Source organism: Parambassis ranga, unplaced genomic scaffold, assembly GCF_900634625.1.
Source record: "Parambassis ranga unplaced genomic scaffold, fParRan2.1 scaffold_21_arrow_ctg1, whole genome shotgun sequence".
Lineage (NCBI taxonomy): Eukaryota > Metazoa > Chordata > Actinopteri > Ambassidae > Parambassis > Parambassis ranga.
Window position 1 is genome coordinate 8,595,010 of NW_021144767.1, and position 71,673 is coordinate 8,666,682.

Below are 71,673 nucleotides of genomic sequence, written 5' to 3' on the forward strand. Positions count from 1 at the left end.
GGTACATGGTTGTGTATACATGTGTTTATATGTCCGTATCTATATGTAAAGACATATTCTGTTATGAGAATATTATTGTAACCCTATTTTGGCCTATACAGGCCGGGTCCCTTTTCTTTATGTGGATCCCTGGGTTCAAGATCTTTCAGAGCCGAAAACTCTGTTTATATGTAAACGAAGGGAAAAGTAAAGGTAACACGAGTAAAATATAGAATATATATTGTTCCCTCATGATGACACTGGTGTTCAGGCCTGGGTGTCCTCACAGAGCTTACGTCTTATTGAGGTCATCGATGAGCAGCTGCTCGTGCGTCTGGAGGATGTGGTAGAATTTATCTTTGGCCTCTGTTCCAGCTTGCAGGAACGTGTAGAGCTCCCTGACCTTGTCCTGGCTGGTGGGCTGAGCTCTGATCCGATCATATGCTTCCTGCTGGATGACCGAGCCCAAGAGCTGATCCAGGATGGGGTCGATGTTGCTGATTCTCTGGATCAGGTCGGCTCTGTGTTTTTCCACAAAGTGCGTGTCTGAGAGGAGAGCAGAGAAAGATGATGACCTCTGTGGTGTGTTCAGGAACCCCTGCCCTCTGTCCTGTGAGGACTGATGGGCTTCAGGGTGTATAGAACGCTGAGTGCCTGACATTTCCCAGTTTGGGATCAATCAAAGAATAAAGATCATCAGTCTATCAGCTGGTTTATGGTGTGTTCAAGAGGAACTGGTGCTGACCTTTGGACTCTGCCCTCTTTGTGAGGTCAGAGAGGTCAAAGGTCAGGTCAGTAAAAACCCAAATACTCGCACTGAGGTGTGTGTGGTGTACAGAGAGAAAACTGTACTCACGGTCAGCGGGCTTTGCCATCAGTCCAGCTGTGTCTTCAGCTGAAACAGAGAAGGAGACACCGTCAGTGACAGTGGCTGGACCTTCAAAGTTTGAACTAGCTGCAAGTGAAGTAGCTGCTGATCAAGTGTAGAACCTGCAGAGTTATAGAGTTGTCTGAAGAGGTTTCACTGCTCCTCCAAGCAGCTTCATGTAGTTCTAACATGCCTCTCGTTTCAGGTGTCTTCACTTCCTTGTGTCTCCTCTGCTGATCACCTGCTGGCCCTAATGTGTCTCACCTGTGTCCTGTTTTTTCCTGCTCCTCGTGTGTTTTTCTTGCTGACATCTTTCAAATATAGTATCACAATAAATAATCTACAGAAATACATTTGAAAATAAATATTTATATATTTATTCTCATAATAAAGGCACAATTCAAGTCCATATTTTAGGAACTAATTAACATGTACTAATTTAATGTTTACTCATTAATTTAAACTCCTGAATAAAGATTACAGGCACTTTCTGAGTGCAAAACATTACAAGCTCTTTAAGGAAATATCAATCCACATTTATTTCAGTGTAGAAATGTGAGCTGTTTAGTTGGTGTTAGGTGTGTCAGTGTAATAAATGTCAGATTATGTTGAAATGACTTAACACAGTCTTGTTAGCTTCACATAATTTAGTTATTTCGATTGAACACAACTAAGTTCTGTGGAACTTGTTGACATAACTATATTAAGTAAATTGGACAACTTCATCAAAGGGGAACTGTGCATGTCACACAGCCAAGTGCTGCCACCTGGTGTCAGGTGTAGGTATCAGGTTGGTGAGCGTTCAGTTTACTCAACAATGTTGTGTTGAATTGACTTAGTTGGTTTGTGTTGCTTCAACAAGTTTACATTTTAAGTTTAGGTTTTAAAACCAAACACACAAATGTTAATGAAACTGCACATAATTACATTTATTTGATCCAACAACTCACTGAGATCACTTTCACTACCTGGGACTGTCAAACAGCAGGCCCAGGTATGAGGGTACAACACTGCACTTTTCACACTTTTATATGCCTGGGTCCAGTAGACCCAAACATCCTGTATATAATAGAAATGTGTGTGTGTGGGTCAATGAAAATGTGTTCAGATATATGTTCATCACAGTCAATGAGCCAGGGCCAGTGAGTCTCAGTTTAAAACAATAATTGGTTGGATCATTTTTCTGTTGATGAAAAATACAAAGGGTCCCACAGACAGTCAGATTCAGTTTGACCTTTGACCTCATGCTCCTCATGTGCTCTAACATGCACTGTGAGCTGTAAGTCTTATACAGACAGGTGTGTGTCTTTCCTCATCAAGTCCAATCAGCATCACCAAACACAGCTGGACTCAGATGAAGGTTAGAACCATCTGAATCATATTTCACTTTTTGTTTTTTAATCTGCAGAAATGTTTCCTGTCAACATGGGGTGCTGTGTGTACAAAAAATAACTGAAATGATTTCAAATGGCTGCAGCTGTTTACGTGAGCAGATGCTGTGACTTAATGACTGGAATGTTTAATCATTTATTTCATTTCATCCCAAAAGGACCGGATCAGGACTGACCTCACGTTTTTAACCTCACATGTTCTCATGTACAGACTGAAGGGGATATTTGACATCACGTACTGTATGTCTGTGTGTATATTAATAACACACTGTAAAGTCTTTCAGTTGGTTCATAGCCTGTCCAAAATACTGTAGAGTTCAGATAATTGCACTGAAGATGTGAATGGGTTAACAGTAGATCAAACAGATATGAGTGCAGTGTCATCCACACGTCAGGTAGATTTCTCTGGAAGGATTTGTGATGAGATGGGCTCCAGCCCCCTGTGAGCCTGCACTGCAGGACAAAGCGGGTTACTAGAGAACGAATGGATTTGTGAGGATCAGTTGTAATTACGCATGTGTACCACTAGGATGCACTAATTACCTGTCACTATGTGTGGATATATAATCTGAGTTTGAGAGAGGGAGCGATTGTAGAACAGACGTTTCAGTTAAACAACAATAAAGATCAATCAGTTACACTGCAGTAAAATCAATGAGGTGGTCAAACTGATCACTGATCAGATATTGACAGATTCTCACCTGCTGAGTCAGCTCTGACTTCCAGAAGTTTCCAGCTTCATGTGTGGAGCTGCTCATCTGCTGCAGTCTGTCAGGAAATGAACAAGAAGTAACTCCAGAGAAACCACGCCTTTAACCCTATCTACCCCAAGGGACCCAAATTTGGGGGCTTTTTCATGCACCCAAAGAATAAAAGCCATATAACACTGTACTAACCATGTAAACAATAATCACATTGCATATCAAATTAAACATTGGAAACTCTACTACAAGCACATATAAGCCATCTTTACACACATCAAACATAACTTCAACACCATGCAAATCAATCATCACTCATCAAAATAAAATTCTCATATCAAAGTCGACACACTTGCCACATTCTTATTTCTAGCTCTGTGATACTTCAGGTCACACAAACAAGGTGTCATATGAAAGCTGAGACTTCACCAATTGACACTCTTACAGTTGTTTTGCTATATTATAAATATTTGGTGAATTAGAATATAAAGAATATAAAAGTAAAAAAATCACGAGTAATAAAAAATTCTGTCTTTCTTCTGTAAATTTGCAATAATCAGTCATATTTGTGTCAGGGTTCGTCAGGGGGAGGACACAATTGCAGAGGCACAGAGCGGTTACAGCTAACAAAAAGCTCCTTATTCAAAGCCAGGAAGGCAAAACAACACAATAACCAACAACCAACAGCGTGGTAAAACTACATAAAGGAAAACAGGCACAGGGCGTAAAAAGGCAGGAACAAAAACATAAGAACAAAGCAACTACCTGGAGCACCCCGAGGTCAGGCAGAAGTACATGGCATGGTAGGCGAGGATCAAGGCATGGACGAGACAAGGACAGAAACAAACCCTACACCGGACAAGACGAACTAGCAAAGACAGAGGGGAAGACACAGACTATATACAAAGGGACCAGGGAAGACAACGAGACACAGGTACCACACATGAGGGCAGGTGATCACACAAGGAGGGAAACCACAGGAAGTAAAACTCAAGACAATGCACGGTGGGGGGGCAGGACTACCAAAGTACACAAGACAAGACAAGAACTAAACACAAACCCAGGGAAACAAAACACCAGAAGGAAAATAACTAAACACAGATTAAACTAAAAACCCAAAACCAGGAAAACTAACCCATAAACAAACTCCAGGTCGTGACAATTTGAGGGCAATAAACGCTTGGTTCAGATAGACCAACATGTCTGTGTTTATTCAAGACTAAAAATATTAGGATTAGACATTTATTATGTTTGTGGAGGACTTTTTTGGGGGAGAATGTGGCAACGGTCGTTTAGCTTACAATGCATTTTCTTTGGTGAGTATAGCACTAATATTACTACTACCTGTCAAATCTACTGGTTCTGACCTTTTGATAGAGGTGTCAATCACCCTAATCAACCTGCATATTTGACAAGGTATTAGCTTAGCATTAGGTGGGCGTGGCCTATCTGCTTTATACATCTGTTATAACCTATAGATGTGTAATAATGTATGTATACAAGTAGAAACTGATGTAAATAGAAGTGATGAACACCAATAGTGACTTAAACGTGGAATATATAGTTTGGTTCATTAAATTTTAAGACATTTAAAAATGTCTACATAGGTTGGACTAAACCCTCTGTAATCTTGTTTCCCTTAATTAAAATAAATAAAAACTTGGCAGACATAATGTCCACAAACTTAGCACCAGATTGAGATAAGTAGATTGCTTCATCTACATCATTTGTAAGGAGATATTCATTCTAAAAGTGTAGATTTTCAACAGACGAGGACATTTTTTATCATTTCTGCTTTGTGCCATCTTAATTTACAAAGAGCCAGAGGCATACAAACTAATACTTACACAACTGTGAACATCAGCAGCTCAGTGAAACAACACAGAAAATAAAATCACTGTTTCCTAAAACAAATCTGCTAACGCACAACAAAGAAGAGTTACATTCATGATTTTTTAAACTGTGCAGCTCAGTGAACACAAACATCACAGAAAGTCATCCAGTCGGACCGGTTCTGACACTCCCTGCATTTCTCACTGATCATGTGACCTGAGAGTTTGTTCAACTACAAGTAAAAAACACACTGATCTGATAAACTCAGCATAAACCAACATTTTCTATTTAAAGTGGTTTTAGACAAGTTGTTCTGAGTTTCAGAGAGGGAGCGATTGTAGAACAGACGTTTCAGTTAAACAACAATAAAGATCAAAAGAAGTAAAGAAGTAATAAATAAATACAATATATATACAGGAACATATACAGCTGCTCTTGAACCTTCTCTTCACTGACTTCCAGTACAATCCAGACTTCAAAATCCTCCTCCTTACTCTCAAGGTCCTTAATGATCAAGCTCTGTTACACCTGCAGGATCTAATAGTCCCATATATTCCCAATGGAACACTCAGATCACAGAGTGCAGGTTTACTTGTAGTTCCTAGAATCCATTAAAGTAGACTGGGAGGACGAGCCTTTAATCACCAGGAGCCCTCACTCTGGAACCAGGTGTAAATCTGGATTAAAGAGGCAGACACCACCTCCACCTTTAAGACCAGACCTACAACCTTTGTGTTTAGCAGGTGGTACAGCTAGTCTACACTGTAGTGTGTAGGGCTGATAATCAGAGCTGTAGACATCAGTGTTTCTCCTACCATTATATCAGCAGGGTGCCATGTCCCCCCAGCAGCACCCACTGACCCTCCTTGAAGGTCCAGTTCATTTGATTGTCTTTACAGTATGTCTCTATGGCGTCAGTCCTGGAAGTAGTCTGATCTGATGAACTCAGAACAAACCGACGTTTTCACAGCAGGTGTGTAAATGCTGTAAAATCATACAAACGCCACTGTGGACATGAATGGGTTAACAGTAGATACAAGTGATGAGTGCAGTGTCATCCAGCTGTCAGACCGGTTCTGACACTCCCTGCATTTCTCACTGATCATGTGACCTGAGAGTTCTACAGTCTGCTGTGAGTGGAACAGAAAAACACTACAAGTAACACAAGTTGTTCTGAAACAGCTGCTCATCTGCTATAAAAGTCATCAAGTGTCTGAAAGACATTTCCTGATTCACTTCTACTGTCTGTCCACTAGATGGAGCTCAGCAATCAATGAACTGCAGATCAGCACAGATCGATGACTGGTCACATCTGAATCCTTCAGCCACAGGGCCACCATTCCCATCTTGAAGCTAAAGTGGCCGTCAAAGAAACGCTGCTAAATGTAATGTACTGTTTACACCAAGTCACCATGACAACAAGTCATAGCACGATTTGTAAACAAAAGCAACAAAGGCAACAGTCACTCACTCATCTACTGCTCCTGTACAGTACTTCTACCGGCTGACAGGAGCTATTCTGACTCCTGCTCCGGTCCCTGCTGGCTCTCGCCTCTACTCCTCCTCCCTCTGTGTTACTACTCTGCTGCTCATTAAAGCTGTGTGCACTCTGACGGCCTGTGCACTCCATGGACCTGCTTCTGCACTGATGTGGGCCCTGCACCTGCTGCTGCTACAGTGTGCTGCAAACATATCTGTGGTTTTGGCACTAAGCAGCCACTTGTAGGCTTTTGAGCCTTTTCTCTCTCTTCATCAACACTTTTATACTTTACCTGTGACCTTATGACGTCACCTTTATAATAGAACATGATAACATAAAGCCATTGATTCCTACTCATCTATCCAGCTAATGTCCACATTAAAACTCTGCACTCAACATGTTGGAAGCATTTTCTCATTATTCCTTCACAGTGAGTGAGTCTTACCTGTGTTGTTGGTTTCTGTGACGAAGCAAACACAAACACATGAGCAGCTACTGTCTGAGCTCTGAGGACTGACACACTTCTCCTCATGGCAAATATTAGATTCACATATTTATGAACCCTTGAAGAGAAAATGTTTCTTCTGATGAGTTTCAATCATCGATATGAATTCATGAAAAATAAAACATGACAAATTGATGCATTTATAAATGTTTTAGTTTTAGTGATAAGAATCATCTGAACTCAATTCAACCAGATGCACCTGAACGCACCATGAACTTTAAACCAACCAAACGTACGTAACGTGGCGCGCGGCTGTTGCGCAGCACAGGCGCGTCAAACCGGAAACAGACTGATCTGATAAAGTCAGAATAAAGCGACCTTTTCTCCGCTTGAAGCTTTGAACGAGTCGATCTGAGTTTCAGAGCAAATGAAGCTGCTGAACTTTACAGAGAGAACGATCAACAGAGACGCTTGTTGTTGGTTCCGCGTTTCAGGGACTTACTACAATAAAGATCCATCAGTTACAGGCAGCAAAGATCAATGAGGTGATCACACTGATGATTGATCAGATATCGACAGACTCACCTGCTGAATCAGTCCTGACTTCCAGAAGTTTCCACCTTCGTGTGTGGAGCTGCTGGTTCTGCTGCAGTCTGTCTGACAGGAGCTCAAAAACGAAAGTAAGTCCACAGAAGCCACGCCTTTAAACCAGGACACGTCTCCAGCAGGGGGCGCCCTCACAGTGGAAACATGAAGCTGATTTTTACAGCAGCCTCCCTGTTGTTGCTCTGTCTGTGTCTGTTTACATGATAACAGCTGTGACACAAACAGAACAGTGATGGACTTTATTCAACCTGCTCAGCGAGAGAAGCAGCGAGCAGCTCTGATAGAAGTCTGTCTGCACCATCATCAGGGTCTGATGCTGCTGCAACAGCCGGACTCTGGGACAAAGTGACGTCAGCAGATGTCGGGTTGTCCTCTGAGTCTCTGAAGCAACATGCGGCTCAGCTGGAAAACAGCTTCTGATGGAGCTCTGATAGTCTGACTTCATCTCTGAGAGGAAGAAGAGGGAGAAGCCGCTGCGCAGCCGCGGACTCTCTCCAGCAGCAAAGTGCAGAGATCATCAGAGCTCCACATGAGCTGAACATGAAGAGACACAGTCCGCTAGCAGCTCCTTCACTGTCGGCCTGCAGCGCTGCTCCCACACTCATCTGGACTCTTTCATCCACACAGAAAACACGAGCGGAACATTCAGCCTGCAGAGGAGCTGCCTTGGATTGAGTCTCCGCGGTTCTCATGGTGTGTTCAAGGACCGCCTCCCGCTCTCAGCTGATCATAACTACACTCTGACTGTGCTTGTGTTGCAGCTACGAACTGAACATGGCAGAAGAAGCTTCAGCTCCAGCCGCCGCTCCGGCCGAAGCGCAGAAGAAGAAGGTCTCCAAGCCGAACAAGTCCGGCCCCAGCGTCAGCGAGCTCATCGTGAAAGCTGTGGCCGCTTCCAAGGAGCGGAGCGGCGTGTCTGCAGCCGCCCTCCAGAAGGCTCTGGCTGCCGGAGGATACGATGTGGAGAAGAACCCGCGTCAAGAGCCCAGAGCCCCCACTCAGAGAGCTCATCCTCACTGCCCGTTCAAACAGGACCTCTGTGATCATGCTGCTGCACACTGCACAGCTCCACCTGGTTCACTGGGGTTTGTTTTGTTAGTGTTAGTTCATGTGTTTACTTATATACTAAAGCAGTGATAAACCTATATTTACTAAACATATAAAACTATATAAACAATACATGAATATTTTCAAGAATGACTTTATTAATCCCTGTGGTTAAATTACATGATGAGTCTGATGGCGGACTGCAGGAGTCACCGCCTGTACCGTTCCTGGAGCAGCAGAGTTTTTTAGTGTTATCATTCCATAGGTCATCATGCTTTTACACATAATAAACCTATACTTATTAAAGCTATTTATAAATGATATTATGTATTTATTGTAAAACATTTATTATAGTTTCCTGTTAAATATTCCTCGGTGTCAGTTTGATATTACATCCTTGAACCAACCAATAAATAAATGTCCCTGAGACGGACCATTATTCATCTTGAAGAGTTCAACATGTGTATTATTACACTGCATCTTACAAAAGATAAAAGATGATATTTATTTCAGAAGAGACTGATTATTCTGTGCATCAGACAGAGTGATGAGCAGCAGAGGCAGAGGATGAGGAGCCGCTCTTTAGAGGACACTGAGGTGGCTCTTAAAGAGCCGCTGTGGTTTGAGGAGCCGCGGACACTTCAAGCTCTCTCTCCGTGGATGCAGCGGGCCAGCTGGATGTCTTTGGGCGTGATGGTGAGCCTCTTGGCGTGGATGGCGCACAGGTTGGTGTCCTCGAACAGGCCGACCAGGTGCTGGCCTCCTGCAGAGCCATGACAGCGGAGCTCTGGAAGTAGTCAGCTCCATGTTTGATTATTCTAGATGCTTTAAGGCTGTGAACCCCTCACTGCACACTTTAAACTCCGTTCTCTCTGTTTAAACACTGTCAGAGTTCAAACCTTCGTAGGGAATAAGTCCAGTATTACAGAATGAAACCAAAGATCAAACCTGTTTTCAGCAGCATTCTGCATTCTGGAGATGGACTGACACTGGTCTACGGACTATCCGGACCAGAACTCAATGAGCTGTAAGAGAAAAACAAGGTGAGAGGTGAACTGGTTATAGGAGGGACCACTGTAATGCAAACATGTGATTTGCTGATTCTGGTGTTTTTAGGTTTTGATTTAAATTCCACAAAATCATTTATTTGCATTCAGTTATTTTTGATTGTAACCATATATAATTCATACTTCTGTCTGTGTTCTAAGAGTCTTAAAATATGTTTCCTTTTTATTTACAGTGTGCATGTCATGTGACTTATGAACGTACAGTTTGTGCATATATATAAACAGTTTGATTTCCAGGTTGATGCAGCAACAGCTGCTGCTCTGACACCATTGTTCATGTCTTCCTCTCTCTGCACTGTGTTAACACACCTGAATGCTGCAGAGCATCTTCTTCTTTCCTGCTAAATAAATAATGGCCCTGTGGTCTGGTGGTGTCGGTTCACCTTGGACAGCGATGGACAGGAGGACAGTCAGGGGGCTGCTGCTATGACAGATGGTGTTTGTCAGCATTCCTCGTTAGTATAGTGCAGGGGTGGGCAATTATTTTTTTGCAAGGGCCACATAGACTTCCATTAGAAAAGCAAAGGGCCACAAAAACATACAAAAACATCTGAAGCTGAAGGTTTTTATTTCACTATATGAAGTCAACACTGACCTCATATATCAGCCTGTTCTTGTTTTGTAAAATGACATTTTCTGGTAAAATAAAGGTTCAAATAAATAATGTGATATAACCACATAAATACATTAATAGCATAAATACTATAATCAGATATATGGAACTACTAAAGGCAACTAACTGATTAATAAAACAGCTTTTGATGTTATTATTCATATGTGACTATTGTCATATGACGTAGTTTATCTCAACCGCAACCGCGTTTCCCCTTAAATCACCTATAATGTTTGCTGCGTTACCAGCTCTGTCTGTGCTGAGTTAATGTTCCATTATCAAGAACGTTGGTCGTCTTCTCTGTGAACATATCCGCGCTTATGTGTGTACGTGTGTGTGAACGCGGACGGGAGGAGAGAGAGAGTTGCGCAGAGTTGAATGAATGGAAAGATAGCGATATTATAAAGTCGCATTGGCGGAAAAAAGGCTCAGAATCAGTGTGTGGCGGAGGGTGTTGATGATGTGAACTGGTCTGTGTGTTTACTGCTCTCTCCTCTGTCCTCTGTGTGTGTCCAGGTCCACTCTGAAAGTGACAGCTCTGAAAGTTGGACAAGGTCTGAGCTTTTTAAGAGCAGATGACGATGTCGGCTGCAGCACCGCAGTAACATCTGAATGCGCCGTGGCGTTTCTTCTCGCTTTACCGTACATTTCAGCATAGTCGCGCAGCATTTTTAAAGTGTACACAGCGCGACCGTGTCTCTACAAAAAGTAGATGGGATGAAGCAGTACACCAGCGTGGAAGAGACGAGGAGGGTTGGAAAGACGTTACCGGTAATGCCGTGCTGACAGCTGACTTTTGATGCCTTCTTTTTTTTATTGTGTGTACGAGTCCGCGGGCCGCATTGAAGACGCAAGCGGGCCGGATGTGGCCCGCGGGCCGTACTTTGCCCAGGTCTGGTATAGTGGATAGTATCTCCGCCTGTCACGCGGAAGACCAGGGTTCGATTCCCCGACGGGGAGAAAGACTTTTACCAGCAGATAGGATGATACTGACCCTGTACATTGCTGCTGCAATAGAAAACATTTCCCAGTTTGGGATAAATAAAGTATTTGTTCTGTTCTGTTCTGTTCGTCTTGTGTCTTGTGAGCTTTAGATTATATTATTTCTTGGGCTCTGTGCTCTAAGAGTCTTAAAATATGTGGTTTCCTTTATTTACAGTGGTGCATGTCATGTGACTTTACTTATGCAACATGTATGATAATGTTCTGTCTCCTCTCATTTCCAGACTGTCTGGAGGACACACAGAGTGGACATGGGTCACAGAGTGCTGCTGCTGTCTGTGTCTCTGCAGCATGGGCAGCTGCTCCTGCTCCACTCGTCACCGGCTGATTGTTCACACCTGTGATCAGTCATCAGCCAATCCTGCTGCAGCTTCCATCTAGTATATGTGTCCAATGGAAGCTGAGCAACATGTCAGCTACACACATAGAAACACTACACATAGTTTGTCATATAAATAACATGGATTGAATCATGTTGTACAGTCAATGGAAACAAAAAACACTGAGAGTGGTGCTGGTAGGGCAGCAGTGGATGGAGGCTGAAGTGCTGCCACCTAGTGTCAATATTTGGTATTACTCTGACTACATATTCCACCTTTAACTCTCTGCCATATATACTGTGCCATGTGTGAAGTGATAATAAAATGTGAATGTGAATTTATTGTAAAGAACTTAACTTATTATCCCTGTTATAAGTGAGCAGTGTGTGTGTGTGTTTGATGGAGTGTGTAATGTCTGCTCAGTGTTACTGATGCTGCTGTGTGTGATCTGTTAAAAATGATATGTTAAAATTAGGTGATGTATCTGTGTAATTGTTTAGGTGGATTTAAAACCTGCTTTAGGATATGTGGTCTCTGCCGTAAACAATGTAGCAGTGCAGGGAAAAGAGGATAAAGAATACATCAACCTCCCAAGTATTGAAACACAAATGAATTATATATAGTAACTGGAATGTATTATTTTCTACCTCCACAGCATTGTAGATTCTAAAAAAAACAACTGGCAGCACCTGTTGTATTACAGAGTACATTAGTAGACTATATGTAGTAGTTTGGGTATGAACATTCTAAGTAAAACACACAGAGCATGCTAGATAATACACTGTAGTTACCTTATGGTAAAATGCCAATCTATGATCCTGGAGAAGATTGTATACATAGTCTTCTCATCAAAGTCATTAATGGTGATCATGTTGAAGTGCCGCAGGAAGCGAGGTGTGACTGCGTTTCGCCCCCCACCTAGAACACAAGCAGGACAAAATCTAGAGAACAATTCTGAAAGCTGTATTTTACCATGTATGTCCGGTCCAGGTGAAGGTCATTTCATACTGTATTTTAACATTCAGTATTCTGAAGGGAAATTGGCTTTGCACATGTGGAATAAAGTCTCTGCTCTTTAAAGCATATTTAGGCATCAATTTAAGAAATGGAAATGAACCAAGAGAAAAAGAAACACAATTTAAAAAAATGTTTGCCAGTAATTTTTGTCAAGTGTGTGGGTTTGATCAGACAATAGCAGAGACGCACAACACTTAAAACACTGAAAAACTGTCAGCTCAGGCACCAGCAGCAAATACTGTTGCACTGCCGCCAGCCGAGAGCGGCAGCCACCCCTTTCTGTTTCATCTGTCGCTGCCAGCAGCCTCAGTGGACACGGCTGCTTTCATGTTTACACTGGTAGCTGCAGTGGAGGCGGATGTAATAAACACGTTCTATTTGTAAGAACCTCAAGGCACCGAGGAGGTTCACATAATAGTAGGTAGAGGTTGGAGACACTAACTCCAGAGCACTTTAGCAGAAGGTAAGTAACAGAGGAAGAGAGTACTGTACTCATCCTCCAAACAGAGATCAAGAGCTTTGAAACAACATAATTGATGTAACAATAATATTTCCACTAAAGAACCTTGAGGCTTCCACAGCTGCTACTCACCAGGTGGTCCCATAGCACACATGATCTGGATATCCACCAGGTTAATCATGGAGCAGTCCTTCATGTCATACCAGTTCCAGTGATCCAGCCACTGACGCAGCAGCTCCACCGGCGGCTGGGCACCATAAACCTCCATGGCTGGCATGTTCACATCATCCACAAACACAACCTGATAAGATGTAACATTATGTACTGATCAAAACAATGCACCTTTGTACTGTATTTCAACATGTATGCTTCACACACTGTTCAACTGCCAAAACAGAATGACTGCATGCTGTTCAAATATAAAGCATGAAGTGATGAAGGAGCTGTACCATTTTCTTCCCCAGTGGTGGGCCGAACACTCCTTTGCGGCGCTTATCTAGCTTGGACAGGATAATGTTTTGGGTCTGGGCGGCTGTAGTCTGGGCTGAGAAGTTGATAAATAATGGGCTGTATACATCCTTCTGCAGCTGATTCAACAGGAAGTCCTGGGCAAGAGATATTTGATATAAGCACTGTTTACAGTATTCAATCAACATGAACATCTATGCATTTACAATGAAATGGTCACACTGTATGAAAAAACTATTCAGAAATTCATATTCAAAAATACGCAGACAAGCAGGAGGCGGAGAACAAGTAGAGCTCCACAGTGAGATGATCTCACCCCAGAGTCTCAAGTTCGAGCACATGGTTGAACTAATGAAGCAAAGGGAAGAAGGGGAGGATTAGTCCTTGATATAAAGAGTCAGAGCTCTGCTGAGAGATGCTCTGTATTCGTCTCACACCCGGTGTCTGTTGCTGTGCTTCGTCGGAATGATTTGTGTGGTCAGAGCATTCTCTCTATCCTGGGACATCATAGAGAGGAATGCTCACATGGACAGTGCTTTTTCAACAATTACTTCTGCTGACAAAGACATCTTCATAGTACAAAAAGCCATGTCGGTCCACAAATCTTATTCCTATTGAAATAAAGTACATATAAGCTAATTAATTGTACCTCTGAATGCTGTATCAACATTCAGGGTTAGAAAGCTAGTGAAGCTGACTGTGTGATAGAGAGACACATGTAACAGATGCCCTAGGGGCATTTGGTGTTAAATACTAGACATTAGTATACATTAATAAGAAAGTCTGATGCTGGGTGAACCTGCTGAAGGTGAGGGATTCCAGGCCCATTTCTGGAAGATGATTTTCAGGGTGAATCTGAATCTGGTTATGGCAGGCCAGGCTGCCAAGTTTTATAACACAGCTATACTTCTAGCATAATTACGTATCTGACATTTCCTGGGAAAGACTTTCTTAACATCAACATATCAAAACAAAACATTGGTGACTCACTGTAATGTAGACACTCTTGCCAGTGCCAGTGGGGCCAATGACAACAGTAGGCTTCTGGTGAGTGACGAGGAGCTCCATCAGTGCCATGTATCGCACGGTGTTCTCAGTGGGAACAATGATCTTATTAAACTGCATGTCCTTGGATATGGGGGGAGCAGCCTTTAGCTTATCTGTCCAAAGCTCCCACCTGCCTGGGCCCTGCCGAAGAAAATGGAAGATATATATTTGTGATGTAAAAGACTGGGATATCAAGTTTTGCTTTGGTCTAAACTTTAGTCAAGGACATTTGATGACATAGAGCATACGCACTTATTTGTCTGTATTGTAGACATTAAGTAGAATATAGGTATGTGCACATTGACGTCTTAAATTCTGTGGTACCTTTTACTTTAATAAATATTAAATAAATACTGTACATTGGAATCTTCTTACCCCCAACAATCAATCACTGTGGGAAGAACTACTGCACTTTGTGTCTGTTGTCAGTTATACTACAGTATAACCACATGTAGTTTTTTTGTAGTTCATCAAGAAGTAACTCAACTTGTGCTCAGTTGCACAAGCAGCAAAAGCAGCAAAGACTTACCTCTTTAATAAAGCAATACTGGTAGACTGTTCCCTCAGTGGGCAGAGGAATGGTCAGCTGTTTGGGTGGAGCCTCAACAGTGGCCAGAATGTTGTAGAGGGTCACGGTGTCCTGGCTTAAGGGGCCTTCCAGTATCTCTCTTACCAGCATGTCAAACTTGACCCGGCCCATGTCATCACAGCTGGCGCCCACTGACCACACCAGGCTGAACACGAAGATGCCCTTTGTAAAAGGAAAGGACAACTTTTATAATATTTCAGAGTAACAACTCTGCTGTATGGTATCTACCTTTAATAAGGTTGATCGACTTTCATGTGATCAAATCATCACATGAATTTAAGGACATCGTTTCATTCTTTTGTCAGAACCTACAGGGCCCATAAAACCCTTAGATCATAACACACCAAACAAATGGAGAGGATAGTTCTTGGAATGTACATTATTAGTCAGCAACAGAATAGGTAACAAGCCACACTGTAGCAAAAGTATATAACAAATCATGTTCACACGCACTTTAGGATTTTCAGCTGGAAATGTCAGGGCACAGAGAGACTTGGAAACAGTGATTTTAATGTACACCAACCATGTAAATGAAGGCGTGTACAGATTATTTCAAGAGACAAAGAATCCACAGAGAAGAGAAAAAAACGCAGCAGGGATACCGTAGGAATTGGAAATAAGGCCAAAATATCAGCCTCATGATAGCTGCTGCTGTTACAAACACTTTGATAATGAGAAACACAGGAGTGAGGGCTGAAAGGCATTGATCAGTGCAGGTTGCCACAGGGGGATAATAGCAGTGCCATAAAAGACAGGATTCAGAGGCACAAAATCAATTGGAAGCCATGCAGGGGGGCAGCAGCATCAGCTCATCTGCTGAAACCTCTTTTGTTATGTGTGGGCCTTTAAAGGTCGGGTAGGAGATTTCCTTCTGATGCACTTTTTGTTAAATTAGTGTAACTTCTCTTTACAATCCGATAGCAACCGATTAGTTCGGCAGCTTTGCTTTAAAATGAACATCAGCCAATCCACGCCCCTGCACGGAGTATTGGCTGGTTGTCACTCTCTTGCTGCTCTGCGTACATCAGAGAGGTACGTGCATGATGGCTGAAGTCACAGACTGGTTGGGAGGCGTGGCTTCGGGGTGAGCTCGAGAGAAAGGGGCGTGTGTTTACTTTCCAAATCTGGCCGACTCTCACTGAGTTTTCAAAATCTCCTACCCTACCTCTAATCAAGCAGACCTAATGAAAAGTAACCCTAAAGTTGAAAATAAATGTGCTTTGTTTTAGTTTATTATATCTGTATATCTTGGGGGCGGAGGGATTAAATGACACCACACTTAGTATTACAACTGTCTAATTTCAATCTTTTTTACGATTCACATTCAATTTAATTTTTAGTTTTCACAGCTATAACTCACTAAAACTGGTGTCAAGTGTCCTACTACTGTAGGTCTCCTCCACTTATCAGTGTGTGACAGGCAGGATTATCTCACCGTTTGACTTTTAGCTTGAATAATTAGACTGTTCTCAACTCAACTCAACTCAACTTTATTTATAGAGCACTTTAAAATCAACCAAGTTGGCCAAAGTGCTGTCCACAAATACAAAAGCATATAAAACACATTAAGATAAAAAGAACAATAAAAACATAGTAAAAACATAAAACAGTAAAAGTCAACATCTCAGACTGAGTTAAAAGCCAAAGAGAAAAGGTATGTTTTCAAAGAGGATTTAAAAGCTACAAGAGAGTCAGCCTGCCTAATGTGCAGGGGCAGATTGTTCCATAGTTTGGGGGCAGTGACTGCGAAAGCACGATCCCCTCTAGATTTCCTCTTTGTTTGTGGGACTATTAAAAGAGACTGATCTGCCGACCTAAGAGAGCGTGAGGGAGTGTATGGCTGAAGCAGGTCAGACAGATACTGTGGGGCGAGGCCATTAAGACATTTAAAAACAAATAAAAGAATTTTAAAATCAATCCTAAAATGCACTGGGAGCCAATGAATGGAAGCTAAAACCGGAGTGATGTGCTCAAATTTTTTGGTACCTGTTAAAAGACGGGCTGCAGCGTTTTGAATTAATTGCAGACGAGACAGCAGCGTCTGGCTGAGCCCAACATAAAGTGCATTACAGTAGTCAAGTCTACATGAGATAAAAGCATGGATTAAAATCTCAAAGTGATGTCTTGATAAAAATGGCTTGACTTTGGCTAGTTGTCGTAAATGATAAAAACTGGACTTGACAACTGATTTGATCTGCACATCAAATTTCAGACCACTGTCCATTTTTTTTTTTTTTTTTTTTTTTTTACCCCTAGATTTGTGGCTGTTTGTGTCACATGTTGACTCAGAGGACCCAGATCCACATGAATTCTGGAAGCATCACAAGGGCCGAACAACATGACTTCAGTTTTTTCGTCATTCAGGCTGAGAAAGTTTAATGACATCCATGCCTTAATCTCTGCAATACACTCTAAAAGTTTCTCTAAACAAGAAGCCTCTCCCTGTTTTACCTACTTGTCCCTGCTACCTACTTGTCTGCTCCAACATTGAATTGCCTGCATCAAGTTTTGAAGTTGCATGATAAAATGCGTTCTTTGAGAGGTGATATCATGTCTATTCCCTTTTGTATTTGATGTGAATATCACACAGCTGTTCCTTTAAATTCAAAACTTTGAGCCCCATGTGTTTGAATGAACAGACATTTTCTACTCTGTCTGTTAAATCAGGCCTCGTAGGCATCACAGTTACAGAAGTGAGGACAGTGACCAAATTGTTTAACAAGCGATACGCTTAACCCTTTCACAATCTGATCTTGTTAACAGTAATCGTGCACAAACCTCCAACCAGGAGCAGATGTCTTGCTCTTTCATATTCTTCAGCTTTGCCTAATGGTGAAACTCATCCATCATGCAGTCCATCAGGTTCATCAGGGACCTTACTAGATTGGTGTCAGAGGTTGGAGACAGTTCCTGAAATAAATCAAAAAGAGACAACTCAGATCAAGGTAAGCTGTATGTGTGTGTAACTGAAGGGTAAAACTAAAACCAGAGAGGTCTAACATTAGATATGAACCCATCAAGATTCAAAATACTTATTTAGGTACATTATTAAATAGCAACCAGCTGTTAGGAAGGTTCAATCAGCTCAGCACCTTGGCGGCTTTTCGTATGAACTCCAGGCATGGTGGCAGGATGCGGTCAAAGAGGGCGATGATGAGGTCTTTGTGAGTGGCATTGACTGTAGTTGGCAGAGTATTGAGCCAGGACAGCATTAGAGGCCGCCAGCCAAGCATATGGGGCTCCATGTAGATCATACCGCAGCGAGACACCTGCAACAAAGCACATATATCACAACTGAGAACATACAACTTGTACCCTGTACGAGCAAAGGAATATTCACATTATTAAAAACTATTGGATGAAGTGCTAGGACCTAGAGGCGGACATGCAGAGTATATTGTAATGATTATCTGATGACAATGCTGCAGCCGTTATTGCAATCCTGTAGTACGATTAGCTTCAAGAAGAAGTACAGGCAAACTATGAGCAGAGATAAGTAAGAGAGACACAGAAAGTTGAAACAGAGAAAAGAATTTAGGAAAGTACAAAATAATATAAATCAATCTTTATAGACAGAAAGAGAAGAGAGATCAACAAGCACTATGCACAAAGGGAGAAGGGTTCAATGTGATCACAACAATTTCAATGCCTCTGCATTCGGCATGATGAAAGCGACAGATGCCAGGCTATAAAGAATCAAAAATAGAAGTGTCTGTATTAAGAAAGTACAGCGAGGGATGTGCAAAGGTGTTCTCCTAAGGCAGCTAGGTACTGCAAGCAAAACGCTTTATTCCTGCCTCACAACAAAGAGCCATAGGGAAGGAAAAGACACGAATGGAAAGGTCTTTTGTTTTGGCAACTGACAATTCATTAGACAGCTTAGCCACTTGTGCCAGTTGATTAGGAAGAATACCAACACTGTTAAATAAAAGTGCCTCTCACCGTGGCTGGTGATGCCACCTCCAGGTCCATCGGCTCAAAGATGAGGCTCATTTGGGGTGACATCTGAATGATCTCGCCGCTCATCAGACACAGCTTCTTGTTGTCATCAAGCACCGTGTTCATGTTCTCGATCCACACAGCGTCCACTGGGCCATCAAAGATGAGCCATTTTCTGTCAGGACTCTAAAGAGACAAGAAACATGGCAGCACATAGCTTGAAGCAGCAACTGCAAAACAACTGACAAAAACCCTGATTTATTAATACTGATCACACCATGGGAAGCTAAATTCTGAGTGATTATACAGCTGATAGGTTCATAAGAAGTGCTCAAAGGTAAACATGGTCTCCACCTCTGAGAGGATTTCCAGCAGCTCCTCATTTGAGAGGAAGAAGAACCGTGGGAAATAGAGACGTTTCATCTCCAGGTAGTTGTTAAGACCTTTGAGGATCATTTCCAGCAACTCGTTTGACTTTTTTAGCCTTTCCCGCATGTTGTCAATGGCTATTACTGCCAATACCTGCTTGTCCTATACAGACAGAAGAGAACATTGCTTTGAAGCACTGATCACAGAACATCAAAATACAGAGTAGATTTTTTAGTAGATACTTTATGTTCCACACAGTACAATAATCTAAACCTATCTGATTGAGATGACACCTCATCTGTTCACTACTTCAATATCCTCTGAACTGACAGGTAATCATCATGAATATGTTAGCAGGTATGAAATGAAGACAGGTCACATTTATTTGGAGTAACAAAGAAATGAAAAGAACAAACTACGCAGTGATTGTGGAGTGAAACATCTTTTGGATCAAGTCACAATGCCAAAAACAATGTAGTGTGTCATCCAATGGTCTTATAAGATCGCTAAAAATCGCACAGTGTAGAGAGGCCATAACAGTCACCTGTGTCTCCAACTTAGACTACTTTTAAAAAATAAGAGCTTCTCTTTTTCAATTCTTAAATTCAGATTGCTGATTCTCCTTCACATCAGCGTTCAGAGCAATGCTTCAGCTGCAGCTATCAAACTTGCATTTTCTTCAGGAAATGCTTTTCTAGTTTCTATTTGATGGTGCAGTCAGGCTGGGCTTCCTGGAGGACACTGCCTGAAATTGACGTGTCTCATTTCAGCCAATTACCCTTTGGAAACTCTTTGCCGATGCTGGTGCTACACTCACTGTCTATTCTCGTTCTGTTGTTTTTGCCTTGCTCCCTATCCTTTCCAGCTGATTCACTCTTCTATCTGTCCTTCTTCCTTATTCTGCTTTTTGCATGTACTGTGTCTGCCTGAGACCGTCCTGTATTTCACACCCACCCACTGCTATGTTTATGTGTGTATCAGCCCACCTGGCCATGTTGATGCAGCCGCATGCTTCAGAGCTGTGCACTGAACTTGATATGATTATAGTAGACGACCCTATATACTGTGGAGCATTCTGCTTGATAAATCATGTCAGGCCTTTTTTTGGCTTAACATTGTACACATGGTCTATATACTTGTGGTCCTGTAATATTGATATTCTAATTATTAAATTCTCCGCTGGAGAATCAAAGTACTGAAGAAGCTCATGTCCTTTCACAGAGAGTTCACTAAATGGATGTGCTCTGTTACTCAACTCTAAATGAAGTGAAAAATGAACGAACTTACCAGAGAAACTTGTTTCATGGTTTCTCTCCATGTTTTATCAACAGCTGCAAAGCGACGTCCCTCCTCAGCCTGTTTCATGATGTCTGGGGAGCTGAATATTGGCTCCAGGTAAAGCCAGGTGGACTGCACCTTTAGCCATTCATCCAGGATTTTACCCTCCCATTCCCTAGAGTGTAGAGAAATATGATGATCAATTCTGTGTGCTTATATTATGTTACAGCTTAATTTCAACTAGTTTACAGCCTAGAGTTACAAACAGGAGCAAGTGGTTGGGATTGGTCATTGTAAAGGATATTGACTATACCCTCACTGTGGTAACAACCTCTCTACACCACAAAGCTCTATAATTGCATCATAAAGTTTTCATGCAACATTACATTCATTATAATCAAAGTCTTCTTCCTCTGGCATTTGATCTATTTTATCATGATACAGTACAAAAGCTACAGGGAATCCATGATGAAACTATGCCTGCCAATCAATGCTCCAACAATCTCACCAATGATTTTCATTTGGCTAACTCAGTGTAGTAATGAGTTTCTTGACTACACTTATGAAACTGACTCAGTATTTAAGCAGAGCAGAGGTATCCGGTACATGAGAACTATGTAAGCTGTTTCTTAATTCTACACATCTACACTCACTCACCTCTCACTTCTCTGCTGAGGACAACTGGCAATCAATATAATTTACAAATAATTTAGATTTATGCAATTAGCACATTGACATCTTTTTACCTTTCATCCGATTATGAAAAGGTTCAAGCACCTCTGAGGTCTGCTAGCTTTGTTGTGGGTGTTGTAATTTACATACTCAGATTATTACAGAAACAGGTTAATGCTGATTGGTCTGAACCACTGTTTCAGCCATGGGTGCATAGCTTATGGCTTGAAACGATGGATTCTCACGTAATAAAATCTGTCACCCAAGATAAATATGTGTGTACTTGATAGCCAATGGACTGCTATTCAACACAGTCAATCTAAAGCAACTGCTCCGCTCTCTTACTGTATATCCTCCTCAAAGGGCTTAATGAATGGTGAACCCCTCATGGTTTGTGTCTTAACAATGTGATCATCCAGAAGCATCTGGACCTCATCCACAGATGACAGGATGGAGGTGCCCGTCTCTCTGTAGGCCAAGAGGCTGAACTCCATGCCGTTCCACTCTGTGGCCATTTTCTCCATGGCCTTCTCCAGGGAGTACTCCTTGCTGGCTGCCTCACTGATGCCGTTGAAGCTGTCCAGGTGCTGTTCCAGGCGCATGGACAGGAAGTAAGACACACAGGCCTGGTCTTCAGAAGTCTGACATGGCATTCCAATGGCGTTCACACAGGCCTGGGTTGCAGAGTACCTATGCAATGATACAAAAGACTTGTAGTTTAAGCAATTCTGACTTCTGTTAGTAATAAATGTTGTTCATTTTCTGACCTGCACCATAGGAATGTGCTCCTTGAAATCATCCACCTTAGCCTTTATGGTGGTCACTATGTTCATCACAAGGGGCATGTCACTGAAGCCCTTTTCCAGCTTATATAGAGTGCGCCCATAGTTGCCAACATCAGCTTCTACCTACATGGGTTACCTACCACAACAAAACAATGATTATGAACTTATGAACTTACTCTTAACATTACTGCAATATTATTATATATTATCCTTGTCTTCTTACCCACTCAGGGTACAATTTGGTTTCCACACGAGGCTGACAGACCTCAGCATGAGCTCATAGACATTAAGGAAGGCCTCCTCGTATATTTTGAAGTCAGGTTTAAACTTGACCTCCCTGTCCTCAAGGACCAAAAGGAGAACAAAGCCTGGGTGCTCACTTACATGGACTGAGCGCTAAGATGGTGGAGAGCAAAACAAAACAAAAACAAGTGCAGCACAGGACTTTATGAAATGATCTTTTCAGCTCAGCTCATTGCATTGCTAAACTGTTATAATATTGAAGCTTACCGGATCTTGGGAAATCAGACATGTGTAGTCCTGCATTGAGTCTATTGCAAGGCTCTGCAGTTGGGAAGTCATAAGAGTTGCTGCACAGTTGAAGAAAGATAGTAGGTCCGCCGGATTGCTTTGGGAAGGCACTAGTAAATACTAGAAGTAAATGTTTTGTACATCGAGAAGCCAGCTGCAAATAAAACCACATTCAGAGCATATTAGCTAACAGATGTCAGAACACACCCATAAACTGACCATTGCTCTCTCCTCTTTAACATGAAGCAGAGCTATCTCAGCTCTGTGTTATTGCTGAAAAAACTGTTAGGGTTTGAGTTCAGTTTGACGGGCAGGCAACAAAAGGCTAAGATACCACCAAATGAACAAAAGGCAAGGAGTAGAGCTGGACAGGTGGTAAAGAGCTTAACTGAAGAAAGATAGTTTGCAATGTCTGAAAACAGACGTGTTGTATTAGTGTCTCCTGACCTTCTTTCAAAGCAAGTCCTTGGTGCTGCTAAGAACTCAATGCGTTGTTTGCCTTTTGCAAAGGTTTATTAGACAAAAGGCAAGCTGAAACAAATCCCCAAAAATCCAAAAGGCAAAAACTGAACTAACACTAACCAACCAACCATGAACAGAGAAAGTGACACTGTAATGCAGGATCAAACAGCAGCACAACACACAACAAACTGACAACGAGGAGACAAGACACAGGCGAAAACAGTCAGTGCAAGGCAACAAGGAAAGAAACACAAGAGGACGTAAAAACACACAGACACAAAAGGAAAACCAGCATTCAAAATCAAACAGGAAGCAGAGGGCACAGGAGGAATAAAGCCATGACTAATTAAAAATCAAAAACAGAAATAGTCCTTTTTAAATAAACTCAAACAAAGGAAGCAGACAAAATAAAACAGTGATCATGACAAGAACATTAAGTCCCAATTCCCATAATGCAGCAGCTTTTAATGCAAGTGACCGTTTTTAAAAGATAGAAACGTTTCAAACCTAAACCAACGCACTAGGTCAACAGCATGAAATGTTAACATAAGTCATGCTGCATATATGTCTGTCTTTAACGCTGAATCACATGTGGAGGAGAACAGTTCAGTTTGTTCCTGTTTTATTATCCTGAGATTCAATTTAAGAAGCTATTTTTAAATAGCAACCATTTCCAAATTCATACAATATCTCATATAAACACATAGCTATTAACTTTGAGACCGAGGCAAGCTCTGCTGCTGTGATGTCATGATGTCAACTTACTTTTTCAGGAGGACACCTCTAGCATGGTCAACCTGCCGGTTGACTATCTGCTGAAACACAGAGAGCTCAATGGACTCCTCTCTGCAGCGGAACTCCTCTACATCTACCAGACGGAGAGTTCTGCAAGTAGGAAGCAGAGGGTCAAAATCAATGGGATATATAGGTCTACACCACAGTAATGTTAAAAATGTGAGAATAGCACAGGAGTATCACAATGCACTGAGTAACTGTGAATACAGCTTATAATCAAGATAAGATAAGATCAAACTCCTACATTTATAAGAACCAAATCACATAAAATGAAGTAAATAAAAATGTGTTAGAGCATACTCACTTGTAAGAGACATCCCAAATGTGCATCACCTGCAACATGGTAGGGTTGATAGAATACAGCTTGTTATGCATCCTCTTTCGTGCACGGACAAACCATTGGTTCCATGGTTTTGGCAGTATTTCCACCCTAAAATGAAAGCATAACAAAGCTAATGCACAACAGTCAATTAATGATTCGAACGTTTTCCCATTGCAGCTTATTACGAGTTTGCTTGTACCAAGACAACAAGTTATCCATGTATGGCTCAGTCATTAGAGGCATTGGAAGCAGTGTTTACTATGTATGTGTCCTCTGATCACATCCCCCTGACTTACTCAAGTCTGTGAGGGGGCAGATCTTTTGCTTCCTCCTCGTCACTTTCCTTTAAACCTTCAAATGAATCCTTCACTGCAATCATAAACACAGGAAGCACAAACTGATTCATGTAGGATGCATGTTTGCATCTATTTAAGACTCGTGCTTTTGAGGGTAAGTGAATAAATACAGATTATTGTCTTGATGCTGGTCAAATAGTCATCCTTAATCTCATCCACCAGCAGCTCCATTGTTGTCCTGAAGCTCTGCAGGTGGCAGGGAATCCTTCCTCTAATGGTTTCCAGCCATGTGTCCTGCAGGGGAGCCACATTTACGAGGTCCATCCCTCTTTGGATGTAGAAGTTCAGCCTCTGTTGGAAGAGCATTTTGCATCATTGTTAGTGGCAGTATACATTTTATAAGACTGACCTCCTTTGCACACTGTGCCTGCTCTACACAGGCACATCGTCTTGTTTAGCGCTCAATTTAAACCCAGGTCATTACTACAAAACTAATGTACACCAGAGTTACTTTGTTGAATGTAAAAAGGTGAAGACATCTGTACACAACTACAACCACTGAGACCAACACAACACAACAGTCAATAGGCTGCTATATCGGTGCTTAATCTCCATTAATTATGGGCAAAGGCACAGAGGGCTTATGATATAGATACACAGGAACTGATCAGCCTGATGGCCTAAGATATATAGGCTCCTGCATATAGAAACTCTTTCAGCATCGACTTGGTGATCATGTGTTTTTACCATGTTATCTGTGTCGTCTTCCTCCTTCTGCTGGCTGAAATGATAGAAGAACAGAAAAGGTGCAATGACTGTCAGTGTGAAATGAAAATAATTAGTAACTCTATCCTCAGTCGGACATGAAATGAACCCTCGACAGACTCTGAACCGGTTACTTGCTGGATTGTCCTCAGCTGTTCTTGGATATCCATATGCCTTTTATGAAGCTGTGCCTGAGGCTTTCTGTACATGCTGGAACCCCCACGGATCCATGCCGCCCTTCTTCTCTGGGCTTTCTCAAAACTTCTACTGGGTCCACTGTCTTCCATCAACACATCTTCTGGAGGACATGATGGCAAACAGATGCACCATCACACTCACAGCAGTATCAAATGATATGAATTGATTATCAGTCAAAATGTGAATAACATGTGTGAGTACTACACCCACGTGTGGAAGCTGCTTCAGCTCCCCGTGGTTCTTTTCCCCGTGGAAGTTGTACTCCACCGCTCTGGTTTACAGGGGCTGGCTGTCCTGTCATACTCACTGCAAAACAACATTGAGTTTATTATGTAACTTTAATGTTTATTCTTTCAAAACAAATTCCAATGAAAACAAATAAATAAAACTGTCAGCTGACAGCCTATTATTAGCCTATTATTATTATTATTATTATTAGATAGCCTAGTATTTTTTATATGAAGACAAAATCCACTTCTGTTTTGGCTCAGCTCGCCGTTTAACCTAGCATGGATGGCACAGGCGAATCATCAGTAGACTGGAAGACAGGGAAGGCACGATTCACACTGTCCCTGTGGACGCACTCAAACGGCGGCTGAGACACAGGGCCAGGGTTTCAGTTAGGGTGCACACAGATAACATACTTATTACTAGCTGCATTAAATACATTTCCCAATTCAATATCAATGTAACATCCATCAATGTACATCAATAAATATAATGTCAAAATAGACCACATACAACATTAATCAATATACATTAACAAACTGTCAGTGTGCATCAGTGTATATTGATATAATGTACATGTTCTGTAATATTGAACCATATTATTTTACACCAGGCATTCCTGTTCCAAAGACCAAACATCCGAGCACACACAGCGACTACAGACCAGTTGCTCTGACTCCACATGTGATGAAGTCTCTGGAGAGGCTGGTCCTGAAACACCTGGTGCTGTTGTGGAACCATCGCTGGACCCCCTGCAGTTTGCTTACCCGCCTGGTATTGGAGTGGAGGACGCCATCATCTACCTGCTGCACAGAGCACACACCTACTTGGAGGAGGCAGGTAACACTGTTAGAATCATGGTCTTTGATTTTTGCAGTTTAACAGTCTGAGTCTGTGGTGGAGGGGACGGAGAGGAGGATGCTGAGGAAACTCCTCAGTATTCATAACAACACGTCTCACCCCCTGCAGGACATACTGCTGTCCTACAGGAGCACATTCAGCCGTAGACTGAGACTACGAGGTCTATATTTCTGTTTACTTAGCACCTTATATCTCCAGATTTGTATCCATGTATCATGTATTGTGCTCATACTGTGTACTGTACTCTGATTGGATTATAGTGACACTTATACTCTGATACTCTGTACTTAACTGCATTTAATGTAACTTGATACCTCTGGCACAAGAACTTCCTTCGGGATTAATAAAGTTTTATCTTATCTTAAAACAGTACTCTAATGCACAGTGCTAATATAGGACAACAACAAATTCAATCAGCTTGCATTGACAAAGGTTCTGTCAAGTTGTATGTAATATTCAAAGAGTAACAGGACATTATTGGAGTTATGGACACTTCATTTAAGTTTGCATTATTTGAGAAACGAAGCTTAAAAGCCCATCAATAGTCCGGCTAGGCTAGGCTAGCGGTAGCATTACAATAGCTCGCGGCTAACAAGTCAATGCAAAACAAATGAAGCGGCTAATGCTAACGTTAGCTTCGAACAAACAAACACTCACTGATTCCGCTCCGTAGCTGAACACAAAGCTCCTTTCGCTCCATAGTACGGTCGCGGTGGAGGCTCCTACAAGTCAACATTCAGTACATTTAATAAAAAGCGCTGTCAGCCGAGATTAAGCGAACCGAAAACTTTGAACCCTACCTGCAGCACCGGTGGTCTCCTTCTCCTTCTTCTTCTCCTTCTTCTTCTTCTCCTTCTTCTTCTTCTCCTTCTTCTTCTTCTTCTTCTTCTCTTCTTCTTCTCCTTCTTCTTCTCCTTCTTCTTCTTCTCCTTCTTCTGCTTCTTCTCCTTCTTCTTCTGCTTCTTCTCCTTCTTCTTCTCCTTCTTCTGCTTCTTCTTCTTCTTCTTCTTCTTCTTCTTCTTCTTCTTCTTCTCCTTCTTCTTCTTCTTCTTCTTCTCCTTCTTCTTCTTCTTCTTCTTCTTCTTCTTCTCCTTCTTCTTCTTCTTCTTCTTCTCTTCTTCTGCTTCTTCTTCTTCTTCTTCTTCTCCTTCTTCTTCTTCTTCTTCTGCTTCTTCTTCTTCTTCTTCGTGTGGGAGGGGTGTGAGTGGAAGAGTGGAAGAGAGAGTGCGTTTTCTAAACCGTCTTTCTTTCTTATCCTTCTTTTTTTGGTGTTGTATTGTCTGTTTATTTTTATGGTGTAGGGTGGATGTAGATTTAGTTTTTGGTGGTTGTGTGAGGTGTTTTTTTTTTCACCAGCTAGACTTTGTCTAGCCGGGTGGCCAGGCGAACGCCATGGCACCTGACAATCAAGGTTTGTCAATGCTTACTTGAAAGCATGGTGTTAAAGTGGCAGCAAGCTCTGCGTGCAGTGTGGAGGATGTGGCGCTGGCTGTAGGAGAACTAATCGGGCATACGGCTGTTAAATCTGCTGCACGAATGAACAAAGCTGTGGTTTTGTCGATAAGATCGAACATGTTCAAACACTTGTGGAGACGGGAATCACTGTGAATGGGTTGTTTGAATCAGTGTTGCCTCTGATACAACCAGCAACCAAAGTCACGCTGTCCAATGTCCCTCCTTTCATAAGCGATGACTTCTTATGTAAGGAGCTTTCTCGGCACGGGAAAATCGTATCGCCCATTAAAAAGGTACTGTCGGGATGTAAAGGGACAGTGAGGCCTGGCTGTCTGACAGCAGGGACAGTGAGGCCTGGCTGTCTGACAGCAGGGACAGTGAGGCCTGGCTGTCTGACAGCAGGGACAGTGAGGCCTGGCTGTCTGACAGCAGTGACGTGTCCCTGACACAGAGATCAGTGCATAAAGAGAGCAACAATTATGCTGTTGAGCTTTTCAAAACCTTTCTGCAAAAAACAAAAGGCTTAAGGGGGGTTAATGTTGGGACTTTCTTTCCAGACCTGGAGATGTTTTATAACTCAGCTAGACTCCATATCAGAAACTACGACGGCGTATTAGGGCCAATGTAAGAAAAAAAAATACTGACCCGGAAGAGGAGGGGGGGGCAATATTCTGAGATTTAAAGTCGTAAATTTACGAGATTTAAAGTCGTAGATTTACGAGAAAAAAAGTCGTAGATTTACGAGATTTAAAGTCGTAAATTTACGAGATTTAAAGTCGTAGATTTACGAGAAACAAAGTCGTAAATTTACGAGATTTAAAGTCGTAGATTTACGAGAAAAAAAGTCGTAAATTTACGAGATTTAAAGTCGTAGATTTACGAGAAACAAAGTCGTAAATTTACGAGAAAAAAAGTCGCAGATTTGCTAGAAAACAATTTAGGAATGTACGAGAAATCCTCATATAGGCTAGACGTTATTGCAGTCATGGTCGATGTGGAAAACCTCATCAAGTTTTATTTTAAAGCTGGGTTCAGCAATGAGGAGATACTTATAAGCTTAGCCCAGATTCATCATGTCATCCTCAGCATCCGGACTTTAAAAAGACACTGCAAGAAACTGGGATTGTTCAGGAGAAAAAATCATACCAGTTTGGATGAAGTCATAGCATTTGTTCACCAGGAGCTGCAACAGACTGGACAGATGCAGGGCTATCGATGGCTACATCAGCGGGCAATACAGATGGGCTACGTGGTGCAGCAAGACACCATACGACAAATTATAAAATTAATTGATCCGCAAGGGGTGAACCTTCGGAAAGCACAGCGGCTCAGGCGCCGGCAGTACAACACCAAAGGACCAAATGCTCTTTGGCACATGGACTCATACGACAAATTAAAACCCTACGGTATAGGGATTAATGGATGCATTGATGGCTTCAGCCGTTTCGTTTTATGGATGGAAGCTTACACTACAAATAGCGACCCCAAGGTTGTGGCAGACTACTACATCCGATGCGTAATGCGTTTGGGAGGGTGTCCGGAAAGGATGCGTGCGGACAAAGGCACTGAAAATGGACATGTTGCCAACATGCAGGTGTTTTTAAGGAGAAACGACACCGACACTTTTGCCAGAGAGAACAGTTTTATTTATGGACGCAGTACGGGGAATCAACGCATTGAATCCTGGTGGGGAATACTAAGAAAACAAAGCATTCAATTCTGGATGAACCTGTTCAAAACCCTCCAAGACAATGGTCACTTCTCTGGAGACTTTTTGGACAAGACCTTAATGCAGTTCTGCTTCCTTGATCTCGTTCAGGTAACACAGCGCTATCATATCAAGCCTTTAATAATAATAGTTTAAAACCTACTCAATACCTAGCAATAAAATAGGTAGAATTTATGCATTGTAATTTGTTTTTTTTTAGTTCTATATGCCACATTTAATCATAGCAATTTATCTCCACCTGCATTACCTCGAGGTTACAGGAACAGTGTACCTATTAAACAACAAAAACAATATAAACCACAACTATCCAACACAACACGTCCATCGTGAGAAAGAACATGATAATTATTATTAATTCACATTGTGTAACCTGCATATAACCCTTTACCGCTAGGTGGTGCTACAGCACCTTCAGCATCCATACTTGAGTCACTGTAATACAACACCCAATACTTCATACCATCTCACATATAATAATGGTTCTGATTTGTATTTTCTGTTGCAGAAAGAACTGGATGAAGTGGTGCAAACATGGAATATTCACAAGATCCGACCCAGGCCAGGCCAAGATGTGCATGGAGGTCGTCCAGCTCTCATGTACACAGTCCCACAGCTGTATGGTGCCGATGACAAACTAAAAACTGTGGACTCTGAGGAAGTGGCCGTATGCAAGGATGAGTGCACACCCAAGGGTCCCTTCCCATGTGATGAGACTGTGTTTGAGCTCTGTGTACTACTTATGCAGGAGAACGGATGGGATGCTCCTACCGATGCTTTTGAAGCTGCAGAACTATACACTTCACTCAGAACAGAGATACTTCAAAATATCTAAAATAGCTTATTACTCCCTCAGTTTTAAGCTACTTTGTACATGTCTTGTCATGTTGCTGATTTACTATTGTATTATTACTGTATTATTATTGTATTATTTGTTCTAAGTCTAAATATATTCAAAGGGGCAATTCAATAACAATGGACATTAACTCCTCAAAATGTTATAGTTGTATATAGCAGAGACATTGGGACATTAGTTTTGGAGTACATAACTGATAATTAATGAAAGTGTGTGCTGTGGTTATGTATGTAACAAGGTCACACCAAGCTGTGAGTAGCTTATACAATACTATATAAACTATGTAGGTTAGTTATCAATAGCTAATACTTGTTTCCCTTTCCCCCTCCTGACTCCACCTCCACCACTACAACCTATTTTTTTCTTGAAAAGTTAGATATCGCTTACTAATTTTACACAATGTCATTAAGATGTGGATAAACTACTTTTTCAAAATTTTTGGTTGATAGAATACAATTTTCAACACAGTCTCTGCAAAGATTTATTAAACATAACGTGTAAACAAAACTTGTGTGTTGCACATTCATTTTATAATAATGGAATAAGAGTAAATATTTTTGAACATGGATAGAAAACATGGTAATATAGCTACACGTCTAACTGTGCATTCTACCATCACCCTTGGCCCTCATGAAAAAAATATATAAAATATAAATAGCACAGCTTGAAAAAGCGTGTGCCCACAGCATTACATCAGGGCCAGCTTATGTATGTACCAATGTCAGAACTGTTAATAAAAACATTCTTAATTTCTGAATACAGTATTTGCAATGCAAATTTTACATCTTTAAACATTAAAGAACATAACTCACAAAACACTTGCATTTGCCATCAATACATCCAAAACACTGGACCTCAAAAGCTCCAACTGCTTTTTTTAGTTGACTAAAATATCTCTAACTTGATGGGGATGGAACTCTGGTAAAATGTTTTTGTTACATGTTATGTTACAGCACATAACTGTATAGCATACAATATTCAGAGGGTAACTCCTTGGAATAACAGCTCTGCCAAATGTTTCCATAGTAAAACCAACTTCATTTTGTGAAACATTTAACTTTTTGTTTGGCTGAAAGAAAAATTGTCAACTCTTCCACAGCCTTGTAGCACTGTGGTACATGACAGAAGACAACATAGTTAAGCAAGGGCTACACTATGTCCATAATCCAGATGTTGCTGTCAAACACTGCATTGAACTCAGAACGGAAGTCTGGGAAGTTGTCATAAGAGTCAGCCAGCTCTAGGACGCATCCACATGTGTGTGCAACAGGCCTTCTTGTGAATTTTGACATTGCTGAAAACATAATCTCAATTCTGTCACATGTCATCACATCACTTCCTGTGGCAAAGCGTAGAAACTTGCCAAGTTTGTCTTCATCCAACTCTCTGAGATACCTTTTAAGGTGGTTCTGTACCTCCCTTTGCCGTGGCGTCATCATCGCAGGGAACTGCAGGAGTCCCTGGACTTTCTTTGGAGTTGGTTTAAGGCTGCTACACATCTCGGCAAGCTCATGATGGTTAAGGGTGATATTTGGCTGTATCACCTCCCTCCAGCAATCAATAACATACATTGGCTTTTGCACAAGCTCTTTGTGTGCAATCTCCATAAGGATGTCTTTTAGTCTGTCAGGTGTGACTCTTGTTCGACATTCATAATTCTCAAGGACATCCAGCAGCTCATCCATATCCACAGAAGAAAAATCATCAAGAGCTTTCTTGAGGATGTCATGATCTTGGCAACTCACAAAATGCAAGAAAGTTTCAAGTAGGTTACTGCACACAGCTCCATACAAAATCTCCTCCAAAAGAGGAAGAGCCAGCTTAACTGGCAGGTACTGGCATGTTTGATAACCTACAACCAGAACTCTTCCAATGGCCTTCCAAGTTTCACAGTTGAAGTCATGCCTGATGAAAGGGACTTTTACAGATGTTCCTACTGTACAACGCTCATAAAATTCCTGCCAGAAAGAACAATACACATCTCTAACAACCCCTGAGCCAACACCACGTTCCTCTGTATTATCAGGGAGTAGCCGTTTTATAATCAAAGGTTGTCCCAGCACTGCTGGATCCATGAATCCACAGATCATTTCATCAAGGCATTTGCCATGGTGTATGTTTATTACCTTTGGAGCTGTGGTTCTTGATGTGGTATGTGGTAGTTGTAGCGGCGCATCACTGGATTCAAGTGATACTGAGGGCTGTTCTGGAGGAGCATCATGTGCCAGTGATGGTGGCTGTTGCAGGAGACTATCACTGGAAACATCTGATGTGCTGGGTGGCTGTTGAAGCATGACCTCAAAGTTAAATGGTTCAGTGTCATCATGGTAACTTGGATGCTCACTGCCACCTGGACCAAATGTAACTTCATCATCAAGAACATTGAGTATGAGGTTATTTTCTGAATTATTTTGCAGTATTAAATTTGCCACAGTATAGTGATCAGTGATGAGTTGAGAACCTAGAGTATTATAGGTGTCAATGACAGGCAATGACACATACAGTTTGCCCTCTTCTATGGCACTATTAAAAGTGTCATCTTCATTACATAAATCATCCTCTCTCTCTTGCTCTGTGACATCAGCATCCAGCAGTAGACTGTCTGGATATTCATCATCATCATTAACATTTATCACTACTACCTCATCACCTTCTGTTGATTCTGTGACACTTGTGGCACTCTTATTCTGGAATTCCTCCTTGGGGAAAGTAGCAACATAGAAGCGTAACCTGGGCATGCAGAGAGCATCGTAGATAAAGCCGATGGTCACATTCTCACGGATTGGATTGTGTTTGTAATCCCACAATTCAAAGTTGAAATGTGTTGCATGGCCTTTTGTTGATGTTCCTTTTGGAAAGAAGAAATTCTTTCCTTTTTCTAGGACAGTATCCATACTACATTCCACATCAAGAAGTACTGTCCTTGTGCCCCCTCCTTGTTTGCTCTCACTTGTTTTACTTGTTCATTCTCACCATGCAACCACCCATTTCAATTTTGCGATGAGTAGCTCTCGCTCCTCTTTTTTGACGTAAGTAGGGATTAATGTCTGTCTCATCTTCAGGTTTACGCTTTTCTGCTTCTTTCTCAACTGGAGCTTTGCCCGGAGCTTTTTCAAAAAGGCCCATCTTCTGTTTATGGAGGTGGTGTTTGGTTTTTGCAGAAATTCATCAATGCCAGCCGATCCCCATATGAGGAAATGTATTTGGCCAGATCCCCATCCTCCATAAGAGTGATGACATCTTTGTCAATCTGTTTAAATAAACAAATATTGTTACTATTATGAAGACAAATATTAATCAAATATGTTGACATAAAATGATGACAGCCCTTAATGGCTTTTCATTGTTAGGTTATAATATACACACCAATTTTCTGATGTTGCATTTTTACTGTTAATGACCTTAGGTTGTAGAAGTCACAAGTGAATGCAGCTTTTATCTTAGCCATAGTAGTACCTTATCCTCCTCCAGGCGGCTTATTACGTCTTCAGCAACTCTGCGTTGTCGTAAGAAATCTGACACTGTGGATGACTGTGGCAATGCTGTGAAGAAGATAACACCGTGATAAAAACGTAAGCCCTGAAACAGTTGCATTTTATCCAGTTTACATTTCATATAAACTTTGTCTGGTATGATGTTGAGAGGCCCAGCTGGATCCAGCTGATTTGGGAGAATAGACTAAAGGAATACTACACAATATTCTTATTATCTGCATTGGCAATGATTTTATGCGTTTTCATTTCTGGTTTGCTTTAATAGCCTACTTTGGCCCAGCACCTTTACATTTCTTTAACATCTGCAGAGGCTAGCAAAGTTCACTCGTGACTCACAGCTATGTAAATCGCTAACTCGGCTGCACAAACTATAGTATTAAAACCTGATTCAATGGCCAATTGTGCATAATGTAGCGTTCGTTTGGCCGAGAGTCAACAGAAATGTTAGCATTTACTACAGACTTTGCTAAAAACAAACTAACCTAAAGAAATGACAGGAGGCTAGCAACTTTAGGCTACGCTTTTCCGAGTAGTTATTTTGACTGTGCAAAGTTGAATATCTAGCGAGCAAGATATGACAGCAGGTTATCTAAGACTTAGTAATTTCATTTGGCTGTAAATGAAATTAGTAGGTCAGCCTGTAGCCAAACTCACCTGGCGCCATGGTCCATGGGTCCTCTGCACCTTCTGCACCTTCGTGTGACCAAGATGACGTCATCGAAACGCGCCGTGAGCCGTTGACCAAGAACAACCGATGCAAATTTACGACTTTTTTTCTCGTAAATTTACGACTTTGTTTCTCGTAAATCTACGACTTTAAATCTCGTAATCTACGACTTAAATCTCGTAAATTTACGACTTTTTTTCTCGTAAATCTACGACTTTAAATCTCGTAAATTTACGACTTTGTTTCTCGTAAATCTACGACTTTAAATCTCGTAAATTTACGACTTTAAATCTCGTAAATCTACGACTTTTTTTCTCGTAAATCTACGACTTTAAATCTCGTAAATTTACGACTTTAAATCTCAGAATATTGCCCCCCCCTCCTCTTCCGGGTCAGTATTTTTTTTTCTTACATTGGCCCTAATACGCCGTCGTACAGAAACAATGAGTTCACTGATCAGGAGAAATTCAGGCTAAAAAAAGCTATGATGAAAGTTAGAAAATTAATTCTTTAGAATGATGAACAAAAAGATGGTCAGTACTCTTTTTTATGTACTCCTTATTTCAATTCTCTCAACAATAATGAACAGTTTTGGGAGTTTAAATCTAAATGGAGCAAGAGAGGCAAAAAAAGAGCTGTGTTGTTTGAAATGGTCAAGTTAAAGCACATTGATGTAGTTTTTCTACAAGAGACACACAGTGACTGTAACAATGAAGTAGATTGGCACAGAGAATGGCAAGGACAAGTCATTTTAAGCCATCACACTACCCTCAGTGCTGGTGTGGGCTTTTTGTTCTCCCAAGCTTTTGCCCCAACATCTTTAGAAACTGAACATTTTGTCCAAGGGAGGTGTCTCTGTGTGAAGGCTCGGTTTGATCATTTTAGTGTTGTTTTTATTAATGTATATGCTCCCAACAATGGTGTAGAGAGGAAACTTTTTTTAGGAAAACTTAAGGACATATTAAATAGCTACGGGTCAGCTGATTATTTATTTTTAGGTGGGGATTTTAATTGCACTGAAAATGAGTTACTAGACCGCAATCATTCAGAGCCCCATCCAGTCTCTCAGCATGCTTTGAAACAGTTGGTGTACTCTCATGGCCTGGTGGATGTGTGGAGAAGGATGCACACAAGCTCTATGCAGTTTACATGGTCTTAAGATAAGAGATAAGATAAGATAAGATAAGATAAAACTTTATTAATCCCGAAGGAAATTCTTGTGCCAGAGGTATTAAGTTACATTAAATGCAGTTAAGTACAGAGTATAAGTATAAGTGTCACTATAATCCAAAAAGAGTACAGTACGCGGTATGAGCACAATATATGATACATGGATACAAATATGGAGATGTAAGGTGCTAAGTAAACATAATATAGGAATGACAGTGATGCCTGACATGATTATCTAGCGCTTCTCCCTACAGAAAGGGGAGGAGTTATACAGTCTGATGGCCACTGGCAGGAAGGACCTCCTGTGGCGTTCTGTGCTGCTCCTCGGTAGTCTCAGTCTACCACTGAATGTGCTCCTGTAGGACAGCAGTGTGTCCTGCAGGGGGTGAGACGTGTTGTTACGAATACTGAGGAGTTTCCTCAGCATCCTCCTCTCCGTCACCTCCACCACAGACTCCAGCTCCACTCCCAGCACCGAGCCAGCCTTCCTAATGAGCTTGTTGAGTCTGTTGGTGTCGGCCGCCTTCATCCTGCTGCCCCAGCACACTACAGCGTAGAAGATGACGCTGGAGACCACCGAGTGGTAAAACATCTGCAGCATGGTCTGGCAGACGTTAAAGGACCTGAGTCTCCTCAGTAGATACAGGCGACTCTGTCCCTTCCTGTATATTGCCTCTGCGTTTGTGGACCAGTCCAGTTTGTGGTCAATGTGGACACCCAGGTATTTGTAGCTGTCCACAATGTCCACGTTGGTACCCTTGATGCTGACCGGGTTAGGGAGTGTCTGGTGCTTCCTGAAGTCCACCACCAGCTCTCTTGTCTTTGTGACATTCAGCTGCAGGTGGTTCTGTCCGCACCACTCCACAAAGCTGTCCACCACACTCATATACTCCACCTCCCGACCTCTGCTGGTACAGCCCACAATGGCAGAGTCATCCGAGAACTTCTGCAGGTGGCAGGACTGTGAGCAGTGTCTGAAGTCCGATGTATAGAGTGTGAACAGGAATGGAGACAGTACCGTGCCCTGGGGTGCCCCCGTGCTGCTCACTATCGTGTCCGAGACGGTGTTCCTCAGCCTCACAAATTGTGGTCGACCTGTAAGATAGTTAGTGATCCAGGTGTCCAGTGGGGTCTCTACCTGCATGTCCAGGAGCTTCCTATTCAAAAGGGCAGGCTGCACGGTGTTAAACGCACTGGAAAAATCAAAGAACATGATTCTAACAGTGTTACCTGCCTCCTCCAAGTAGGTGTGTGCTCTGTGCAGCAGGTAGATGATGGCGTCCTCCACTCCAATACGGGGCTGGTAAGCAAACTGCAGGGGGTCCAGCGATGGTTCCACAACAGCACGCAGGTGTTTCAGGACCAGCCTCTCCAGAGACTTCATCACATGTGAAGTCAGAGCAACTGGTCTGTAGTCGCTGTGTGTGCTTGGATGTTTGGTCTTGGGCACAGGAACAAGGCATGTTGTCTTCCACAGGGCAGGGACAGTCATCAGGCTCAGACTCAGGGAGAAGATGTGCTGGAAGACCCCACACAGCTGTGTGGCGCAGTCCCTGAGTACTCTGGGGCTGAGTCCGTCCGGTCCTGCAGCTTTTCCCCGGTCGTAGGCGACTGAACTCCCTCCTCACATCTTCTGTGGTGATGGTAACTGTGGACACAGAAGAGCAGAGAGAGAGATCTGATGGGGGAGGGTGGGGGGTTGTTAATGGAAGGTGGGGTAAGGGGGGCAGGGTGATGTTATTGATGGGAGGTGAAACTGGTTAGTATGGTTAGGGGGAGGGGGAGGAGGAGGAGGTACATTGTTGTTATCGACAGGTGTTAATGGTGCATCACAGGGAGGGGGAGGGGGAGGGTGGTCAGGGAGTGGACTATCAACCTGTTGAAAAACAGGTTCAGCTGGTTGGCCTCCTGCAGATCTCCATCCATCAGCTGGTCAGAGATCCTATTGTGGCCGGTGATGGTTCGCATGCCACTCCATACCTCCCTCAAGTTGTTCCGGGCAAGTTGGCTCTCCAGCTTCCTCCTGTAGCTCTCCTTGCCCTCTCCAATCTTCTCCCTCACCTCTGCCTGGGCCCTCCTCATCTCCTCTCTGTCTCCACTCAAGAAGGCTGTCTTCTTTCTGTTGAGTGATGCCTTGATGTCCTTTGTCACCCATGGTTTATTGTTTGGAAAGCAGCGTATTGACCTGGTGGGGATTAGAGAATCTGTACAAAAATTAACATATTCTGTGATACAGTCTGTGAGTGTGTCTACATCCTCACCGTGGGTGTCACAGAACACATCCCAGTCAGTCACCTCAAAACATCCCTGCAGGGTCTCCAGGGCTTCCGGTGTCCACCTCCGTACAGTTTTGGTGGTCACCGGCTGCCGCTGTACTGCTGGTATATACTGGGGTTTGAGGTGGACTAGGCTATGGTCTGATCTGCCCAAGGGAGGGAGAGCTATGGAGCTGTATGCCTCTTTAACATTAGCATACAGTAAATCTAGAGTTTTATTTTCTCTTGTTTTACAGTCCACAAACTGCTTGAAAGTGGGCAGAGTTGATTTCAGATTAACATGGTTAAAATCGCCAGAAATCGCTATGAAGGCATTAGGGTGCTGGGTCTGAAGCCTCGCGGTCACAGAGCTGATGACATCAGTAGCCCGCGACGCCTCAGCCAAGGGAGCGATGTAAACAACGAGTACAATGGCGTGAGAGAACTCTCTGGGCAAATAATATGGACGTAGACTTACCGCTAGCAATTCAATGTCCGGGCTGCACACACGCTCCTTTACCGTAACGTGAAACACACACTCGCTCTTTGTGAGAGATGTTAACTCTTCCATCTTACCCAGTGATCTGACATTACCCATGACGATAGAAGGAAGATACGGCTTGTATCTTCTTTTCCTCAGCTGTCTTCTTTTGCCCCCTCTGCTTCCACGTTGTTTCCTTCTTAGTTCTTTGGGGATTTCGTGTCGCTGGCCATACATCCCGCTGTGCTGGAGATTCATCAGCTGATCCCTGGTGTAAACAATGGAGCCCTAGATATTTTATGTTTTATTATATATAAATATAGTAAAACACGGCAGTGCCTTTTTATTCACTGTCTCCGTCTAATGAACACAATGCGGTGTCTGTTCTGTTGCCGACAATAGAGGCAACACAATAGAAGAAGCCTACTTAAATCACTACGTTTAGCGGAGGTCTTCAGCTTCACACAATCCATGAGTCCCATAGAGGACTGCTAAATGTGAAGAAAGAGACAAGCATGCCTTCACCTATTGAGGACATGATATCACAGTGTGTGTCTGTGATGAGAACAGAAACAACAACCTGAGGGAGCCAAGACTCCCAGGTCCAGACAGACTGTGAGACAAGGCAGGGACTGATCTCCTCCTCTATGGGGCTCTGAGGATCTCAGATTACCATTCAAAGGTGGAAGAAGGAAGTTGTTGTAAATATAGATTATATGATTTTCAAAAGGGAGCTGGAGATCAAATGTGAACTCCAGGTTAGTAAGAGAGGGGCAGAGGGTAGAGTTGTTGCTGGAAAATGATATGGAGGAGATGGGGAAGGACTAATTGATCTTGATGAAGATTCTCAGTCATCCAGGTCATCAATGGTAGAGAGGATTGAAGCAAGGCGTCTAGAAATCTCTTCAATAAAACTCTACAAGGCATAATTTAATTCTGCGATTCCATGATCATGGAAATCATAGGGCCCAAATAGAGGCTGTGTGATTTAAGGAGGTTGTGGAGTGACCACTGTAAAAACTAAATACATCTGACAGTTGTAACTTTTACAGAGTAACTGTTGATTGAATTTTATTCTTTGAGAGTCACTTGAATGTTTGAAACTAGGTTGGAGCTCTGATAAAAACAGCCACATGTATGTGTCCTATCACAGCACAGCAGAGTGACAGTGTGTGAGTCCCTCTAGTGGATGCTGTGGAGTATTGTGTTGTCTTTGCTCCAAAGGTTTTTGTACAGAGTTGAGCTGTTTCCTGTCACTGTGGGCCTCACAGCACAGTAGTACACAGCAGAGTCTGTCACTGCAGCAGAGGACATCTGCAGGTGGATTTGGCGTTTGTTGCTCACTTTAACTGAGAATCTGGACTTATTTTCTTCTTTTGTTCCATAATGAACGATCAGGAACTCTGGAGGTTTTCCTGCATATTGTCGATACCAGTAGAAATAATCAGTGCCTGCATCTCTGCTCAGAGTGTAGGTCAGAGTCAGAGTGTCTCCTTCCAAAGCTGTCACTTCATCTTTAAATGGTGTCAGTAAATCCTCAGAGGAGCCTGAAAACAACAAAGATATATTCAGCATGACATTTGGATTGGATTCTGGATCTTTAACTTAGTTCAGGAGTTTCAGAGTTCATCAGTTCAAACAACATCAGAATGTTTTCATGTCTATCGGCTCCTTTTCCATCTGGATCCATCTTTGGATGACTTACCAGTTTGAAAGGAGACCATCATCATCCAGATGAAAAGCAGGAACATTATTTCCAGCTGTGCTGAATGAACAACAGAGAGAACACAGCAGCTCTTCACTCCAACATGCAGCCTTTCATATTCAGCTGTGTAGCTCCGCCTCTTGCTGTGCTCTGTTTCCATTCAGGCTGATGGAAGCTGTAGAGATGACAGTGATGCTGCAGCATCATCATCCAGGGAGCTCAGACTGAAGGAGGGCCTGCTGTTAGAGCAGCTCTCATGTAGACTCTCTCTGCATCCTGCATCACTTGCAGCAGGTTTATTGTCTTTCTCTGGGTTTGGTCCTTGGGGTGGACCAGTCTCTGTCTCAGGGTGGAGCTGGGTTTAAAGTGTACTGGGATCTGATGTGTGTTGAAAGTCCCTCAGAGTTTCTCAGAAGCTCCTGACACATATGGATGAATGTTCCTCTGTGTGACTGCTGCTGTTCTGATCGGGCTGTCTGCTCTTCTTTCTGTTGGCCTCTTTCAGCAGGGTCCAGTTTGGGTATCCACATGTTCTGAGAGCTGTGTTTATTGGTGTTTGCTCCTCAGTTTGTCCTCCTGTCTTTGTGGGATTGTCTGAGCCCGGTGGAATTCCACAGGTGGACTCTGACTGCTGGTCCTTTGAGGCCTCAGAGAACTGTCATTCAGATATGAGTGAACCCAGGCTGGTACTGTCCCACAGAGGACTGATCAGGTCTAAGACATGTGTGAGTGAACGGCTGCACTGACAGCACAACAAGGACACTGTATTCATCAGTGCAGAGAGGAAAACTACAACAGACTCCTACAACCTCACAGCATCCCTGTCTGCTCCACCTGATGAAAGGGTTTCTAGCAGGGAGGGGTGGTGTTCTTATGAGAGCCCGTCTTTATAGATTCACGTGGTTTGATCCTTTGAGTTTACTCCAAAGGAACTCTGTGGACATATGATGCAGAAATGCTGCAGTTACTCATGGTCCTTATGTGTGAGTCCATTAAAGCTTCAATGAAGACATTTCAATAGATTTCTGTAAAACGTTTGGTCCAAAGAGGATTCAGAGGAGACTGAACATGCTGAAAACAAGAGGATGTGCTGTTCAGTAAGAGCTCAGAGCAGCTTTAACCTCCACTGACCAGTAACAGGTCACAGAGGACAGAAGGTGATGAGACCAGTGATTAAAAACCTTTTTAAAATAGATGTAGGATTTGGGTGGAGTGCACGGGTGGATGGATTCAGATCTACAGAGTCAGATCAGTCTGACTCTGCACTGACTAAAGTGAAGGACTGCATGAAGTTAAAGAAGCTGAATCAGTGAGTCACACTGAACAAAGGAGGAAGCAGCTAAAGCTGTGACAGTGTGTGAGTCCCTCTAGTGGATGTTGTGGAGTATTGTGTTGTCTTTGCTCCAAAGGTTTTTGTACAGAGTTGAGCTGTTTCCTGTCACTGTGGGCCTCACAGCACAGTAGTACACAGCAGAGTCTGTCACTGCAGCAAAGGACATCTGCAGGTCCATTTGAGTTTCATTCACTTTCACTGTCAGTCCTGGAACTGGAGCTGCTGCTATGTCTCCGGACATCACATGAGAGATCAGGAGCTCTGGAGGTTTTCCTGGATATTGTTGATACCAGAAGAAGTAATCAGCAGAACCTTTTGAGAAGGTGCAGCTGAGGGTAACAATGCTGCCTTCTAAAGTGGACTGTTGAGTCTGCACTGCAGTGAGTTGTTGACAGCTGACACCTAAAGGAAGAGATAACATGTTGTCAAAAACAGAAGCCCCTTCAAAAAACATTAGAACTGAAGTGTTTCTGCTGAATCTTACGTACCTCTGAGAACAAACAGCAACAGGAGAGAAAGTAGAAAACAGTCCAATGACAGCATGTTGAAGAAAGAGAATGTTTCTGCTTTGTGGATTGAACTCTGCTGAATCTGGAAGTTTCTCTCTCTTCTATAGTTCAGTCCCAGCTCAGCTCCTCCCTCAGTGTCTCTGTCTCCTCTTTGTTCTGTCTCTTAACCAGGAGGAAGAGGAACTAGACAACAGACTGCTAGCAGCACTCTGACTCTCTGACTGGACCTTACATGTCATAAACCAGCTGACACAGCTTGTTGATGTAACATGTAAATGTGAAGGTCAGAGGATGGAGGGTTGAACCCTGTGGAACACCACAGCCTTACAGCACAGAGACTTCTTTAATGATGATCAGATCAAACAGACTGAGTCTGTGATCCAGTTCATGGAGATCCTCTGTTCAGGCTGAGTCCCCTTTCAATAGCAGATCATGTCATGCTGCAGTCATTGATCATAATGACTGACAGAAGTTACACATCTGCTCCTCCACTCAGTGTGTGAGTCCCCTTAGTGGATGTTGTGGAGTATTGTGTTGTCTTTGCTCCAAAGGTTTTTGTACAGTTGAGCTGTTTCCTGTCACTGTGGGCTGCAGAGCACAGTAGTACACAGCAGAGTCAGACAGCTGAAGCTTCTGGATCTTCAGAGGAACTGATGTCTTGTTGATTGTTGCATCAATTCGTTCTCTGATGGATTATCTTTTGTTCCAGAGAAATGTTGCAACAACATCTTTAGAGAGTCGTTCACTTCTTGTTTGTACCAGAACAAAGTGGGACTTGGATCACTGGTCTTAAAGGAGCATCCAAGTGTTACAGTGTCTCCTTCAGAATCAGAATCAGAATCATGTTTATTGCCATGTAAGTGAAGGGGGTTCACATTACTAGGAATTTGCCTTAGTGATTGGTGCATACAAAGAACATATAACAATTAACATGCAATAAGATAAAAACTAAGATAAAATTAAGTAAATAAACTACAGTAAGGCTAAATTTACATGACAGACATGGCATAACAGACATACAATGAACAGAACATAAAATACTTGGCGGATGTAATGGTAAACATAGACCCTTATATGAACAAATGGAACAGTGTAATAATGTAACAGGTACCACATGGGTCGGTGAGGTGGTACTCGTGTGCAAGTAGTGCAAGATGGAGTAAACAGTGCAAATAGTCGTCATTGTGCAGTGACTATACTAAAGTGACCTTCTGAAGTGACAGTGCAGAGCAGTGCATTAATTACAGTTTAACAGTCCAACAGCAGAGGGGAAGAAGCTGTTCTTGTGGTGTGAGGTTCTGGTCCGAATGGACCGTAACCTCCTGCCTGAGGGGAGTGGCTCAAAGAGTCCGTGTCCAGGGTGAGAAGGGTCAGCTGTGATCCGACCTGAACGCCTCAGAGTCCTGGAGACGTACAGGTCATAGATGGCAGGCTGCAGCCGATCACCTTCTCAGCAGAGCGCACAAGACGCTGCAGTCTGTGCCTGTCCCTGGCAGTGGCCCCAGCGTACCACACTGTGATGGAGGATGTGAGGATGGACTCAATGATGGCCGTGTAGAACTGGACCATCATTCTGGCTGGCACCTTGAGTTTCCTCAGCTGCCGCAGGAAGTACATCCTCTGCTGGGCCTTTTTGATGAGGGAGCTGATGGTGAGCTCCCACTTGAGGTCCTGGGTGATGGTGGTACCCAGGAAGCGGAAAGAGTCCACTGTGGAGATGGGGGTGTCTGTCAGGGTGAGGGGGGGTGATGGAGCTGGCACTTTCCGAAAGTCTACTGTCATCTCCACTGTCTTCTGGGCACTCAGCTCCAGGCATTCAGCAGCAGTGACATTTCCCTCTTGCTGGGTCACTGAGTCTTGTCCTTTACACTCTGGGGAAGAAGAGAAGATGCAGAGGAAGAAATGGATCAATAAAGATGATTGATGAAAGCAGAACAATCAGCAGCTTTAAAGAGTTCTCTCACATGTAGAACAGATGTCATTTTCAGGGATCATTGTCACTTTGAAGCATAGAAGGTGTTTTCCAAGGTAACAGATGGCAGCAGAGATGATGTGCTGTGAGTGAGTGTAGAATGAACATTCAGAGCTCTTCATGTAGAGCTCAGTAATGTCTTTGTTTGAAGAGGAAACATGTGCAGCTTTCTATCTTACCAAAGAAAAGAGCAGCAAGAAGAATCCACAGCCAATGTTCCATCTGTACAACAAGGTTTCAATCAACAGGAGGAGCAGCTGATGTTCCACATTCAGTCTGACAGCTGTTCTCTTCACAGCAGCACTTCTTACTGACAGAATGCTACAACACAGCGCACAAGGAGGGCACCGCCTCCTGGATCATGTGGCCCTCTAGTGGAGCTACAAATTGCACTTCAACAGTGTGGAGAAAAGGCTTCCAGCAGCTGCTCACTGTGTCACTCGTCAAACGTTGAGTCTGACAGTTTGTGTTTCAGAGACATGTTGTCCAGTACTCGGATCACGAGTAAATGTCATAGTTTTCCCATAGATACGGCTGCAGCTAGTGGCTACCTGCTTTGGCCTGCTACAGTTTCATTGCTTGAGTCCGCAATGTCCATAATTATGCCTAATTTTAAGTCAGAAGAAAATTAAAACAAGTGATTTGTAAAAAAAATTCACCCCCCAGCAGCGGGGGCTGTCACAGATGGAAGGCTTATTGGTGAGTGTTACATGTTGACATAGGTTCTCTGACATTTGTGGAGTTCACTAAAGCACCTCTTCTCTGTAGGTGATCGGGTTATCCACTGAAGCCATGACTAACGCCCCCCGTGTCCAACTCAGGGACACGTCAGCAGCAGCACTACAACCTGGGCCATGCACGCTCCAGAAGCACTGTTGAGGCCACAATAGGCCTACTTAAAGGTCGGTGGCTGTGTCTGTCCAGCACGGGGGTTCACTGCATTATTGATCCAAAAAGGTGTGCAATATAATTAATCGGTCATTCAATTAATCAACCTTTATTTATAAAGCGCCTTACTACAACTGGAGATTGCCCAAAGCTCTTTATACATGAAACAAAATAAAAAAAATTAGAACGAGAGAAATAATAAAAACAATAAAAACAGATAAAAGAATACCAATAAGACACGGCGATGTCTTAAAAGCCTCTCTCAACAGCTGGGTCTCAAGTTTGGCCTTAAACAGTGGCAGGTCTGTGCATAGCTCAAAGGGAAGGCTATTCCACACTTTAGGACCTGACACCGCAAAAGGCCCTGGTCAGTTGGTGAATGTTTAAAATCTCAGACACACAAGAAGGTGCCAGACCATTGACAGCATTAAAAACAAACAGCAGAAGTTTCAAATCGATTCTGAACTTCACAGGGAGCCAGTGGAAAGAGTAGAGGACAGGTGTGACGTGATCATGCTTATGACTGTGAGCATGCAGGCAGCAGCGTTCTGTACTAGCTGTAAGTGATCCGACGCTTGGTTAACTCCAACATAGAGTGCGTTACAATAGTCAGGACGGGAGCTAACAAAAGCATAAATGGTTTCTCCTGATCTCTCTGACTCAGGAAGGGCTTGACTTAGGCGAGGAGGCGAAGCTGAAAAAAGCTAGCCCTAACCACAGAATCGATTTGTTTCTCAAATTTTCTTGAAGACGTTTCGCTGCTCCTCCAAGCAGCTTCATCAGTTCTAACTGTTGGTGGGAAACATGGTTTATATGTGGTTGCAGACCTCAGTGGGTGGGTCTGGGTGAAACTTAAAAAACAATAGCACTAAATGTTTCCATACTTACCTGTGATGATCTGGCTGACTGGGCCAGGTGTGTCTAACGACTATGAAACTGCCGGAGGTGGACTGGTTGACAGCCCTTTGTCCTCAAAGGAGTGTCCTCTGTCTCTGAGGTGGAGGTGAACAGCTGAGTCTTGTCCTGAGGAGGTGGCTCTCCTGTGCTGAGCCATTCTTCTGTGGAGTGGTTGTTTAGTTTCTCCAATGTACAGATCAGAGCATTCCTCACTGCACTGGACTGCATATATCACATGCTGTGTTTCTCCCTGGGAGTTGTCATGGGTTTGAAATGGACCGGGATGTCATGGTTATTGAAGATCCTGCGGAGTTTCTCTGATACTCCTGACACATATGGAATGGAGATGTTCCTTCTTGTTTTTGTGGCTTTGGTAAGTGCCCACTTGGGGTAGCCACAGGTGGGCAACATACAACGTGCTAGAGCAGACTGTCAAACTGATGAACTCCAAAACGGCCATTAAATGGCACCAAAACATCCCATAACTGTGGCGGAGCAACGAAGCGGCACATACCACTAAAACACCCAGCGATGACACATCGGTCCAAACGCCATGTGAGTGGTACATATAGTGCTTCAGCAGATTGTCTAAGCGATAAAGTCCAAAACGGGCACTAAATGCCATCAAAACAGCCTCCAGCAAAATGGCATGTTGCTTAAAAACAGAGGCACGTGAGCCACAGATCGCCACATACCACTAAAACAGTCAGACATGGCACCAAAACAGCCAGACATGGCACTTTGAGATCGGTACATACTACTTCAGCAAGCGAGGCATGCCAAATGCCTGCACAGGGTAATTAATGGGATCCTGTGTCATCCACCTGCTCCTTTTTTCACCCTAAACCAGGCTTGATGTCACACTCTTCACCTTGTACTGCCTCCTTCACCTCCACACACACACTTGTTTTTCCCTTTTCATCTATGTGTTGTCAATGTTGACTCATTGCTGGTTAGAGATGACAGAAATAGTACACTTGATGACTCACTAGAGGTCTTTTCAGACACCAGGTGCTGCTGCCACCAAGCGTTTGTAACTATATGAAAAAAATGGCCTGAACTCTGATCTTATCAGCTGCCATTTGATGTGGAGGCACAGGCAGGTACACAGGGTCTATGACCACATATGCTGTAAGATCATCTCATGTCACTGTGACACAGAGCTCCCTCCCTGATTCAGAGGTGGATGACCATTTTCTTTCATGATATGATGCTTAAACATTCAATGTATTACCGTCAGGCACAAAGAATATGATGAATGCCTGTCAAAACAACACTTGTGTCCACCTCCTGGCAACAAGAGTGATTACATTAATACCAGTGATGAATGGAGATTGTTCTGGGTTTACCAGGAACTTTACAGAGCTAGTACTGTCCCTGTCTATCTAGAGCATCTTTGCCAGGTTTTCCCCATCAGAAGCTCGACCATACTCCTTGTCACTCCATGCTGCTGTACTTTATACTAAATTTACTGTTGTTCCCCACTTCAGCTTTGCCTCTTGGAATGCCAGGATAGGTATTTCACCACATTTAAAGATCCAGTATAGTGTGAAATGCAGCATTGCTTGCTGTTAAAAGGCTCTATCAGCATAGTGTAAACTTTTATCTAGGTTTCTGGGTAAGACCATTGATCATGTTTTCTGAAACCCAGAAAATATGTTATTGTGTGGAGGTATCCAGGGGAGTTAGGATAACCAAAAGCGATGTGTTATCTTCATCATTTTATACGTTTAATGAGTTGGTTGGATTCTTGGTTTTAGAGCATCCCCCTATATTGTGTTCTGTTCTTTTCAGACTGCCTGTAAACAGTTAGAAGGTGGAATTTCTCTTTTTAAATGAATGGAGTAGCAAACGGTAACAAGTGAAACATCCTCATTAAGAGAGATACTTTACTGACACAGAACATCATGGCCAGATATTTACAGTACAATTGGAGGCAAGGCAAGCTTTATTTATATAGCACCATTCATACACAAGGCAATTCAGAGTGCTTTACATAAGATAAAATCACAGAATAAAACATTTTAAAACACTCAATTAAGAAGGAAATTAAAATCATAAAAAGAATAAAATCATAACATCAAATGTTGTGACAGAGCTTGGTAGCAGGTGTAGCAGCAGCATGTCCACAGTTCCACAGTATACGGTTACATGGCTGAGAGAGGCAGATGACAGATGTTCTCCTGATTATTTTCCCCATCTTCAACAGGATTCCCTCCTTTTGTTGTCACGCTGCCAGCGAAGCTTTCCAGTGTAGGTTAGAGTGCCGCTGCACCGGCTAAAGCAAATATAACAGCAAAACGCTTCCACGCTTTGGTCGCAGCGCTGTATTGTTTTCGTAAAGTGTCATAGTCTGCCATGCTCAGAAAGTACTTAGATCCATCAGAAGGGGGTCTAAGATTCAGGGTGCCATCTGGGTCCAGCGTCAGCTGGCCTACACCAGTAACACGTGTGCCCACCTGAAAAAAGGTGCATATTTTCATAATGTATTGTTACTATGTAAATTATTAGTGATAAGCAACAGACATTTTGTTGTGAATTAACTATTAAAATAACGAGCATTGGTAACTGACTCTAAGCATTTCCTCGGTCTCCAGTCGACTGTAGGACTTCACCCCGCTGAAATACCATCCAAGAACACTGAATCCATGGCTGACCTGGAGAAACCTCTTGTACAACATCTCCATGTTCAGTCCAGAGGCCTTCAGTGGACAATGGACTTGGACTGCAGTCCCATCCGAACCCCTTAATACGAAGGGCACCGATGTCACTTGTTGATGACTCTTGAAAAGAGCAGAGTAAAGGCTGCTCAATCCCAGCCTGGGCTCTGTGACTTCCACTTTGTGCACCACACCAACAATGTCTTCATGACACTGACTCCTCAGTGGCTCGCCTACAGGCTCCACAACACCTACAATATATACACAAACATACAGTATGAAGTGGAAATACATAATCATCACTTGTTTGTATTGATCCAGTTCTGGTTACCTTCAACAACAGCATACTGCAGACGTGCTCCTGGTGTAACCTCCAAAGTGTCTTTAAGGTTTCCATCTATGTTGATGTGGGAGGCATTCTGAATATGACACACACATAGTCAGATGGCACATGGAGGTTTTACAAACTTGCACATTACACTGCATGACCATCACCAACAACATGTTAAAGGGCTGCAAAGGATTTTAGTTAAACAAGTAGGAGAGCTTTTCTCAAGCATTTTTGCATGGTGTACTTCTTTGTCAGAGACTAGTGAGCTGTCAGCATGCACTGAATGCAACAGTCCCTCTGTAAGTATTAGCAGTCAGAACCGCAATTCACTTTGCAGACTACTGCTATATAATGTTAATGAAATACATTCTTACTCACATCAAGCTCATCTGCTGTCTTCTTCTTCTTTCTATACATATAGTAGCAAAGGCCTGAAACAGCCAAGCCGGCCCCAAGACACAGTGCCTCTGTCAGTGAAAAACCGAGACAGAATTTCGCCATTTCCTCTGGATGCCCTGTCACGGTCCTAAGAGCAATCCTGCACAAACATAAAACATGTAAGAGGACTGTGAGATGCATCTTCCTGCATCTTAGCCATGTACTCAACTCCGAACCAACAGCAGGTGGAAATTAAAGCTGCAAGCAGCATTGCGGGCCCTCGCGCACCTTGCGACCCGCAGGGCCATTGCAGTTTCCTGTCCTATGCTCTTCTCTCCTCTCATTTCCAGAGACGTAGAACAAAAACATGTGTAAAAGAGAAATTTCCTGCTGGGAGGTGGCGCTATGACCGTGTCATCATATTAGCATATATATCTGTTCAGACTCGGGTCCATAGCAGTACTGTAAGATTTTGTCCACATTGCATGAAGTATGTTGGAGGTATGGCAGAAAATACTGTGTTTCTTTGTATTGGCAAATGGTCAACTTTGAGGCCACGCCCCCGCCACACCGTAACTCTTTTGTAAGAGTTTTGGAATGCGTCTGTTCCCTATGGTGTCCTGAGTGGACACAGTGAATTTCAGCCCAATTGGATGAAGTATGCGAGGCGTGAAAAGTTTTGTAGCAGGGTGACAAATAGGCAAAAAATGGCCACAAAAGTCAAAATGGCGGACTTCCTGTTGGGTAGTAATCCCTAAGGTTTCAATAGGGCTCTTGCACCATTCGGTGCTCGGGCCCTAACTATTACTGAGTGGTTACATGTTATTTCCTTAACAATCAGCCCTAAACTAAACTCACTTTAACAATAACTTGTAAACTTGGCCACACTTGTTGTTACTTGACACACTGTCTGTGTTAAAAGTCCAGTTAAATGAGAATCCGTATCCTGTCGGTCTACCCCAAAGTGGCATTTGGCCTGCCTCGCTTGATGAAGTGGCATGTGGCGATCTCAAAGTGCCATGTCTGACTGTGTTAGTGGCATGTGGCGATCTGTGGCTCACATGCCAGCTTCTGGGGATGTTTTGGTGCCATTTAATGCCTGTTTTGGACTTCATCAGTAGGACAGCCTGCTCTAGCACCATGTGTCACTCATATATTATAATATATGAATGTATGGATCTTCCAGGGGTTCGTACAGCTCTGTGGCTCATATACCTGTTTTTAGCAGAATGCCACTGTCTGTGTCTGTCAGCGGAAGACAAGGAGCTGCACATAGCTAAACAGCAGCAGTATATATAGCGGCTTCCTCAAAGCTCCAAAGTCCCAGATGAGAGGAGAGATGGGCCCTGCCTCTCTGTATGAGGCGCTGTAGCCTAATGTGAAATGAGGCCTTCTGCCTCTTGATGAGGTTTGATATAGTACATGGACATGGGATAAAACGCTGCATTGGGGAGATGAAAACATAAACCAAAAGAATAACCCGGTGATGAACGTGCAAAGGTGTGCGCTATGGTTACGGTATGATGTGCTGCGTTATGTTACGACACGCTGCGGTCAACAAAAACTGTGGCCACCCAGCTTCTTCTCTCCTCCTAACACCTGTGACGGTGAGTGAGTGCCCCTTTAATAGAATCCGGTTGTCACCACCTACACCACGTGACGCAAATATTCCCCATCACCATGACAACCATACGACAAACAACAAATTACTCACTATATGTCTGCTCCAGTCTTCCTTCTAAGACTCTGACGACAGTCCGCTCGTCTCAACAGGTTTATTGGAAAGTGTGAAACTGAAAACAAACACATACAACGAATTACCAACAGTCAATATGCATTTATGAACTAAAACTGAATTCAGTATTATTAATACGTTGTATGTCTAAATATAAATGGTTGATGAGAGTTTGACTCCTGCAAGATTAAGTAAATTCAATACAAATGTTTTAGACGTGTGTGTTAAATGCAGGGCAGAGAATTGTTGCAGTTTGCACCAAGATGAAAGAATTTTGGACAGAAATTGTAGAAATAATGCAGGAAATCCTACAAATCAACATTGAACTAGAACTTACATGTTTTTATCTTAGGCATCCCTCCCAATAGATACAAGATAAAACACAGAGAGCAATTTGTTGATTTAAGTTTGTTACAAGCAACAAAGGTCCTACCAGCGGCTAGCGCCCTCTACAGTCGAAGACCACAACAGTCAAAGAAGCACTCGATCAAATGTAAAAAAATGTCAACACAAGCACAAAACCACACCATAAAGTCACAACAAAGTACTCACTATATGTCTGCTTCTGTCCTGTAACTACTGAACAACTACACAACAAAAAGCTGAGTGACACGTACCTTTGAACCGCTCTCTGTCTCCATGGTAACATGACGCTTTAGATGAGCAGCTGGGACTCTTAAATAACCACGTCATAGAATGCAGTGAGCATCTGTTTCTAAATAAATTATATAAATAAAGCTGCCTTTTTATAACAAAACAGCTGCACTGCCACCATCTATGGCTCCTACAGTATATATGATTGCTGTTAGCCGTTCCTGTCCTGATCCAGACTGTTGTCGGCAACACAGGGGAGAGCGGTCTCCAGGGCCGAAGGGCGGTGTCCTCCGGGGCCAACTCCCTAACCCTGACTCGGTAGCAAAGAAGGATGGAGGTGGTGGTGCACTGAGTACTAATGAGGAGCATTATTTCCAGCTGTGCTGAATGAACACCAGAGAGAACACAGCAGCTCTTCACTCCAACATGCAGCCTTTTGCAACCCACATAACACAGACAGCGTCTCACTTCCTGTCACCGCTTTATTGTGGCGGGGTGTGTCCCTTTAACTTCCGGGGCACAACCCCGCGTTTCCTCTCGCTCCATGGCCGCTGCCGTCCCTGTGCTTGGCGTGCTCCGGTTAGCATTCTGGCAAAAGTAACGATTAAACTGCTTCATGACCCAAACGAACCGCGCCGATTGAATCTAAATCATCTCCGTAAATATCCACTCAGCGGCGAGTCATTTATTGACCCTGCGAACTTTGGTTTATTATCGAATGCGGTGCCGCGGTCATTCACAAAGCCTATAGGCTAACCGCTAGGCTAATGGCTAAGCTAACGTTGTTTAGGTCTTTATTTTAATAGACCGTGCTATTTGTGTTACTTTTATGGCCGAATGTTAGGCATAGTGTTAGAGTATCGACTGAATTCTTTATTATTGGTTGTTTTGTTCGTTTTGTATAGTTTTTGTTGCTTTTGTGGTTAAAGCCAAACCGGCCTATGGTGCTTCTGAACTGACCCATCGACATGCACAAACAAATTGTTTGTTTACCTAAACATTTAAATGTTATGAACCTGTGATTAGCTTATTGCTGATTTAATTTGATTTATTATAAAGTGCATCATTAGCTTCACCTTTACCCAAAGCTTGAAAGTTGAATGATTGATTTATAAATGTTATCATTAAATAACCTGAGCGTTATACGCTGTATGACCAATAGCATTGATGGTATTATTTATTCATCATTATGCATCGTTATGTATGGATGTATTTATTTACTTTCTTGATGGAAGATAATTTCATTCATACTGAATTTTAATGTGTGTGTTTGACCTTGTTTAGGTCAGGTTTTTTCCTTTAGCTTGAAATCCAGTTCAACATGGCGAGCTGCCCGATCACCCTGTGACGCTGTAGGATTATAAAAACCTTTTTTTTGGCCTCCTACTACGGACCTATTTGAGTTTTCCCCATTTTTTTTTCTTGAACTCAAACCTTTTTTTGGAACATTGAATGAACTATTGTTTCCTGAATGAACTGAAATATGGACAGAACTGCAGAGTGACCTTCTGTCATCACAGTTTGGATTGTTTATTGTGCATATTATTACTGAATACCTGTTTATATATATTACATAGTAATAAATACATTTATTATCATTCATAACTTGCTGTTACTGTCCTATTGCATATCTGCTTATTACATGACAATAATATATTTATTTGAGCTCTATTTTCTTTGGTGTCTTATTCACACACTCAGCCTCCATAGCCGAAGCTACTTTTGTTGCTTTATTACATCTATGGCCCCATAGTGCGTTACACTTTCATATTCAGCTGTGTAGCTCGGCCTCTTGCTGTGCTCTGTTTCCATTCAGGCTGATGGAAGCTGTAGAGATGACAGTGATGCTGCAGCATCATCATCCAGGGAGCTCAGACTGAAGGAGGACCTGTCCTCTGTGAGCTTCTGTGTTCCTCTGACGGGGAGATGCGTGTGGTGGATCTGCTGGTTCAAGAGTCTGATGGCTGAGGACAAGAAGCTGTTTCTGGGTCTAGTCCATGTGCGGATGCTTTGGTAGATCCTGCAGTGAAAAGAGTGTGTAGCTGAGGTGTGTGGGGTCTCTGAGGGTTTTCTGTGTTTTCCTGAGTGATGAGTAATGAAGGTGGTTTGCAGGGAAGGCAGGTGAGAGCCAGTGATGTGCTCTACTGTCTTCAGCACTTGTTAGAGACCTGTGGTCTGCAGCAGAGCAGCTTCTGTAGCAGGGAGGGGTGAAGATGTCAGTGAGGACCTCTGAGAGCTGGTCAGTGCTTTGAGGAGCCATCCTGGAATGCCATGTGGCCCAGGTGACCTCTGCTCCTGTCTTTGTAGCCAGTGATGGAGAATCCACATCCACACCTTACATACTTTTACTCTGAATCAACAATAGATGTGTCCCAATGCAAGACGTTTGTTCTTCAGGTGTGTACATTTGTGCATCATCAGCATACCATGAAATGTGTGTGTGAGTATGAACCCCAGGAGACGTGTCGACAGAGAAATGGACCCACTAAAGGTCCCTGTGGGATTCCTCAGGTGAACTCTGACTCCTGAGGCCTCAAAGAAGTGTCTTTTGTCTTTTCACAGCTGGTACCTTTTCAAAGAACTGAACTCAGTCCTCTTTAAGTGGACCAACAGAAACAGGTCTCAGTTCTTTTTGTGTTCACACTGTGAGTTTATTGAAAGAGGACCAGCTTCTGGTCCAGTTCAAGGTAGTTGGGGCCTCAGTCCTCCTTCTGTTCACACCAGGTCCTCTAGAGCTCTCAGACCCCCAGTGCACTGAATTCTGGGTAGTTTAGGTTTGTTTTAAAGGGGCCTGGGTACAGTTGGAGTATTCACGTATGTGGAAAAAATGCTGAGTCATGGATCTGTTTGTTTAGAGGGCTGAAGGGGACCAAGTGTGAAAACACCCTCAGATTCAGATATAAGAGAAACCAGACTGGTCCAGTCCCACAGAGGCCGATCAGATTTTAAAGAAAGATGTGACCAACTGTGGCTGCACTGAAACGCAAAGTCACTTTGTGTAGATCAGCTCTGACTCAAAGTTCTGGATGGATGTTTTGGTGACATGATGTTGGTTTTACTGCTCAAAATACTGATCCTAGAATGTATCTAAAACTCATTTCTTGAATGCACACTTTGTTAAAACTGTCTGTCTTTAGTTGACTGCAGATAACAGAGGAGAGAAGGTGAAGGACACACTGAACAAAGGAGGAAGCAGCTGGAGCTGTGACAGTGTGTGAGTCCCTCTAGTGGACGCTGTGGAGTATTGTGTTGTCTTTGCTCCACAGGTTTTTGTACAGAGTTGAGCTGTTTCCTGTCACTGTGGGCTGCAGAGCACAGTAGTACACAGCAGAGTCAGTCACTGCAGCTCTCCGCCTCACATACTGTCCTCAAATGCTAAGTAGCTTCAAACAGTGACAAACGTATTATGAATTTTCCTCTAACTTACGAACCTCATTGGCCTCGTAGCTCTGGGGGAGGTCAACCAATCTTCTAAAACAGTCTTGACTAAACACAGTGAAGAATTCCTCAGCATTTCTTCATCTTCTTCAAATATCAGTTTTAAGGCGGTCCGTTTCTTCCACGTGTCATTCTCAGTGCATCGGTAATAACAATCTGTCTATCAATGAACGTTGGTCCGTTTGGAAATTAAATACCGGTAGATCCTCTTGGACTCTTATTTTTAACACATTATAGTGCAATGAAAACAAACGAAAATAGCTTTTTAATAAATATATGAATTTTATTTTTAACATTTATCAATTAAGTTCAATAAAGTCACTCTGACAGCTACATATAGAAGAAATGTTTGTGATGGTGGCGGTGCTGATCTGCACTGAGGCGCCCGGTGAGAAAACGACATGCTTTCACTTATCATAACAGTCGTCAATGTGATCCAGAAGCTCCCTGTGACGGCTGGCGGGATACTGGGCCTGACAATATGGGCACTCCAAGAAAGTCGTCTCCAGGAGGTTGACGTATTTCCATGGCGATGTGGGGCCAGGGTCAGTAGTAAGGCGCTCAAAATTATTGTACGAGCTGGGCTCTGAAGAGCGAGCATTAGGCTGCATCTGAAATAGGAAAAAACAAATGCACTTGTAGAGCAACATAATATGCACATTCCAAGAGGACAGTGGAATACTCTACTACTCTACTGTTAGAAAGCAAAGAAAATGGCATGAGAGTCATGAGGGTTTGACTTCATATTGATGAAACTATAGATCACATAACACTTACAGCAGACTCCAGATTAGAAATCTGATCTTGGGTCTTGTGAAGCTCCTTCAGCACTTTATGTAGCTGGTGCTGAATGCTCTGACGATCATTTTTTTCATTTGCAAAGTCCTTGGCAGAAATCTGGATCTTAAGAGGCAGAACCACAAGTATGAACAGGCGTACGTTTAAGAGAATGCTGCCCTCTCCTCTTCTTCTATTTGACAGGTCTTTTTGTAGGTGTGTGCTATAATTAAGAGAGTGTTACCTGTTGTTCCAGGGCAGCGATTCTCCTCTCGTCTCCATTTCGGTTCAGAAGAGACTTCTGCAGCATATTTACCTGTTGAAGGCCAGATATTAGGGCAAATTTTGTATAGTGCCTACAATGCTGCTGTATATTAGAACATGGAACTAGATTGTATCTAAAATGCAGACATCCTCATTTTATTTAGTGAAGGATGATTTTGTTTGACATTTACAGTGCTGTATTTGTATTTTTATTCAGTCTGAGCAGACTTTGGTTTAATCTACAAACCACTCCTACCTCCACCCACCTGTGCAATATGTTCCTCTCATTCTTTAACTGTATCCATCTATCTGTATTGTGTCTTTGTAGGTACTTTTATTTACCCTATCTGCGCTGTTGCAACAATGCAATTTCCCCATTGTGGGACAAATAACGGGTTCTTAATCTTATTAACTTTAGTTAGTGGAGGTAAACAGTGAATTCATGCTCACCTGCAGCAGAAGTTCAGCAGACCTCTTCCTCTCTTCCTCCAGTCTGACGTCCATACTCTCCAGTTCTGCTGCATGCCTGGACACATTGTTTGTTTTTTTTTTTTTTTTTTTTTTTTTATTTTAGATACTGTATTAATCCTAGAGGGAGTGTTAATTCAAAGGTCAGTACAACATTAGTTTTTGGCATTAGTATTAATGAGAGGAGGTAAAATTGCCGATTGATGACATGTTAGCAGCTCAGCGTGAAACCTTATTGATCCGACGTCAACCAGAGCCAGCAGCTTTACCTGTTGCCAAGTCTCTCTGCCTGGAGCTGCATTTTGGCTTCCTCCAGCTCTTTGCTCTTCTCTTCATGCTTCCTCAGGAAGGATGACAACTCGCTGCACTTGTCCTCGTACTTCCTCTGTTGCACTAACAGCTCCACCTGGAGCCTGGTGACCTGCTCCTTCTGAGACTGCAGCTCAGCCTGAGCCTTCACGGTCTGCAGAGCGAAAAAAACACAATTTGCAGAATGATGTTTTCTTTGTTGTCAGCTCAGTTCTGAAAAAGACTTCTACAGGTCAGTTATAAAGATGACTGAATCCACAGAATATGCATGTTCAGTGCTCTAGCTGCAGCTGCTCTATTCTGATTCAGGGTCAAAATCTTTTAACAGAGGCAATGTCCCTAAATCTGTGAAGATGTAAACATTTTCTCACCAAAGCTGCAGAAGAGGCCAATATATGCATTCATGGATTCAAGGGCAACAGAACTTCACTTTCATAATTACATGAAATAATGCAGCATTTACCTGGTTCCTCTGTGCACTGAGCTCCTGCTGGGTTCTAGTAACCTCAGCGTTTTGGCCCTCGAGGTCTCTCTGCACCCCTAAGCTGAGCTGAGGTTCCTTTTCTGGACCTGCAGTAGCTAAAAAAAGAAATGTTAGTAAGCAATTGACCAACATATATTATGCAGGAGCTTTACAGCACAACCAGTATGTAGGACTTACATGCCTAAATCTTTCTAACTATATTTCATAGCCTATTACATGGCCAACAAAATTAAGTACTTGTTAACTACACTTTCCTAGAAGCTTTCCATGTACTTTATTATTGTAGAAAATTATATGAGAGCAGTATCACCCTCTGAAGTGGCCCCTTGCTTGGGTTGTTGCCGCTTTGCTTGGGCCAACTGCTGTGCCAGCTCCGCTGCGTAGGCAAGGACGGACTGGATGTAGACCTCTCTCTGCTGGTCATACACCAGCCGCTGCAGGTTCTTCTCCAGAGCCTGGTGGTGAGACACACACGCCAATAAAGACAAACTGAGTCCAGGTTTTTTTCACTTATTTAAATAAACAATCAATCAAATTATTAGGCTTACATCTCTCAACTGCTCTTGCACTGATGCAGAGTCTCCAGGAGGTTCTTGTCCATTCTGAAAGGAGAAACAAAAATATTTAAAATCTGAATTGTGTTTGTGTCAACATTTGTTTCTGAGAAGACAAGTGCTGCCTCAGGGCGTCCAAACACTGGATGTGTGTACTGAGCATTTTCTGATGGATACACTTGAATATATATGTGATTTTTGTAACCTTATGTTAGTGCAGAGAGCTGTCATGTGTGCACATACCTCTCCTTTGGCTGACAGCTGCTGTCGCAGACTTTCCAGTTCCTGCTCTTGAACCAGCAACTGCTGATTGTCCCTCTCTCGCAGCGCCTCAAGGTTAAGACTGACCTGAAATAACCGACACCGCACATTAAAATTCAAACAAAAACAGCCCAGAAGCTGACATGCAAATGAACCCAGAGACAAAGACTTTACCTCCAGCAGTTCATCAAGCTTCTTCTTCAGGTGGCTCTTCCTGAGTTTAGAGGAAGAGCTGCTAGATTTGAAGCCCAACTTGCTGAAAAAGCCTTTAAAGGCCATGGCTGCTTCGATCTATATTGACAAAAAAATGAATCACGATTAATTGTGGCATTTAGCCGATAACCATTAGTTTGACCATTCATTGATGACAGATCATCAGTCAAGTTAACCCCTTCATTAGGTTAAAGTAGTGATCAGGCACCAAGCAGCCATGTTTGAAATATGTATTGATACCAGAGGCACAAACTGCTTCAAAATAATAATGAAGCAAACGTTTAAAGTAGCTTTGTCCTTCACATGTTCTTATCTTCAGGTCACAGAGCAGCATGTCAGCATTAACATTAAACAGGACAAATGAGTTCAGAAAAGTCACATCAGTGATTATTAAAGTTAAAAATGTGTCTGTGGAATGAACCCACACTAGAGCATGTTTTCACTCAGACTGTAGAACAGTGTGTGTGTTAGTGTGTGTGTGTGTGTGTGTGTTAGTGTGTGTGTGTTTGTGTGTGTGTTAGTGTGTGTGTGTTTGTGTGTGTGTGTGTGTTAGTGTGTGTGTGTGTGTGTGTCAGTGTTTATTTGTGTGTGTGTGTGTGTGTGTGTGTGTGTGTGTTAGTGTGTGTGTGTGTGTGTGTCTGTGTGTGTGTGTTAGTGTGTGTGTCAGTGTTTATTTGTGTGTGTGTGTGTCGCTGTGTGTCAGTGTGTGTGTGTGTGTGTGTCAGTGTGTGTGTGTGTCAGTGTGTGTGTGTGTGTGTGTGTGTTGTGGCCCAGAACTGACCCCACACACACACTTCCGGAAGTGTGTGTCATTTGAACCAATGAGACACGCAGCCTACTGAAGGAGGACATTTGATAGGCTACTTCACTTCTGGCATTGCCAGTTCGAGCCATGGGCCTATTTTCTTCTTCCGCTTGGTACCAGCGGAGTGATATCAGCGTTAATGTCAACAGCGACAGGTAGGTTTGCTTTATTTGACTCTTTCTGTGATTTTACGTCTTTCTCTGGACTCTGCCTGCAGCTGAACTGCACTCATATATCAGCTACTTCTCGCTACTAACTTCTGTTGTGAGGTACTTATCAGTAACTTTTACTACAAATTGGTAGCTTCTGCTGTCGGCTAAAACTCGCTAGCTCCACATGCTAGCTTCTTCCACTAGATACTACTGCATTGCCTGCAGCTGAAGTGCAATTACATAGATTTATAGCTCCTATGTCAGCTACTTCTTCCTAATAACGTCTACTGTCTGGTATCTATCAGTGCATTTTACTGTCGGCTACAAATCGCTAGCCTTTACTGTGGGCTAAAAGTCGCTAGCTACTTCCGTTAGCTTCCTCCGCTAGCTACTGCTGCTCTGCCATATATGCACAGCAGAGCACATTAATCAGGAACAGTTCAATCAAAGCAGTCTGTATTCTGAGTCTATGAATGGCATTTATTGATGTATGTAATTTAGTTTGCTAGGGATGTTTTTCTGGTGCACATGCTGTGAACTCCTGACTTTGTATGAGCACAAATGTGAGTAAACAGTGTTTAACCTGCTGGCTCACTTAGTGCCACATCAGTGTTCTGACAGTGGGTACCAGTCCAGTGTTACAGATGGAGAAGCATCATTTGACTACCTTGTACCTATGGTGTGGATCTGATGTTTCTCTTTAATAATATTGTAGATTCATTCAGGTTGAATTAAATTGGTTTAATATCAATATAAACCTCTGTCTCAGAGAGGGCACAGCTGTTTTCATTGGTACTATGGTTACCTATGTAATGATATGAGCCATAATGATCCAAAGGAAGGAAAGGATTCAGCCTGCTGAAGAAGCAAAGGTGTACATTCAGTCTTCCAGTGACAAGTCATGCATACAAACATTTATTGACAGTAATAAAGGTATGGAGTTGTTATTTTAGTATGATTATATGGTCTATAATTAAGTGTTGGCTCAGGATTTCTATTAAAATGCCTCTATAGGAAGAGGAGTGTTTGCAGCCCAGACCATTGAACCAGGGGCTTTTGTACTGGAGTACAGGGGTGAACTCATATCAGTGGAAGAATGCCAGTCCAGACACTACTCAGAGAAAGAGAGTACATTTCTGTATGAATTTGAATGGCAGAATCACTGCTGGTGGTAAGCACATCACATGTTGTGTAGAGATTCATGCAATTCTTATTAACTCATGAGTCAAATATTGTAAATAACTGATGGATGAGCAAATGAAGCAGTGTTGACATGTTTGAGACATGAGAAGAGATTTATCTGTGTAGTGTTATCCTACAGTTTAAGTTGACCTCTGTGTTATGTGCTATTTAATGTTTTTACATTGTAAGTGTGTACATTTGATGATTCAGTATTACATGATTTCAAAGGTTCACTTTATTTCTCTGGCTTTTAGTATTGATGCATCCAAAGAAGATGGATCCCTGGGAAGATTAGTGACAACCACAAATCACCAAACTGTGTAATAAAAAGATGATAGTAAAGGACAGGCCACATTTGTGCCTCTTTGCTGTTCAGGCCATAGAAATTGGAACTGAAACTGATTTCAGCTCTGGTGATTCCAAGTGGCCTTGGCGTGAAAAGGTGAGTGAGTTAGATTAAACATCTATCTGTGTGGTGTTTAAAGGGGTCAGCACACAGGTGATGCAGATTCTTTCTTTCATGGCTGTGGCTGTGTACTGTCTGGTATCTTTGTTTAGATGGGAAGGTGTTTGTGTTGCTTTTCCTGCTAAAGGTCTCAGACTCACACACTCTGTTTCTATTTTGGCCCTTATGGGGCCCTGGGTGCATCTCGAAGTGATTTTCACATCAGCATCACAACATCACACACTCCTTGTTTTCCATTTTTCTCCCGTATGGATGTAACTAGAAGTTATTTTACTTCAACTGAAAAACCTGACAGTGTCAAACTGTAAATTATAATAAGCATAATTCACCACTTCCCAGTCTGTTGTATGTCTAATGCTGTGTTTATACTGTAGTCCATTGCAATGTCTTATATTTGCTCCGAGACATCTCAGGCTCACACACTGCTTTTCTATTTTGGCCCATGTGGGGTCCTCCTGACCTCTTCATGATTTGGGATGCTCTCAACTTGTGGGGCCTCTCTCACGTCACACACAATTTTGATCTTTCTAGCTTTGTAGGGCCACTTTAACACCAAGAACTTGTACTTTTGATTTTCTTATGGAGGTCTTTTTTACGATAGTCCAAGTATTCTTACTCCTAAATGCATGGTAGTATCAAATCTCAGATTATGTTAAGCTCAACTCCCGAGTATCGCATCTAATATCTACAGGGTATTTAGTATGTGATCCATTGCATCTCTGATACTGTTAAGGGACTTGCTCATAACTCTTCTCATATGAAAAGTTGCTTCCACACGAGCCATAGACCATGCATTAATTAGCTGTTTGGAGAACAGTTGTCTTATCACTTACCTTTTTCTACGTTCATTTTTAAGGTTTATTCTTTTTTATTCATATTTAGGTTACAGTTTCCAAGTTTTCCCTTGTGGAGTTCTCTGATAGTGAGGATACAGATGAAGGCTGTGGCACAGACCACCCTTTGACTTCACACTGTAATGAAGTTGTCTGTGTTTTGCAGAAAGATGCAGTGTCAGATGTTGCTAAATCTGTGTATGACTTAGATGAGAGTGTTGTGCTTGAAACTGATGATGATTCAATAAAGGATAGATTCAGTCTGCACTCATACAATGAAGCTGTCCAAAGCTTAGAGGACAAAAAGTATTCTGGTATGTGTTAATGGCCATTTCTCACTTTTCCCAATGTAATATTTTTTCTTACATTAAGAATGAAATGATTACAAATGTCTTGTTTTGCAGATGGATGAAATGCCATGCTCCGATGCTCTCTGTGATTCAAGTGATGATGACGATGCTCACCCTTCCACATCAAAGTCTGAAATTGCTTCACAAAGGCCAAAGAGAAGTTGTTGGCACCCGGTAGGCCTTTTCTTTCCCCCTTCATTTTATAATTAAAGCGAACCAACAGAACACACATGCTTTTACAATCTTTCTCTTTGTTCTGTAGTTTGTAAAAAGCATAGGCCTGGTATTTTGTGAATGATACATGTTAGGCTCTATATTGACTTTACTGTACTGTTCAGATTTATTCCTTTTAGGGGGTTTTAAGAAATTCTGATATTGCAGCATATAACTGAAATGTAGATAGCTTGTCATGTATGACAACCTAAGTGGAGGCTCAGTTATTAACTTGAGTTTTCTTTTTTCAAAAGTCTCTTGTAGAATCAGACAATACAAGCGAAGGTAGTGAAGTATATTCCAAATTTCAGGGAGGAAAGCACTGACGGCAGCATGGAGTTGTCCATGGAAAATAAGAAAAGGACAAAGTTGATTCTACAAGTCGGATGAGAACAAAGTCTTTCAGTCAGCCCCAGTGTGAGTCTAGGCAGTACCGAAGATTTGAAACAGAACCTGATTCCACACAAAGATTTCCTATTGTTACAGCAGATGCTAATGAAGATGAAATGGTAGAAGAGCCATGTGTACGTTAATCCAGTTTTGAAAAAAGAAGATGGTTCCAGAAGTTATAACAAGAAACATCACTGCTTCTACTGTGGACAACAGGTTAAAAAAATGTCAAGACATTTAATTCGTAAACACCATGAAAAGGTGGAAGTTGCCAAAGCTTTAAGTTTGCCAAAAAACTCAAAAGAAAGGCGACTCCAATTAGATTATATCCGAAATAAAGGCAACTTTGAGCATAACATTGAAGTTTTGGAATCCCACAGAGGAAAAATGATCCCATGGAAACAACCAAAGGAAAAGATGAAAGGACAAGAATTTACACATTGTGTGTACTGCTATGGATTGTTCACAAGAAGAGTGATGTGGCGACATTTTCAGGTCTGCAAATTCAAGCCTCAGGGTAAATCATCACAAGGTAAAACTAGAGTCCAGGCATTGTGTGCTTTTGCTGAACCTGCTCCACTTGGACTTGGTGAAGCATACTGGAAGTTCTTAAGTGGCATGAATCAAGACAATATTGCAGTTGCAATAAAGGAAGACCCATGCATTCTGGAGTATGGGTGCAGACTCTTTACCAAGAATGAGAGGGTAACTAGCCAACACCAGCAGATTCAACAAAAGTTGAGAGAACTTGGCAGACTGCTACTGGAAGCAAAAAAGGTTGCACCTGTGAAGACTGTCAAAGACCTCATAAAACCTGAACAGTACAGTCATGTTGTCTCTGCTGCACGATCCCTGGCTGGGTTCAATGATAAAACTGGCAAATTTCACCGTCCATCTCTTGCTCGCACAGTTGGACACAGCTTGCATTCTTTGGCCATGTTTATAAAGTCGGAAGGATTGAAGACAAAAGACAAACAAGCTGTCCAAGATGCTGATGAATTTGCACAGCTATACCAAGAAAGTTGGAAATTTGACATTGCAAGTCAAGCACTAACTCAACTTGACCAAACCAAGTGGAATTCTCCTCAACTCCTCCCATTCACCCAGGATGTCCAGAATCTCCATTTCTTTTTATCAGAGAAACAGCAGCAACACTTGAATACCCTCACCGAGGAGCCTTCACCCTCAAACTGGAAAGACCTTGCTAAAGTGACCCTAGCACAAGTTATCCTCTTCAATCGCCGGAGAGCGGGTGAGCTATCCAGAATGCCTTTGTCTGTGTACTTGTCCAAGGACATGTCAGAAACGCATGATGATGTGAACTTGGCCCTTACAGCAGAAGAACCTGACCAGTTGGCTGACTTTCTTGGGCATAACATCAAAGTCCACAGAAAACACTACCGGCTTCCAGAGGGCACCCTCCAACTAGCAAAAATAAGTAAAGTTCTTCTTGCAATGGAACAGCCTGTGTGTGTGTTAGTGTGTGTGTGGCAGTGTGTGTGTGTGTGCGTCTGTGTGTGTGTTGCTGTGTGTGTGGCTGGGAGAATACGAAGGAAAGAGTCTGGATGAAATTCACCTTGATGTAAATGGTATACCTACTGTACTATAGTTTGATATGTGAACTCTTGATTGATCTCTATCATTACCATTTTAGAGACTGCTGACATGGAGAGGTGTTCACAAGAGGACGCAGAAGATATGGGTGAGGTTTTTTAACTGGTTATGAATTATTCATTTGATCTAAATACTGGACTGCCTGTGGATTTTGCTTGGCCTACTGATTGCAAGAAGTCCTACTTATTACATGTTGCATCTTTTTTGAATAGAAAGGTCTGAGTAGTATTTGCATGGTTTTATAATGCAATCCTACCAGTTCATGCGGCCCTTATAGCCTGTGTTCACATTGAATTTTTATTTAGCACGCTACAGGAAGCCCTAATGGCAAAATGGAGAAAGTTACCATGGACTGCACATTGTGCTACAAAAACTTTGTCGACTGTTCTAGACACATTTAAGTATAATATTTGGTTATGGCTTTAATAGAATATTTTATTCCTTTCTACATAGCAAGTCTAAATACTCATTCCTGTGGCACTCCAAATGTATTTGTAATGACTGTTTTATGCACCCAGATGCCAGTGAGGACCATGAGTTGGAAGCTGAGGACAACATGACATCGCTGCAAGAAGGTACTGATTATTGTTTTTCAATCATCTTTAAAAGACACACATGCCATATATTAAAAGAAATCTTTGATTATTACTGTGAATTGCTTGCTATCACATATGCTGCTTCAATAAACCTTTGCTGCATGCAGGCCCAGTGTTCCACATGCACAGGGGTCAGAAGATGAGAGCACGGTGCCATCCCTGCTAGAATGTGCCTCAGTCAGAGGAAGAGAGGTGAGCTTAGAGCAGTGATAAACTACCCACTATTTATTATAATTAATTATATTAAGAGTTCCTTAAATGGAGAGGAGAATCCTTCTCCAAACTATGACTGACAGGGACCTATTAAAACGCTGCGGATACTCGATACTCGAGGAATTTTGACTTTCTGTAGTTATTTTTTATTTTATTACATCAGTGATATGTTTACACAGAAAACATGTACCATTGACTCATGCTTAATTCAGATGGCTCAGGGACATTAAAAACTGTCTCTGCCCCTTGGGACAGCTGTTTAAGGGGTGGTCCACCTCCTGAAAGTAATCCATCCAGGGAAGTTCTTGATGTTTTCTTCTTCTCTTGTGTCCAACTATAGGTAAAGGATGTGTAGTCAAGAAAAGCTGGACACCAAAGGAAAGTGCTGCAGTTGAAAGGCATTTGAAAACATGTATCGTGAGGAACCAGGTTCCAGGTAAGACAGACTGTGAAAACTGTATTGCTGCTGAACCTGAAGCCCTGGAAAGCCGTGACTGAAAGCAGTGAAATACTTCATCAAAAATCGCATAACTTCCATGACAAGAAAAGAACAAGGCTTCACTGGCCACTGGTCCTTTGTTCCTCTTGTGTTTGTCAGTATGTGCTTGTTGTTGTTACAGTGTTCAAATGTCCTACAGTGTAAACACAGTCTGTGATGGCATGTCTATTTTTTGTAATGTAAAACCTTATTTGTGTTTTTCAAATACATGCCCACTGAGGACAAACTATGTTGTGAAGTTAATTGTTATTTAAGTGTTTTGTATAAGTATTGTTTGGTCCAGACTTGGATGAATGCTTATTAATTGGTGCTTGTTAGAATAGAATAGAGTTTGCCATTTGTATGGTACATTACAGTACAGATACGTTGGAATTGTTGTGTATTTCTGAGTCAAGCTTACCAAAAATATTAAGAAAAAGGATAAAAAAAGGCATACTAAAAAGATCAAATGCACTTAAATACCCAAAATATTTACTTATGAAGACACATAGTACTGTATGCCATATGTTATATATGGAGAGAGTGCCTAATATAGACAGTATCAGACATCATCATTAGCAGAATGGGTCCTGGGTCAACGCACTGAGGCCTCTGCTAGGCTTTTTTCCACTGTCATTGAGCTCTGAGATGTTGGGAACTTAGGCCGATCAGTCTACTCATTTTGCAATTGATGGTGAATGGCTGCCGAGGTGGAGCATGTTTCATAAAGTCCAGTTTACAACAAAGCTTAATTTATAGGGCTTCTGATCCTTGTCAAGATACACAAACTGAACTTATGTGTGTGGACCTTACAAGTACTAAATGTTGGTAACAGGCCCCATAAGTGACAGAAAAACGGGTTTGGACAAACAGAGTTTTGAATTCTTTATATATGAAGTGATCTTTTTTTAACAGGAATTTTTTTTAGTGTTGCCTGATTTTTTACAGAGCTGTAGAGCCACTGGAAAGGGGGGACCCCACAACTTGGCAGAAAACCTTTGGACCTCTCAAAGGAGGTTTACAAGAATGTGTGTGTGTCTGTGTGTGTCAGTGTGTGTGTGTCTGTGTCTGTGTGTTTGTGTGTCTGTGTGTGTCTGTGTGTTTGTGTCTGTGTGTTTGTGTCTTTGTGTGTGTCAGTGTGTGTGTGTCTGTGTGTGTGTTTGTGTCTGTGTGTGTCTGTGTGTTTGTGTGTGTGTCAGTGTGTGTGTCAGTGTGTGTGTGTCTGTGTGTGTGTCTGTGTGTGTGTCTGTGTGTTGTGTGTGTCTGTGTGTGTGTCTGTGTGTGTGTGTGTGTGTGTGTGTCTGTGTCTGTGTGTGTGTGTGTCTGTGTGTGTGTGTGTGTGTGTGTGTGTCTGTGTGTGTGTGTGTGTGTGTGTGTGTCTGTGTGTGTGTCAGTGTGTGTGTGTGTGTCAGTCTGTGTGTTTGTGTCTGTGTGTTTGTGTCAGTGTGTGTGTGTCTGTGTGTGTGTTTGTGTCTGTGTGTGTCTGTGTGTTTGTGTGTGTGTCAGTGTGTTTGTGTGTGTGTGTCTGTGTGTGTGTCAGTGTGTGTGGCAGTGTGTTTGTGTGTGTGTGTTTGTGTCCGTGTGTCTGTGTTTGTGTGTGTGTCTGTGTGTTTGTGTCTGTGTGTGTGTGTGTCTGTGTGTGTGTCTGTGTGTTTGTGTCTGTGTGTGTCAGTGTGTCTGTGTGTGTGTCAGTGTGTGTGTGTCTGTGTGTGTGTGTGTCTGTGTGTGTGTCAGTGTGTGTGTGTCTGTGTGTGTGTCAGTGTGTGTGTGTGTGTCTGTGTGTGTGTGTGTGTGTGTCAGTGTGTGTGTGTGTGTGTGTGTCCTCGGTGAGGAGCTGGGACTCACAGCCTGCTGCTCGTTGTCCATCAGTCTGCGGTAGCAGCTGCCTTCATACTGACTGATGACCTGATCCACGGCTGCACTCAGGCTCTGTTCGATCTGCACACACACACACCTGCAGGTCACACTGATGAACGCCTCACCCATCTATCAAAGCTGCAGCCAATCAGAATCATCCACAGCCAGGCCACTTGAGGGAGGACGCTCACCCTCTGTCTGTTTATGAGCAGCAGCAGTGTGACCCAGGACGGCCAGGAAGCCAAGGTACTGAGGAGGAGGAGGAGGAGGAGGAGGAGTCAGGTCAGCGTGTAAATGTTACAATAAATAATGGCACAGGGTACCAGCAGGGGGCAGCACTAAGAAACAAAACTGGATTTTATTTCTCACAGTGTTCAGTGAAACCCACCACACATCAGCCGAGGGACACAGGTAAAAAACAGCTGACTGAGCCCTGGATGTGGTCGCAGCATTTTCCCACGTGACCTGAATGCAGCATCGGACGTTACGATGACTCACCGGCAGCAGCAGGAACCTGATCTCACAGGTCGCTGCCACACATCCAGCCACGCTGACCGCCACCACCGCACCGATCACCAGCAGGCCCACGGACACCACCTGCAGCTCCTCTGCACATACAGAGACAGAGACAGAGACACAGAGACAGAGACAGAGAGACACACACAAACGGAGACATACACACACACACACACACACACACACACACACACACAGAGAGACAGAGACACATAGATACACACAGAGACACACAGAGAGACAGAGGTACAGAGACACACACACACACACCTCCAGCCATCCCTTCAAACCCATGTCTTCCAGCCCAGTCACAGTGCCGGAGCTGTCCAGCATCCAGGGCTCCTGCCCGCTGCTATCTCTGCTGGAGCTCTCCAGCACCCAGGGAGCTTCCAGGCATCCTCTCTGCCCTGCACACTGCCTCCCAACGATACTCACGCTCGCCTGCTCACCCCCACACCCTCCTGCTAGCCCCACCACAACCTTGCGCACCACCACAACATGCACCCCTCACTTGGCTAAAGCAACTAGACCGTGCCAGCAAAACCTTTGTGCCCCTGGTGCTGTGAGTAGAACTTCGTGCCCCTGGTAGCACAGGTGCGAGTAGCTGTGACTCTCTTAAGGTAGCCAGAATTATTTTTCTGGTGCCCCTGGTACTGTGCTGGAGCTCCAGGAGGGAGAGTGTGACGGCCACAGGGCCTAATGCTTGTTGTGTGTTTGTTCCACTATGGTTGCAGGTTTCCATCAGGGTGGCGCTGTGTTGATTGATCCTGCACTGCAGTCTCTTCTCTTCTCCTGCATTCACCACCTGCCAAATTGGAGGGGGGCGTCCAATCGGTTGTGGTAAGGTGAATTTTGCTGTCTTTAGACAATTTTTGTCATGCGTCCTTTTTCCAGTTTACTGTCGGCGTTGCAGGTCCAGTGTAGGGAATTTGGTTGATTGCAGCGGTTAATGCTCTAGGAGACACGCAGGGTTTATTGTGCTGGTGTTTGTATTTTTTTAAGGCTGGTTTCGGGGCTAGAGAGGGATATGTGTGGCTGTGTGTGTAGCGGCTGGGGCCCCCAAAACTGAACTCTGTAATGCAAAAACAGACGCTGTGTGCGGCGCACAGCGGCTGTGCGCGCAACATAGCAGGACAGCGCGCGCACCGGACAGAGATGAGATGTCCTCTCCTCCTCATCAGAGCTGTGAGGAGGAGGGAAAAAACATCGGACGTTATCACCCTGGATCTGAAAGAGCCAGTGATGCTCTTAGGTGTAAAAGTCGGATTAGGATGCAACACAGCCGAACTGCCATCCCCCTGAATCCTGAGGCAGGTGGGGGCCGCAGAGAGGTCAGATAAATCACTGACTCTGAAGCACACAACAAATCAGTTTTAATAGACACAAACTTCAGTGAAACTGTATCCAGAGGCTCAAAGGGCGCCCTGGTTAGTGCGCGTAAAACTAACGCCAAATCCCACTGAGGAGCATTTCTTATTGGCGCCCTTCTGGTCACTAGTGACAGGAGGAAACGCATATAGAAGCATCCGGGGCCACGGCCGGTGCGCAAAGAAATCCACTCCCAGCGGAGGATTGTCCAGAGCGCCCAGAGAAAACCACAGAGCGCACAGCGCATTCTGGCGTCTGGCAAACAGAATATTTCTACAGAATATTTATTACAAAAATAAACAGGAAACAACTGCGCGAGTTCAAACCTGCCAGCTTCCCTGTCATCGCTGTCAGAGTCACAGCCACACACGTGGCCGGCTGGCTGATCGGCAATCATTATTATTGTTGTTCAGAAATTATGCCGGCTTTCACAAAAGCTCGGACAACAGTCACTGCAGAAACATGAGTCCACGCATCATCCACGATCCATTCACATATGCTGGCGTATCGCGCGCGGCGCTCCCTCCCAGTAAAGCTGTGCTCGCTGTCTGCCATCCATCGCTCCCACGCCGCTCGCAACTTAACTTTGAACGCCCTGTTTACGCCGATGTCCAGCGGTTGGAGTTCTTTGTTAACACTCCCGGGACTACGGCAAGCACTGAATTCATCAGCTTCGCCTGGTTTTTTTTTTACACCGGCGGTAAGACGGGCGCTCGCGCGCCCATGTCTTCCAGCCCAGTCACAGTGTCGGAGCTGTCCAGCATCTTGGCCTTCTGAAGGCTGCTCACACTGCCGGGGCTGTCCAGCATCCAGGGCGGAGGGTGAATTAGAGTGCGGCTGTCCGTCAAGGACGCAGCTGCATTTAGAGAGGCAGAAGTTGTCTTTGGTGAGGGACGGTAAGCTGGCTGCCGAGCTGTTGCGCCCGGAGGGTTTTTCTGGGGTACCTGTAGCGCACTGGGATTTAATAATTTTTTTTATTTTATTTTATTTTATTTTTTTCGTGCCCCTGGTACTGTGCTGGAGCTCCAATGTGACGGCCACAGGGCCTAATGCTTGTTGTGTGTTTGTTCCACTATGTTTGCAGGTTTCCATCAGGGGGCGCTGCGTTGATTGCAGAGACAAAACACCTGGCCAGTGTTCTGAATGAAGTATTTAGCTCCACTTGATCCTGCACTGCAGTCTCTTCTCTTCTCCTGCATTCATCACCTGCCAAATTGGAGGGGGGCGTCCAATCGGTTGTGCTAAGGTGAATTTTGCTGTCTTTAGACAATTTTTGTCATGCGTCCTTTTTCCAGTTTACTGTCGGCGTTGCAGGTCCAGTGCAGCGAATTTGGTTGATTGCAGCGGTTAGGGTTAGGGTTAGGGATTTCCCATTCAAAGTCAATGGAAATTGGACGCATTCCATATTTCCACATTCCAACTACAAATTTCCAAAATTTTTCCCATTGACTAGTATTGAAACCGGAATCTGGCAGTCAAAATCTGGGTGCAAAATGTGGAATTTGAACTTGACCACTAGATGGCAGGCAGGCTCCACCATTCCAACTTTCCAACTCCCATTCAAGTGAATGGGCTCATGTAAAAGAATATGAAGATGGATGGCGATCACAAAATGGCGGACAATGGCATATATAGGAAAATGGATGGTGATTCCAAAATGGCGGACATGATCGCAAAATGGCGGAAATGACCGCAAAATGGCGGAAATGACCACAAAATGGCTCTGCGCTCGCCATTAATACACGTAAACAGCTCAAACACCTATATACTTGCTCCAAATGGCTTCAAACGTTCTGCACATGGTCAGAGCACCGCCCTGAACGTCTCTATGTCATCATCGGGCTGCCCGTGGCGGTGGCGATCGTTCGCCATGAAACATCAAATGCTTATAACTTCGCCATACATGGTCCTATCGTCCTCAAATTTTTTTTATGTCATAACACTCTGCCCCCGGACATGTCTGCATGGTCATGACTCACCTGCACAGCGCCACCTACAGGAAACCGGAAGTTAGTGCTTTTTTGACAGTTTTTATGTATGAATCACATTTTTTTTGGATGCTTGGTGCACAGACTGGTCTCCACTGTTCCCTATGATGTCCGACTCAACCTAGTGGACACATACAGAACTACAGAAGGTTATAACTCCAGCACAGATGCTCCTAAAATTCTCAAATTTTTTACAGGGGATACAGACCCAACCCTCACCATGTGTGGACATCTGCGGACAGCGCCACCTACAGGAAACCGGGAGTAAGTGCTTTTTTGACCGTTTCTATGTATGAATCACATGCTTTGGGATGCTTGATGCACAGACAGGTCTCCAGTATTCC

At 43.0% G+C, this 71,673-nt stretch overlaps 3 protein-coding genes, 1 long non-coding RNA gene and 1 pseudogene across 4 annotated transcripts; all 5 read right to left on the bottom strand.

Annotated features, from left to right (window-relative positions):
- Nucleotides 1-12,139: 12,139 nt before the first annotated feature.
- Nucleotides 12,140-17,753, bottom strand: LOC114429909 (dynein heavy chain 7, axonemal-like). Its single transcript, XM_028398517.1, has 6 exons — nt 17,712-17,753; nt 14,874-15,095; nt 14,288-14,485; nt 13,279-13,434; nt 12,962-13,130; nt 12,140-12,270 (listed from the first exon to the last, which is right to left on the bottom strand). The coding sequence occupies exons 1-6, from the start codon at nt 17,742-17,744 to the stop codon at nt 12,140-12,142; spliced, it is 909 nt and encodes a 302-aa protein (XP_028254318.1). The 5' UTR covers nt 17,745-17,753.
- A 6-nt stretch (nt 17,754-17,759) lies between these two features.
- LOC114429910 (dynein heavy chain 7, axonemal-like) lies at nt 17,760-19,043 on the bottom strand. The gene is made up of 3 exons (XM_028398518.1): nt 18,876-19,043; nt 18,026-18,202; nt 17,760-17,843 (listed from the first exon to the last, which is right to left on the bottom strand). The coding sequence occupies exons 1-3, from the start codon at nt 18,996-18,998 to the stop codon at nt 17,760-17,762; spliced, it is 384 nt and encodes a 127-aa protein (XP_028254319.1). The 5' UTR covers nt 18,999-19,043.
- A 4,690-nt stretch (nt 19,044-23,733) lies between these two features.
- Nucleotides 23,734-24,444, bottom strand: LOC114429814 (uncharacterized). The gene is made up of 3 exons (XR_003669933.1): nt 24,383-24,444; nt 24,069-24,194; nt 23,734-23,854 (listed from the first exon to the last, which is right to left on the bottom strand). It is a non-coding gene; the product is annotated as an uncharacterized LOC114429814 (long non-coding RNA).
- A 23,656-nt stretch (nt 24,445-48,100) lies between these two features.
- On the bottom strand, nt 48,101-51,536 carry LOC114429911 (mitochondrial ubiquitin ligase activator of nfkb 1-A-like). The gene is made up of 6 exons (XM_028398519.1): nt 51,499-51,536; nt 50,926-51,004; nt 49,212-49,371; nt 48,834-48,921; nt 48,416-48,753; nt 48,101-48,301 (listed from the first exon to the last, which is right to left on the bottom strand). Exons 3-6 carry the CDS (start codon nt 49,332-49,334, stop codon nt 48,101-48,103), a joined length of 750 nt encoding a protein of 249 aa, XP_028254320.1. The 5' UTR covers nt 49,335-49,371; nt 50,926-51,004; nt 51,499-51,536.
- Nucleotides 51,537-55,385: 3,849 nt separating this feature from the next.
- On the bottom strand, nt 55,386-58,374 carry LOC114429912 (centrosomal protein of 55 kDa-like; annotated as a pseudogene).
- Nucleotides 58,375-71,673: the final 13,299 nt, after the last annotated feature.

Coding starts and splice junctions, on each gene's coding strand:
- LOC114429909 (XM_028398517.1), bottom strand. CDS start 17,744: ATGAAAGAGCAAGACATCTGCTCCTGGTTGGAG. Junction 14,486..14,873: donor AGTATTGCTTTATTAAAGAG/GTAAGTCTTTGC, acceptor TTTCTTCGGCAG/GGCCCAGGCAGGTGGGAGCT. Junction 13,131..13,278: donor CACCACTGGGGAAGAAAATG/GTACAGCTCCTT, acceptor ACATCTTATCAG/GTTGTGTTTGTGGATGATGT.
- LOC114429910 (XM_028398518.1), bottom strand. CDS start 18,998: ATGAACACGGTGCTTGATGACAACAAGAAGCTGTGTCTGATGAGCGGC. Junction 18,203..18,875: donor AGGTGGCATCACCAGCCACG/GTGAGAGGCACT, acceptor GCTTTGTTGCAG/GTGTCTCGCTGCGGTATGAT. Junction 17,844..18,025: donor TCATACGAAAAGCCGCCAAG/GTGCTGAGCTGA, acceptor GATTTATTTCAG/GAACTGTCTCCAACCTCTGA.
- LOC114429911 (XM_028398519.1), bottom strand. CDS start 49,334: ATGGCGAAATTCTGTCTCGGTTTTTCACTGACAGAGGCACTGTGTCTT. Junction 48,754..48,833: donor GCAGTATGCTGTTGTTGAAG/GTAACCAGAACT, acceptor TATATATTGTAG/GTGTTGTGGAGCCTGTAGGC. Junction 48,302..48,415: donor AGACCGAGGAAATGCTTAGA/GTCAGTTACCAA, acceptor ACCTTTTTTCAG/GTGGGCACACGTGTTACTGG.